General features: G+C 38.1%; 4 protein-coding genes and 1 non-coding gene across 7 annotated transcripts in view; 3 read left to right on the top strand and 2 right to left on the bottom strand.

The window, feature by feature from the left end:
* LOC126582302 (tyrosine-sulfated glycopeptide receptor 1-like) overlaps positions 1 to 3,754 on the bottom strand; it is a 4,491-nt gene extending 737 nt beyond the window's left edge. Inside the window, exon 1 of the mRNA XM_050246405.1 lies at positions 1 to 3,754. This exon is cut by the window's left edge and continues 737 nt beyond it. Within this exon, the coding sequence (XP_050102362.1) occupies positions 1 to 2,710 (2,710 nt within the window). The 5' untranslated portion in view covers positions 2,711 to 3,754.
* Positions 3,755 to 25,339: 21,585 nt separating this feature from the next.
* On the top strand, positions 25,340 to 34,782 carry LOC126582913 (homeobox-DDT domain protein RLT3-like). Of its 3 annotated transcripts, XM_050247143.1 has the most exons (18): positions 25,340 to 25,711; positions 26,055 to 26,417; positions 26,819 to 26,877; positions 26,985 to 27,126; positions 27,193 to 27,422; positions 27,542 to 27,604; positions 27,684 to 27,894; positions 28,010 to 28,110; positions 29,125 to 29,211; positions 29,296 to 29,427; positions 29,884 to 30,024; positions 30,614 to 30,736; positions 30,851 to 31,309; positions 31,744 to 32,157; positions 32,262 to 32,873; positions 33,471 to 33,575; positions 33,663 to 33,882; positions 33,987 to 34,782. In XM_050247143.1, exons 1-18 carry the CDS (start codon positions 25,636 to 25,638, stop codon positions 34,007 to 34,009), a joined length of 3,561 nt encoding a protein of 1,186 aa, XP_050103100.1. In that variant the 5' UTR covers positions 25,340 to 25,635; the 3' UTR covers positions 34,010 to 34,782. The 3 variants fall into 3 exon arrangements, with proteins under 3 accessions (XP_050103100.1, XP_050103099.1, XP_050103098.1); XM_050247142.1 differs by having other exon boundaries at positions 26,828 to 26,877; positions 26,985 to 27,422; XM_050247141.1 differs by having other exon boundaries at positions 25,341 to 25,711; positions 26,985 to 27,422.
* Positions 34,783 to 35,759: 977 nt separating this feature from the next.
* On the top strand, positions 35,760 to 35,861 carry LOC126584013 (U6 spliceosomal RNA). Its single transcript, XR_007609936.1, has one exon. It is a non-coding gene; the product is annotated as a U6 spliceosomal RNA (small nuclear RNA).
* A 618-nt stretch (positions 35,862 to 36,479) lies between these two features.
* LOC126633818 (auxin-responsive protein SAUR72-like) lies at positions 36,480 to 36,800 on the bottom strand. The gene has a single exon (XM_050304369.1). The coding sequence runs from the start codon at positions 36,798 to 36,800 to the stop codon at positions 36,480 to 36,482; it is 321 nt and encodes a 106-aa protein (XP_050160326.1).
* Positions 36,801 to 62,159: 25,359 nt separating this feature from the next.
* On the top strand, positions 62,160 to 63,370 carry LOC126583089 (agamous-like MADS-box protein AGL29). Its single transcript, XM_050247386.1, has one exon. The coding sequence runs from the start codon at positions 62,398 to 62,400 to the stop codon at positions 63,136 to 63,138; it is 741 nt and encodes a 246-aa protein (XP_050103343.1). The 5' UTR covers positions 62,160 to 62,397; the 3' UTR covers positions 63,139 to 63,370.
* Positions 63,371 to 72,089: the final 8,719 nt, after the last annotated feature.

Here is a 72,089-nt window from a genome sequence, read left to right as displayed (position 1 = left end):
TTTGGTGCATGTAAGCTAACCCACAGCCTGCTCCTCGCAAAATATTCAGTCGAATTGGCCAATCTAATTGGGAAGGACCATCTGCTTTCTCATGTAACCAGTAATCCAGACTTCCATTCTCCATATACGAATACATTAACAGGCGAACGCCATCATGCACGCAATAACCTTGCAGGGAAACCAGATTCTCATGTTGGGCAGTGGACAGCGCCTCAACTTCTGCTTTGAATTCCCTTTCCATCAGACCCAAGTCTCCTGATAGTTTCTTAACAGCTAGCCTGGTCCCATTCGCTAAAGTTGCTCTGTAAACCAGACCAAAACCTCCACAGCCGATGATGTTTGCTTGATCGAAATTGTCAGTTGCCCTCAAGATTTCAGTTATACTAAGATCCTTGATTTCATTGGTGTTGGCTGGGAACACTATGACTAAGCTGGTATCCTTGTCAAGCTCAGGAGCAACAGCAGTAGAATGGCTAGACATGGTCTCGAAATCTATCTCTCCTCCAGGGATGATTCTTCTCTTAGACAACATCCACACTACTAGCATGACAACAATAAATACAATGCCAAAACAGATCCCGGAGGTGAGTCCAATAAGAAGGTTTCTGTTAGATCTTCGACCGGCAGGTGATAATGGTTGAGGTTGAGGGCAAGTCCTGTGCACAGTTGGAGGGCCGCATAGTCCAGCGTTCCCTTCAAAGCTGGAGTGGGTAAAAGTATCAAACTGACCTCCAGATGGTACAAGTCCCTGAAGATCATTGTATGCCACACTGAAGGAAGACAAGAAATGCAGACCTTTGAGAGAAGCAGGGATTCCACCGGATAGATGGTTATAGGAGAGGTCCAATTTCTCCAAGTTGGTGAGGTTAGAAATCTGTTCCGGAATGCTTCCAGTGAAGTTGTTATAACTAAGGTCCAACACATGAATATACTTCAATCGACCAATCTCAGAAGGGATACTGCCAGTAAGGCTGTTGTTACCGAAATATATAGCCGGGGGGAGATTGGACAGCTGATTGTACTGCTGTTTAGTAGCGCTGTTGGGCATCACAAAGACTGGCAACTCTAGATAACTTCTGTCCACCATATCACCGGCCTCTTTGGTTGTCAAAACTGGCATCCCACAGAACTCAATAGGAAACCCTCCTCCAAGAAGGTTATTAGACAAATCTACGTAGAAAAGGTTTGGCAAACTACCCATCCAACCGGGGATAGAACCGGTTATAAAATTAAACGACAAGTCCAAGACTTCAAGAGTCATAACCTTGGCTAGCCAGCTGGGTACTTGACCTGTGAATTGGCAACCCCCAATAGCAAAAACCTGAAGACTTTGGAAGCCAACAGGGTCTCCAAGGCTTTTATCATCTGGCAAAGGCTCATTCAAAAAATTCTTGGACAAGACCAGAGTGGTCAGATTCTTGCAACCCTTCAGAATCCTAAAAGCCCCCGTGACATTTGTCAGGTTGTTAGTAGAGATAGACAGGAAAGACAACGATTCTAATGCGACTATTTCAGGTGATATCTCGCCTGTGAGCTGATTGCTGGCAAATCTAATAGCTGTTAAGGACTTGCATGAGTAGAGGCTTTGAGGTAACTCACCACTGAAGTTGTTGTTGCTAAGGTCCAGAGTGGTGAGGCGCTGGAGAGTCGAAAAATTGAAGGCAGAGAGCTCTCCAGTCAAGTTGTTGAGCCGCAAATTCAAGGTTGATAGATTTGTGCAGTTGGCAAGAGACGGAGGCAAGGCACCTGTGAAGTTGTTGATGTAGAGGAGCAGCTTTTCCAACCTGAAAAGGTTACCAATACTGCCCGGGATGCTTCCCAAGAACTGGTTTGAATAAAGCTCAAGGATCCTGAGATTGGTGAGGTTCATGATGCCATCAATGAGGGGTCCAGAGAGACTATTGAAAGGCAGAGAGAGCTGTTGGAGATCAGCAAGCATAAATATTTCATCAGGGAGAGAACCATTGAGGTCATTGAAGCCTGCCCGAAAACTTTGAAGCTTCGAACACAATCCGATTCCTAGGGGAATTGTGTATGTGAATTCATTGAAGGACAAGTCCAAGAAGGTAAGGGAAGTGTGATTCCCGCCATTGCTGACCGGTATCGATCCGGAAAAGCTGTTGTTGCTGACATTGAAAACGGACACTGATGGGACGAGAATCGAAGACGGGATTGTTCCATTGAAGAAGTTGCTGGACAAGTTTATAATCTGAAGGTGGCTGCTTTGATTGGAGGATTGTGGGAAGCGGCCGATGAGACGATTGAAGCTCAAGTCGACGAACTCAAGACTCGGGAGGGCAGAAAGCAAGTCGTCTGGGAGAGAACCCAAGAGGGAATTGTGGGAAAGGTCGAGGTGGGTGAGCCGGGTAAGGTTGGTGATGGCCGGAGATACGACGCCGGATAAGCCTCTCCTTGGAAGCGAAATGGCGACAACGCGGCTGTGCTCATCCGGGTCGCAGGTGATTCCATCCCAGAGGCAGCAGTCAGTGGAAGCAGACCAATTCAACGGTGCCTTGAAAACCAAGGACAAGAGAGCGTCGCGATCGAGCCCGTCGCAGGCAGCAGAGGCAGAGCAAGGAAGAAGAAGAAGGACGAAAACCAATTGACCCAAATAGCAGAGAAGACGAAAGCTTGGCAGTGTTAGCATTGTTGGGACCTTCACCTTCTCCTTCTCCTTGTCGTGTTTCATCGGAACAAGAGAAGAAGACATGAAGACTCTCTCTCTCTCACTCAATCATATCACCATCACAACCAAGTGGAATCATAGTAGGCAGCAGCAGAAGCAGTACCAATCTCGAACACCCACCAGGTGGTTGAGGAAATACGACAGAGAGAGCTACTACCTATAGGTACATTGTGCAGAGGGGGGGGGGGGGTTTGGGTTTTTGGGGATCGCAGAAAAACAAAGGAAGAAGACCCAATTGGGCAATTCACCCAGAGAGAGAGAGGGGATAGAGAGAAGAAGAAGGGGGGGGGGGGGGGGAGAGAGAGAGAGAGAGGGAGAGCATTGGGTATGTGAAGACAAGCGACGTTGACATGGAGGGAGAAAATGATTAAAAAAAATAAAAAAAAGCAGGGAAGAAGCGTTTACTTTGTGGGCGGCTGGTAGTGGCTGTTGATGGCGTTGGTGCTGTTGGACATTTTCTAATCTTGCAATCATGATGATGGTCATGATATCCATGATGATGGTCATGATAATCATGATGGTGATCCTCTTTCCTTCACCACCGCCACAACAACGAAGGAAGAGAGAAAGAGAGGATAGCGTGTACAGTAGGACTTGGATATTCACAATTTCACATGTATATCAAAGGCCACAGCGCTTTTTTTTTTTTTTTTTTTTGCAAATATTCGTCTCAGCACTAGTACATCCTTTTTTCTTTTCCCTTTTTATTTTCTCGGAAAATTCTCTTTCTTTTCCCGGAAAATGAAACGAAAAGGAGAAAATGGGGCATTGCTGCTGTGCTTTCTTCTTGTTCTTGACTTGCTCGACGAAAACGATGAATTTGGGAAGGCGGAGGCGGCGCCGAAGCAGCCCACAGATGGGATTGGAGTCAGGTCAGTCGTGGGTGCCAGATTGGAGATTGGGGTTGGCTGGTCAAATCGGTAAACCATGGGTTTTCGGAAATTTGGAATCTTTAAAAATTGTTAGGGGGAGAGAGAGAGTCAAGGTAGCAATTTCGCTGTTTTTGGGGCGAAAGAGGTCGCGACATGTCGGTCAAGTGGGTTATAAATTAGGGATTTGGGAAGGGAATTGGGGCAAAATGTGGAACAAAATTCATCAATCAACCAATATCTACTCTATCAAAAGAAAAATAATTCGACCAATTTCAACATAGAGCTTCTATTATGACCACCTCTAATCCTTAAAATCTAAGGAAACTAATGAAAAGAATTTGAAAACTTTGAGTTTTAATAATAAAGACAAAATAAAGGGTAAAGTGAATAGTATCAGGATTGACTTTTTAGTGTAAAAATATGGTTTTTTGTTAAAGTGAACAGTACCGGGAGTTTTTCATTAAAGTTCCCTAAAATCTAAGGGTGCATTCGTTGCACTGGACTATCTCAGACTGGACTAGCTTCAGGAACTAAGCTAGACTGGCTTAAACTAAAATAAACTGGATTGATTTAGTGAAGCGTTTGGTGTTGTGTCAGATTAAAAAGCATGACTCATGTATTATATTACTTCATTTATATTTACAATATTTTATTCATTTAATCTATATATACTAATATTTTATTATTAAATTATGTTTTTCCTTTCTATAATTATCTTCCATCCTTTTATTCGGGTCAAACTCTTAATCATCTTCCTTCTCATTTTTTTTCTTCGCCACTGCATCCCTCCCTTCTCCCCTTTCTTTGCCCTTTTCTGTACCACTGTCTTTTTCCCCTTTCTCTTTTCTGTCCCGTTTAACCTCCAATCACTTACTCCTATTCATTTTTCTCCCGACCGACTTCAAATTACTCTGGCCTTCTTCTTTTTCTTCAAATTATGAAACTTTGTATTTATTTTGTTTCACTTGAAATGGCTTGGCGCGAGAGGGATAGCGGATGGATCTGAAATTGTGGAGATTGTTTTCGGATTCTAAGTCTTTGAGGTCGAGATCATTATATTTGTTTTCTAGGTCTGATTCGAGTTCAATTGAAGAAAATGGAGAACCCAATTCCACATATCGAATCAAATGTTCCTTCGTGAAGCAAATAGGGGAAATCTAGGTTATGGTCGTTGGGAAGCAAGTAGGGAGTTGGGTTGTGGGTTCGTCGGTGTGAAGGCAGAATTTTGGTGACTAGAAGAACCCTAAAACCCCGTATCCAGTACTAGCCTACAACGTAGACAACTAGAAGAACAAAGCAAAACAATCTCACAAAGAGAAAGGCACAAACTGAGAAACTTCTCTGAATATTTCATTCATCAACTAAAACGTTCAACATCACCACCTTCCAACAAGAAGTGGGTTTTATCACTAATTTGTAACTGCATTCAGAATTTGAAAGGGCCTTAAACTTAATAACACTGAAAATTGAAAATTACATAAAGAAAGGCTATTATCAGCCATAAAAAACGTCTTGGCTGTATAAGCGGCCAAGAAAACACCCCAAGCTATTGTTGAGTTTATTTAGTCCTACTTAATAATGTTAAGCATTCAATTTATCCCAACGATCCATAAATGAACTAGCCATCATGGCTGCATCATTCTCTCTGGGTTGGAGAAAATTTGTCTCTGAATTTGTAGTTCTAGTATCTTCATTGTCCCCTTTGAAGGGAATGAGATGTTTCACATTGAACACGAATATGGCTAGGTAACTTTAGGCAATAAGCGTTAGGGTTAATCTTTTCAAGAATTTCATATGGCCCAATCTTCCTTGCAGACAATTTATTGTATTCTCCAGCTGAAAAATGATCATTTGTCAAAACTGCCCAAACAAAATCTCCCACATCAAACTCCACCATTTGCCTTTTAGAATCTGCATGAGCTTTATATTTGTGACTTGTTTCTTGAAAGTGCTTGTGCATCATGCTATGGACCTGCTGGACATTATCAACGAAACTTTCAGCTTTGCCACTAATTCTTTTTGCGTTGGGAACAGGAGCAAGATCAACTGGTGCTCGAGGATTTAAGCCAAACATAATATAGAAATGACACATTCCAGTGCTGTGACTGATGGAACGATTGTAGGCAAACTCTGCAATACATAACTTTTGGTCCCATGACTTCAAATGCTCACCAACTAAGCATCGCAAAAGATCTCCCAATGAGTGATTTACAACTTCCGTTTGCCCATCGATTTGAGAATGATAGACGCTGCTGAAATTCAATTGTGTATTAACTAATTTCCACAAGCTCCTCTAAAAATGACTCAAAAATTTGGTGTCCTGATCAGAATTAATTGAACTTGGTAACCCATGAATTTGGTATACATCACGAAAGAATAGCTCAGTAACTTTCGAAGCATCCGTTGTCTTCTTGCAGGCATAAAATGAGCCATTTTAGAAAATTGATACACCATAACAAAAATGGAGTCTACACCACGATGAGTACGAGGTAAACCTAAAACAAAATCCATGCTTATATCCACCCATGGTTGTGATGGAATAGGTAATGACATGTACAATCCAGCGTTGGTCACCTTGCCTTTGGAAACTTGACAGATTCAGCATCATTCTACAAAACAATATACTTCTTTGCGCATGGTAGGCTAGAAATAAGAGAACGAAACAAGCTCAAAGGTCTTGTCCTTTCCAACGTGGCCTTCATTATGTAACTCTTGTATGATCCTCAATCTCAAACTAGACTTCGGGATGCAAAGTTGATTTCCTTTAAAGAGAAAACCGTCATGCAATAAATAATCTGTTCTAGTTCCATCCTTAACATTTTCTACAATTGTAGAGAAGAAAGGATCAGTTTTCAATAAATCTTTCGAAGAGTCAAACCCCAATACTTGAATTCTCATCAAACCAAGTAAATATCTCCTCTGACTCAAGGCATCTGCAACTTGATTTTGCACATCGGCTTTGTGCTTTAAGACGAATGTAAATTCTTGTAAGTATGATGCCCACTTAGCATGCCTCGTTGACAATTTTTCTTGACTGTTTATATGCTTCAGAGAGTCATGATCAGAGAACATAACAAACTCTTTGTAGATTAGATAGTGCCTCTAATATTTCAATGCTTGAACAATGGCATAGAATTCCAAGTCGTATGTGGAATAATTCATTCTTGAACTACTCAGTTTTTCATTGAAATAAGCAATAGGCTTCCCTTCTTGACTTAGAACAGCTTCAATCCCAATCTTGGATGCATTGCAAGATAGCTAAAAAACTTTTGAGAAGTTAGGTAACATGAGCAACGGAGCAGAACTCAACTTTTTCTTGATTTGATTAAAGGCAACTGCTGCTTCTCTATCCCAAGAGAACTTTTCACCTTTCATACAATCGATGATCGGAGCCATAATGGTGCTAAAGTGTGGAATAAACCTCCTGTAAAATGAGGCAAATCCATGAAAACTTCGTACATCATGTATGGATTGTGGCGTAGGCCATGTGGTGACAGCTTCAACCTTTTTATTATCCACAGAAATCCCATCTTTAGATACAACATATCCAAGGAACAACACATGATCAGTCATAAATGTCATTTCTTTAAATTTGCATAAAATTTCTCCTTTCGGAATGCAAACAACACTTCCCACAAGTGCTAAACATGTAAGGCATAAGATGTGTTGTAGACAAGAATATCATCAAAATATACCACCACACAAGTTCCAATAAAAGGCCGAAGTAGATGATTCATAACTTGCATGAAAGTACCCGAGCATTAGTTAACCTGAATAGCATGACCAACCATTCATATAAGCATTCTCGGGTCTTAAAAACTATTTTCCATTCATTGCCCTTCTCTAATGCGTATCTGATGATACCCACTTTTCAAATCAATTTTACTGAATACGATGGCACCACACACTTGGTCAAGAAGATCATCAATGTCTTATCAGTCTTTTATTGATTGCTAACTATTAGTGCACATCCTCCATGTCTTATCAGTCTTTGGCACCAACAAGACAGGAACCGCACAAGGGCTTAAGCTTTCCCAAATAAAACCCTTTGTGAGCAACTCTTCCACTTGTCGTCTCAACTCCTTATGTTCAATAGGGCTTATTCGGTAATGTGCTTTGTTTAGAAGGCTCGATCCAGGTACCAAGTCAATTTGGTGTTGAATGGTTCGCAATAGAGGTAAACCATCTAGAATGTCTTCCAAAAACACATATGTGAATTCTTTTAATAATGGCTTAGCCAATTCTGGAATTGGATTATCAATCTGCCCATTTTATTTGCCAACCAGCACATAAACCACATCACTTTGCTTCATTTCACTTATGAACTTATGATAAGGAGATTAGAACCATCCCCATTAGATGGTTTAGGCCCAAAATCCTTAGAAGGAGCAAGCACGATATGCTTATTATCCCACGAAAAACTGTAGGTATTTTTCTGCCCATCATGGGAAACATTTCGATCATATTGCCATAGTCTCCCCAAAAGAAGATGGCAAGCATCCATGTTAATCACATCATACCAAACCTTGTCTCTATACTTATTAGCAATAGAAAATGGATCAGACAACGTTTGGAAACCTTTACCTCATTGCCACGTTTTAACCAAGAGAGCTAATAAGGATTTGAATGTGGTTTTGTTTCAAGCTTAAGCTTTTGCACCGTCTCCTCTGCCATCACGTTCTCACAGCTCCCACCATTAATAATAAGCTTGCAAACCTTCCCTCCAATTATGCAGGTTGAATGAAAAAGGTTGCTACGCAACCAATGACCATCCTCATTGTGCGGAGTGAAACAAACTTTTTTTAACTACAAGAGCCTCCCCTTGGTCCCCATGTAATATTTCTTCCAGGTTTTCATTTTCATCACCGTCATATATTGCTTCTTGTGAGAAATCATGAAAACCATCATTTGTATCTTCGCTTTCAATAAACAAGTTTTTTACCTAGGCAATCAGATTTTCGACATTCACTGGACTTATGACCAAGTTCACCACACTTATGACACCTTCCACCAAAAGTAAGAGCATTCTTGGGATTCAAGCTTCCACTAGAAGTGACTTTTGGGGCAGTAGGTGCTGGGACAATAGGCTTGGAAGCTGTTGGAGGGGCTGCTATTGTAGAACCCTATGAAGAAGCACTTTGTCGACTACTTTGTTTCTTAATCTAGAGAGCCTTTTGATATGCTTCGGATACACTATAAGGATAATATAGATTAAGTGTCTCCTGAATATTTTGGCACAATCCACCAATGTAACGATCCACCAATTGGTCATTGGTCTTATCCAAGTCATTTCGTGCAAGCAGATTGTAAAATTCCTTCGTGTAAGAACTCACTGACCTATTGCGTTGCTGAATATTTTGTAACTGCATATACAAAGATCTTGTGTAATTGTGAGGCAAAAATTTAGTATGCATGTATTTCTTCATCTTTTCCCATGTTTCAATCTTTTTCTTTCTCTTTCCCTTTAGAATCCGAAAGGCCTTAACTTGTTGCCACTAAGCTGATGCTGTTCCTCGTAAATGAGTGGCTACCAATCCACCTTTTTGTCTTCTAGAACCTCATTGAAATCAAAGATGTCATCTACTACTGTCAACCACTCTAAGAGATCCTCCGGTTGCATCCCACCATAAAACTCAGGGATTTCAGTTTTAAAACCAAAATCCCAGCGATTATCGTTATTTTGAATTACCTAAGCAGCTGCTCTGTGGGGAATATATGGTCTCATTCATGCCCTAAAACCCGCAAATGGATTAACATTTCTAGGTTCTTCTTCATAATCTTCCTCGTAACCCTCTGGTGGTGGTGAAGGGTTTTGTCTTTCTGGACGATTTGGTGGCGGATTGTCAGGAAGTCAAAGTTAGATTTCCTCCATCATATGCATCATTTCTGCAAACTGATTGTCATGTCGAGCCACAAATTGCTTGATTTCTGCCATTGAATCTCCTTGGGAATGAACATTTCGCCTTGGAAACATAGTAATAATGTTAAGCATTCAATTTATCCCAACGATCGATAAATGAACTAGCCATTATGTCTGCATCAAAAACTCAACAATTGTTTGCATAAGAGTCTTGATTGTTAAGCATGTCTAATGATCGACAGTTTTAAAGGTTCAAAGCATGCTGAAAGTTATAAGATGATCAATGTCTTTTGAGATGTAATTGGATGAATGAAACACAACAAATTTGTTTCAGTAATTCAAGAACTGCTAAAAATTCAAGGTCTGATTAATCAGCTTGTATCAGTAGCCATAATAATAAGATTATATCCCCAAATAAAGGTGTGACTAATTGATATTGGTTCGGTTACTGATAGCTCAGTGGAAACATATAAGATGCGTGAGCTGTGAAAGTTAATTGCCAAACAAAGATGGATGGCTTTCATGTTGTACCATTACTTATGCAACTTGTATATTTTGCACTAATACTTATTAAACTTGAAAAACCAAACAAAGGTTGAGTTGTTTAAGTAATACAGAATATAGAGTCCTCAATGCTTATTTTCATTTGAAAATCTTTCAGTAATTAGCTCCCTAAATTCAATTCAAACACTCAATGGAACCAACTATAAGAAGTGGAGGTAAGATATTGAAATAGCTCTAGGGCTCATGGATATCGATTTAACTCTAAAAGAGAAAGAACCAACCAAGCCTACTAATGATGCAACTGTAGACAAGAAAAATGAATATGAAAAATGGGTTAACCCTAACAGAATAGTGTTGCTGGTAATCAAAAGGTCAATGTCTGATCTGGTTTGAGGGGTAATGACTGAATCAGATAATGCTAAGGCATATCTTGACTCCATAGAAGCCAAGTTCAAAGAATCTGAGAAGGCTAAAACTAGAACACTCATGAACACCCTTATAACCATTAAGTACCTTGGTGGTGATGTGAAAGAGCACATTCTCTCAATGGTTGATTCAGCTACAAAACTTAATGCACTTAACATTAAGATCGATGATCCTTTTCTAGTTCATCTCGCCCTAAATTCCTTACCTCCTGAGTACTCTCAGTTGAAGAGTACTTACATAGCTTAGAAAGAAAAATGGGACCTGAACAAGCTGATTGCGATCTGTGTGCATGAAGAGCAAAATATTCGACAAGATAAAGGGAAGAAACAAGTCAATGTAGTGCAAAATGTCAACCCTGCAAATCCTCCTAATAAGAAAGACAATCTTCTACAGAAACAACAATAAAAGGGCTGCAAGAAGGGTCAATAGGGGCAATAACCATCTGAGAGTGCATTGGGGTGTTGGAATAAAGGTGGGACATGAGAAGAAGAAGTGCACTAGGTATAAACGTTGGAAGGAAAACAAAGAAAGTAAGAAAAACAAATGTATGGTGTATTAAAATTTCAGTTTGTTTTGAATCAAATTTGGTTGAGATCAAGGATTAAAATATCGGTCGTGCAGATAATATCGGGCCTCCAATTTACTGATATTTCGGGGGATATATCGTTATCGTTTTAGGTATCGGGAAAAAATCAACAAAAATGACAGATATAGGCATTGAAACACATAATTTTGGTCTAAAACTTTCATAGATGTTATGTACATTATCAATGAATGTATTGAACAAATAAAACTCAAAATTTACTAATAATAAGATATACATATGATGAAATATAGGTGGTATGTAATGCGTGTTAACAAAAAGTTTTCTAATAAAATGTTTATTAGAATGAATAAACCATGCATAAATCCATAGTTTGTTTAAACATTAGATTACAATTTAGATAAGTGTCCAAATACATAAATGAAGAGCTCATATGAGGTTCAAACAATGAAGAACAACCATATAGATTCATACAATAGTCATACCAAGTCATGTAACCCGAGCAGTTTGTAAACCATGTTTGAACATGGAGCACATATGTCTCTCTTGAGCTCCCTACTGTCCTCCTATACATGGGATAGTTAGGATTAACCCAATTAGTAGGTCCATAGTCTAATTCATCATCTTGAGCTCCATAACTAGTTCCACTATAATCAGACATGACATACCCATAGCCATCATAAGATTCATTTGAGTTAGTACTACGTCTAGTTCATATGCTCATAGATCCAAAACTGATCGCCATGTCATCTTCAGATGGATTGATTAGTTGGATTCTTTTCCCTGAGTATTGCTTCCCAATTGCATCAATGCTTGGTCCAGCTTCTCTGCATCCATGATCCTCATCTTGGGTGGCATGAGTAAATCAGCCTTGATAGTAAATGGGCTATATTGTCTTCATTCTTCATTACCTCATGATCCAGCATTACTTCCTCCATCATTATTTGACGAATTAGATGAACTTTCCTTTCTACTAGTACTGGCATCGTCTCTCAAGGGACGTCTTTGACCTTGCTAAGTGCCAATCATATCCCTTTCAAATGATGAAGTATCTCCACTCTTAACATCTTTAGATATAACTCTATCAACATCAACTCCTTCTTAGGCAGCATGTTATGCTATAACGGCATCAAGGTTGCCTTGTTCATCATCTAAGTGAGCTGTTATAATCCATTGTTGAATTAGATTATTATCATCATCAGATGGTTGCCCTGCAATGTCAAGAAGGTATGTAGTCATTTTCTGCAACCTTGTTCATTTCGGCCTCTTCATCACGTAGGTTAAGTTTCATATTATAATAGCAAAAGACAATCTTTTACAGCCTAGTATATGCGATACGGTTCCTTTGTTTCGTGTGAATAAGATCATATGCACTCCAATTTCGCTCACATGCCGATGATGATGTTGTTTGTGACAATATACGCATAGCAATTTTTTGCAAGGTTGGGGCAGAATCACCATGAAGATTCCACCATTCTGCTAGGGGGATTGATTTTCTTGATTTGACAGCCATCTTAGTGCGAAATGTCTTTCTACAGTCTCTAAAATTTATCACCTGGATTCACAATGTTTTGTGTTCAGTCTGCATAAAACTAAACTTAATGAGGAAGACATTGTTTTGTGTTCACTTAACTTGGCCCCAAATGCTTGCAAACCTTTATCCCCAGTTGGATTCAACCTTTCAAATACGTGTTGGAGTCCTGAAAGTAACTTTTTATTGTGGCCAACCCCTGTTTCATATTGATATCTAGGGTTCAAGTAGTGGGCTACAAATATGAAGATTAGTTAATGCCCATTGTATAAATTTAAAAATTGATGCACGTTTTTACTAAGAGATTAAAACATACCAGCTTGATGTAATGGACGAGATAACGTGACATCCCATCTGTGATTGATGATTTTGAGAATCCATTTTTTATCCTTCAACTTAGAAATCTTCTCTTTCATTATGTGAAACATATCATATAAGATATGCATTGTAGGAACTACCTCTGTGTCAACAATTCGCAGGATGCTATACAAAGGCTTATAGATGGATTGCACTCCTTCCATGGCATCCCATAATCTATGATCAAGGACTCGACTTTCAATTATCTTCCCTTCTTTTGATTCATTGAATCGACTATTATAACATTCCTCACTTGTAAAAAGTTGCCTCAGCCTAGCTTTCTTATTTAAGATGCTATTGATGGTGATGTAGTTTGTCTCAAACCGAGTTACACAAGGTCAGACCAAATCTCCTTGACAGAAGATCCTCATCTGAGCCAATAGCCAACCATGATTGTAAATGTAGTTGGTTAATTTCCTAGCTTTATTTATGACATTGGCCACTGACTCTTGCTTCCCAATATCTTCAAATATTAGATCAATGCAATGTGCAGCACAAGGAGTCCAATAAATAGGATACCGCTCTATCATTATCTCTCCAGCCTTAACAAAGGCTGAACCATTGTCGGTGATAATATGAACAACATTTGACGGCCCAACCTCTTTTATGGCATCCTTCAACAATTTGGCGATGTACTTTGCATCCTTGGTTTTATTTGAAGCATCCACTGATTTCAAAAAAATTGTTTTCCCGTTTGAGTAGACCATGAAATTTATTATGGACAACCTCGTCGGGCCAGTCCATCCATCACTCATAATGGTGCATCCATACACGCCCCAATCTTCCTTTACTTTTTCCACATAGGCTTGCATGTCTGTGTGTTCCATATCTAAGTACTTATGCTTTATTTCATACGGCGATGGTATGGCTATGCCTTGACCTAATATAATCGAACTCATATTAGCAATTGGTGTGTTTAGAATATTTAAGTTCAAGAAAGGAAAGTCATAAGGAATAAAGCAAAACCTTCTTGTTGGGCTGCAGCAATCATGTTCTTGAAATGAGGGGAACTTGCTTTTTAAGGAGCCACATTCTCAAGTATGAAGAATTTGCTACAGTATCTTCCAAGTAACTTTGCTGAGTTTCTAATCATGCCTTTCATTGTTCTCTGTTTTGCTCTAGTGTTCTTGTGTGGCATTGGTACCGGAAGAGATCAGAGTGGGTCTCGAAGGCTTTGAGTACGACGGTATTACGGTTAACTACTACCACTTGCTCCCCTTGCAAATCTTTTGCTTCCCATTCCGTAAGCTCATCCTTGTCTAAACCATTCTTCTTCCTTCGACGCTCTAATGACAGCAAGGTAATCTTCTTTCTCCGCAGGGTGCATGTCTGGAGGATATGCATATCCATCCTCATCATCATCATCATGAACAGGATTGCTACTTTTATTGCCCATGTATCCCCTTCTTGCTGTAGATCTTATGTTTTCTTCAACAGATTTCTTATGTTGTTTGCTAGACTCTTTATCCTTTATCCTTTATCCTTTATCCATGCAATTACCTCATTCTTAATATCTGGTGGTACTTCTTTGCACTTCTTTACACTCTTATGTGGATCAAATCCGGCCAAATGATACTTTAACCGTGTAATTCCACCAATTTTAAATGTGGATTCACAAAATGTGTGCCATGCTTATTGCCTTATATTGGATGAGCATATTTCCATGCCACATCAAGACCACCAGGCACACTAGCTCCACTCGATCTACTACTACTTGCCATTTTTAATCTATCACAGTTAAATATATTAAATTAACTTACAATATCAAATCTATCACAAAAATAATACAGACCATGAGGGAGAGCCACATACCTGAAACAGCTGTCAAAGAGAACTTGCAAACAAGGAAAGAAGCTCACAAACTAAATAAAAGTTGAAAAGCTCGCAGAAAAAGAAGAGAAGTGAAGATTTGGTGCCCCAAAAAAAGTAAAACACCCTCTGATTTAAAGAGGGCTTCTCTCGTGATAACAATGGGAAGTTTTGGGGTTTGGGGGACAATGGTATATGGGCTTTGCAGACTTTATTTTATGAATTTCATTTGGATGATTCTCTGGCTTTGATGGAAATTAAGGTAGTCAGATTTTTTTGGAGGTATATGGGCAGTGTATTGCATATTGCCAATTGCTTGACTTCAAAAAGTGAAAAAGAAACAACCAAAAAACAAAACAAATATTTAATGATAAAGAGTTCCACAAGAAGCTTAGACACATGTGCATCATTTCTTGTGGGTATTAAAGATATATTTGACCAGAAATTTAATATTTGGCTTTGTGTATTTCTTTCTCTTCAGATAAGACACGTATGTCCCCTCAATTCATTGTGCATAGATTCTTTATAGTAATAATTAATGGATACTCCAAAAAATCTTTTGAATTGGATATTGCCAAAAGCCTTCACACATATCTAATCACTGCCCATATACCTCCAAAAAATCTTTTGGGTTTCAATTTGCTTCAAAACTTTTGAATTTTTTTGGGTTTTGTTATAGGTATCGGGAAATATTGAGAATATTGGCAAAATAGCGGAGATATCCCACTTATCGGGGATATATCGTCGATATAGGGGAAGATATAGCCTTACCCCCCAGTATCAGTATCGACAGTTGAAAATATCGATATATCGGTGTATTGGTCGATATTTCAATCCTTGGTTAAGATATCTTATGATACCTGGTGGCTTGATACTGGTGCTACAATTCATGTAACAAACTCATTGCAGGGGTACATTAGTAAGAGAGTGCCAAACAAGGATGAGGTGTCAATGTTCGTGGGCAATTGAGCTAGAGTTGCAATAGAGTTTATTGAAGTAGTTAGACTTGAATTATTTTCTGGTTTTTTGCTAAATTTGGTTGATGTTGCTTATATACCTTCCATAAGAAGGAATTTAGTTTCAGTTAGTAGGCTTGTTAAATCAAAGTTTAAATTTGATATTAAATGATATTGGTTTTTCAATATCTTGAAGTTCTAAGCTAATTGGTGATAGAGTGCTAACTGGTGATATGTTCAAGCTTAACTGCAATATACCAATGAGTGTGGTTAACACAATAAGGCATAAACAAACACTGACAAACGACACCTCATCTAATTTATAGCACAAAACATTAGGGCATATTTCTAGAGAGAGAATGCAAAGATTGACTAGAGAACAAATCTTACCATCGCTGAACTATAGTGATTTCGAAATTTGCACTAACTGCATTAAGGGAAAATTGATAAACAAGAAAAAGAAAGGTTCAATTAGAAGTACAAAGCTGTTAGAACTAATCCACACAAACATTTGTGGTCTTTTCCCAACATAAACACATAATGGCTACAAGTATTTCATCACATTTATAGATGACTTTTCTAGGTTTGGCCATGTATACGTGTTGCTTGAGAAATCTAGTGCCTTTGCTGCTTTCAAAATTTATAAAGCAGAAGTAGAGAATCAATTAGACTACAAAAATAAGGTGGTAAGGTCTGATAGGGGTGGAGAGTACTATGGAAAAATTTAGTGAGTCTGGTAGGCAGCCTAGTCCCTTTGCATTGTTTCTGCAAGAGCATGGAATTGTTGCTCAATACACCAATCTTGGTACCCCTGAGCAAAATGGAGTTAGTGAAAGAAGAAATAGAACCTTGATTGAAATGGTAAGAAGCATGATGAGTAATTCGAAGCTACGTACCTTTCTTTGGGGGAAAAACAATCAAAACTGTAAACTACTCGCTGAATAGAGTTCCTAGCAAGTTTGTTCCCAAGACACCCTTCGAATTGTGGACTAACAAAAAACTAGTGCTAAATCACTTGAGAATTTGGGGATGCACAGTAGAAGCAAGAACATAGGATCCAATGGAGAAGAAGTTAGACCGTAGAACAATAACATGCTTCTTTGTAGGATATCCAGAAAGAACTAAGGGTTACATGTTTTATTGCCCTAATCACACCTCGAGGTTCATTGAAATTGGGAGAGCCAAGTTCATTGAAGAAGTTAATGATGATCAATAGGAAGAAAATCTTGACTGGAATGAAGAGATCACAACACTGCAAGATGAAAACCTAGGTGATTCTATGACAAATGAAGTTGTTTAACAAATTCTAATGCAAAATGAACAAGTTAAAGAACCAATACAGGCTACTCAACAAGAAGAAATGGTTGCAGAAGAACCTATGTAGTTAAACAACATAACAATCATTCAAGAAAAACATATTGAGCTTGTGCAAATGGAAACCAAAAGATCCACCTGTGCAAGAAAGTCTGCAATCTGAAATGATTTCGTTTGTGTATCTATAAGAAGCTGAGTTTAATAGTCAAGAAGAAGATCCATTAAACTTCAAGACATTAATTGAGGGTCGAAATAATGCACATTGGCAAAAAGTTATGCAATCAGAATTAGATTTCATGAATAAGAACAAAGTGTGGGAGTTGGTTGAGCTTCCACAAGGATGTAAACCAATAGGCTGCAAGTGGGTTTACAAGACCAAGAGAAACTGAAAGGGTGATATTGAAATATACAAAGCTAGACTTGTAGCAAAGGGTTATACTCAGTAAGAAAGAGTTGATTATAATGAAACATTTTATCCAGTCTCTACAAAAGACTCTTTTAGAGTGATCATGGCATTAGTGGCTCACTTCAATTTATTTCTGCATCAAATGGACGTTAAGACTACATTTTTGAATGGAAATATTGAAGAAGAGATCTAAATGAAGCAACCAGAGGGTTTCATTCAAGAAGGGAAAGAGAATTTGGTCTATAAACTTAACAAGGCCATTTATGGATTAAAATAGACATCGAGATAATAGTATTTGAAGTTTGATGAGGTTGTTTCATCACATGGTTTCGAAGAGAGCCCTAGGGATGAATGTGTTTACATGAAAAGGAATGGAAACTGTTTGATTTTTCTCATTCTTTATGTAGACGACATATTATAAGCCTGCAATAATGCATCATTGCTGAGTGACACCAAGAGATTTATGTCAAAACACTTTGAAATGAAAGATATGGGAAATGTAGCTTTTGTTCTTGGGATTCAGATCACAAGGGATTGAAGTAAAGGGCTGCTTGGTTTATCACAAAAAGCATATATTGAAAAAGTACTTAAAATGTTCAATATGGAAGACTCAAATGGTTGTGATGTTCCAATGACAAGGGAGAGAAGCTTAGTAAGGATTAGTGCCCAAGACTGAGTTTGAGAGAAAAGAAATGGCTAGCAAGCCTTATGCTTCCCTAGTTGGGAGTCTCATGTATGCACAGGTATGTACTAGACCTGAAATTGCATATGCCATCAGTATATTGGGAAGGTTTCAGTCTAATCATGGTAATGCACATTTGATAGCTGCCAAGAAAGTTTTAAGATATTTGCAAAGAATTAAAAAGTATCGGCTAGTATACAAAAGGGATTCAAGACTCGAGCCAGTAGGCTATAGTGACTCAGATTTTGCAGGCTACCTTGATTCACTTAAGTCAACTTTAAGTTATATATTCATGTTGGCAAATGGGGCAGTGTTATGGAAGAGTGTGAAACAAGATACTATTGCCACTTCTACCATGCAAGCTGAGTTTGTAGCATGTTATGAAGCTATATCACAAGCTATTTGGCTGAGAAAATTAGTAGTCTCGAGATTATGGATTCCATAGCAAAGCATGTTCAAATTTGGTGTGATAATAAAGTTGTTATCTTTTATTCTAAGAATAATAAGAGGTCTCTTGGAACTAAGCACTTGAACACCAAATATGCATTGACAAGGAAGAAGGTGAAGTCTGGAGAAATCAAGGTTGATTACATTGAAACTTATGCTATGCTTGCTAATCCACTCACTAAGGTATTACCAAATGCAGTTTTTCATAAGCATGCAGTCAATATGGGAGTGACTACAACCCTAGATTTGTCAAACTATTGGAAGTAATGATAATATGTAGTTTAATTATGCATGGTAGCTGGTATCGTGATAGTTAGTATTGAGTTTTGGTTTTATATTTTGCTAGTTACTACACTTGGTTGAATTAAAGGTTTAATAAAGGGATGTTATTTCAGTAATTCATTACATTGTTCCAATATAGTTTTAATTCATGTCTTTTGTTGGAAACTAAGGTTGCTGAAAGGCTATAAGCAACTGATGTGTTTTTTTATGGAATTATGTAGCAACGAAAGGTTATTAGCTGCAGTTGGTTATGTCATAAGATTGTGTTGGCATATGAACTGAGTTTTCACAAAAATATATACGAGCAATTCTCATAGCTTGAAAGCTCAAAAGGAAGCATTAGACAATCAGGTATAAGACTGATTAAATGGACCTGGAAGTGATGGAGTTAATGTTTTTGACTCATAGTTTTGTAACTCACTTCTATACCAAGTCTATGATTGATTACTTTATGTAAGTGAAGACCTTATTCAGTGATTATAAGAGCTCATGGACACTTGTCTAGTTCATAGTCTCCCATAGTTCTGAATGAGTAACCTTTGCTTAACAGAAGTATGCAAGAAGCTTAATAGCTTAACTGAATCCTTTAGCTAATGAAGAATCATGATTACAGATCATTTAAGTTCTTTCTTGAATTAACTAATTGACCTAGTGGGAGAATGTTGGATGTTAGACTTTAATCCAACGGCTAATATGTCAATATAGGTAATAAGGATTGATGTGGAATGTAAGTACGATTAGAGTTTTGTTATAAGTTATAACTTGGATTCCAAGTAAAGTATATAATCCAGTTATAATTGGAGAATAAGGGCTCTTGATACTATCATATTTGGACTGAGATTTGGTAGATTTTATCCTTGTACAATAAGGAATTCTGGTGCATGATTATGGGAATGTGCGCTAGGGTTGTAGTAGTATAAATACCAAGGGAAGGTCCCTGCATACACCATCGAAACATATACTTAGAGAACTCCCCATAGGTTCGAGTAATACAGTCTTGGTGAGTGTGCAGAAAACCCTTATCTAGTTCAAGGTGCTCGAGTGTGCTTGCTGGAGCTTTAGTGTTTGTTGTGCTTAGAATAGTGTCTTCATAAGGTTAGTATAATGGTGTTTTAATGTCACATGAACGTATTAAGTCTAACTTGTCATTGCTAAACTATCCTTTACCACCTTCGTCGATCATGCCCCAATTATTTCCATCAATCACCTTCATCAAAACCTTTTATTTTCTTTTTTGGTTAATACTTTAATTTCTCCCTTAATTGTATTTGTTGATTTTGCTAGTTTATCTTTCTTAGTCATATTGTCTTGTATGACCAAGACTCATGGGAAAAATCCTAGCCTCCGTAAAAAACTTGGCAAAATTCATTGTAGGGGGAGAAGGAAGGAGAAGCACTTCTACTTTTCCTCCTCTATTTGGCTTCCTCTTTTCATTTTTCTTCTCTATTGTGGTCAATAAAAGCCCCATTTGTGGTGGTTAAGCGTGTGTTTAAGCTTGCTTAGATTTGAATTCTTCGTCACTTAGTTTTTATCTTGTCTCAATCTAATCATTCTCCCAAAAGGAGAATAGTGAGGACGCAAGATACTGACATTACTATGTTGTCCAACCAAATAAAGCCTTGTGTCATTTAAAACTCTCTCTAAACCTGTAACCAAACAATCAATCTCTCATACCTTCCACTCTCATCCGTCCCTTTCTCATCCCCAACCATGACACATATCTCAAATCCAACTTAAATTTCTCCATTAATTTCTCTTCTCCATTGAACCCAAACCTTTTGTCAGCCATGGCAACACCTATGCACTTGCTCATTTACTGGTCGAGACTTGGCGTAGCTTCCTCTCCTTGTTGCCAAGGTTGCACCTAGAATAAAGATGGTGGATTAGGGGTAGGTTTGACCGACGAGAGAGGAAGGAGGAGTCGTGGGTGCAGTCAATGAAACGAGAGTGGGTCGACCGAGGCATAGGTTGGAAGAGTTGAGGATTTGTCCAAATCTCCATTGCAGAAGCTATGAGGAATATAAGGTGTTTGGTTATGAAAATTGTAGTAGCATGAGATAGTATAAAATGAACAGATGTCAATTTTTTATTAGTGGTTGTTGATCCTAAAAACTACCAAGCCTACGTGACGCACAGGCCGAGTAATCTATAAGCTAACTACGTCTTTCGATGAACAAAGAACGCCTAAGAAAATTTTTGGAATTCACTTTCTTCGCTCAAATTTTTAAGCACTCATTGAGTGTAACTCAAATTTTCTCTCAACGAAAGCACATTGTAGATGAAAATTTTGTACATGGTTGAATTGACGAAATTCCACCTATAAGAGAGCAAACACCATTGGCCTAATTGACGAACACACATAAAAGGGTGGGAAGATGTTCACCAAAGGGTCTCTAATGTTAAGTCAGATAATTAATAGAGAGAAAAATATAACTTGAAGAGTTATGAGTAGTAAGTGGCGATTACCGTTTTCCTTTGATTGACTTGGCTATTTATAGGGAAGAAACCCTAGCAAACAACTAGGAGTGGAAGCTGCGAAGCATACTAGGTAGTCCTTGATGATGCATGCTAGTCTTTGCGGTATTGCCATCTAGTATTCTTAAAGGTCCATGATGATAAGAGCACATGTAGGGAGAACACCTAATGGGAAACTCTAGAAAGTCGGTGCTCTGCCACTATTGGACCGAGTATGGCCTGATGGCATGATGTAGAATACGCGGCCCGGATAACCCATATAAATGTCCTGGCCGGCCTGGATAGCCCATAATCTATGGTGTGTTAGTGGTATAAAAACCCAAATTACCTTAGTGCAGACTATGTCTTATTGTCTTAGGATAATTTTGTGGTTTACTCATAACATCAAGTGTAAAACCATCATGTTGAACATATAATCCACGTGTCTTTCTCCTATTAGATGTGGTTAATTTATGCCTCCACACATAGAGTGTTCTCTTATTGGGTTTGTTGGTGATTTTGTGCGAAGAGTCTCCCATGAGGTGGATTATGAAGTGATTAAATTTCTACTTGCTAGGATTGAAGTTCTTTTGGCTTTGGAGTGCTGGATGTGTTCTCTCATGCTTGTCACACCCAAAGATCTGCCAATAAGGTGGCTATTAGATTTGCCAATTTGACATTATTTTTTAGTCATTTTTGTTTGAAGATCCTTGGGATTTAAATCAGGATGTCCCATTTGAAGTTTTTTTTATTTTTTATTTTTTTTAAATGCTAATAAACGGCCATCGTTTGCCAAAAAAAAAACAATCATATTGTTTTGTATAAGCATCAAGCTTTGTCCTATAAATAAACATCCGATTTACATCCGAGTTGTGTTCAAGTTCCATCGTATCATTCTGCATTTTTAGAATTAACCGTCGTCTTTTGTCATAGTAAAAGTTTTTTAACTAAACCAATTTGAACTTTTAAGCCAAAAAAAAAAAAAAAGAAGAAGAAAAAGATTTCAAATGGGGTCCTCGAATTGGAATGGAAATGTAAAACAAATCGTAGATCGGAAGAGCTCAACCAGGTGAGTTAGATTAACCTTTTTAAATGAAATTTTTTATTACTATTTAATGTTAAATAAAATAAAATTGCAAATAAGAAGCAGTAATGTGTAACGTCAGCACCAATGCCGGGAAAGGAACGATAGCATGGGTGTTAGATTTTCTCAAAGACTCAAAACTAATATCGATGGCGATAGTTGTTGAAAATTAAACAAATACTTGTATTTTCAATGTTCTAAATGAAAATGGTTTCTTTTGTTATGCCCTTGAAATTCGATTTCAGTCTCCCCCCCCCCCTTTTTTATTTCCTGCAACTCATATTGTTTTAATTAACTTTCTAAAATTCGATTTTCATTCCACATTATCTCAGTTAGGCTAATTTTGTAAAATGGGAGTTGATTTTTCTTGTACATCAACAAAGTGCCATATTTCATGGAGTTGACAAATTCAACTAACGTGGGATAAAAATCGAGTTCTGAAGGGGATTACATGGAACGAATACTAAGGAAAAAACGAGACTAAAATTGAGTTTCAAGAGGAATGTATAAAAAAAAAAAAAATTACAGTTGAATGTTGAGTGTGAAAAGAATATAAGTGTGCAGAATTCCTTGGATAAAAACCTACATATTACCACATGAAACTAATAGACTGTGGGAGTGGACTTTTTGTGCTTGTTGTGATCTTCAAACAATAATATTTTCGTTTTCAACGGTATGATATTTTAAACTACCGTAATTTATAATATTTTTTTATATTTTAAACTACTTTAATTTATAAAGAGAACGATTCAGCTTAAATGCAAACCGAACCTTTGATAACCTTGAACTTATTTGAAAGTACTTTTAAAATGACTAAAATCGCTTTTGTTGAAAATGTTTTTGAAAAAGCACTTTGGAAGAAAAACTTAATTTGTGCTTTGAGTAAAAAACATTTCAAGTGATTTTGGAACTAAGAAAATATTTTCTTTAAAAGGATTTTCGGTCATTTTAGAAAGCACTTTCAAATGAGCCTGCAACGTGGAGAGCAACACTATGCATCTTTGAACTATTTTTATGTATGGTGCTAAACCATTTTTAATTCCCTTTTTTTAAAAGATGATGTGAGCGTTAATCTTGTCCAAGTTTTGATAATCAATTCACATTATCCTATGATCAGTGCGCACTACTCACACTTTTACGTGCAAGATCCACATTTGATGACCTGCATTTGCCCTAAATATTTAATGAAATAATATTTTTTTTCTTTTTGGAAAATTAAAAAAATATGTTAGGAAACAAAACCTGTCACATCCCAGCCCGGGCCCCTACTACATTCAGGGCTCGACTCCATTGTAGCATGATATTGTCCGCTTTGAGCCCCAACCACACCTTCACGGTTTTGTTTCTGGAAACTCACATGAGAACTTCCTATTGAGTCACCCATCATGGGATTGCTCTTGCCCAAACTGGCTTAACTTCGGAGTTCCGATGGAATCCGAAGCCAGTGAGCTTCCAAAAAGCCTCGTGCTAGGAAGAGATGAGAATATACATATAAAACTTACAGGATCCTCACCCCTGGACGATGTGGGATCTTACAAAACCTTTCTATATAGATAAAGTAAATCACCAGGTTGGACTTTGGAGGCATTAAGTCAATAATATATATAAATAAAATAAATGAAAAAAAAAATCTAGTGCCTAGTGGAATATATAAAAAGAATGCATATGTCAAACTTAATTATATAAGCAAATGAATGTCATCCCACTATTAAACAAAAGCTACTTCCAATTGATTATTACATGGATGTTAATGTGAACTAACCCTTGTTCTTGAATTAATAAAAAAATTAGATATCAACCTTCCATGGATTAGGGTTTTGGTTCTTTATATTATATAATGTGTGTACACACACACACATATATACATATACAGCCACCAAAACATGACTTAGAAATGTTCAATGGCTCGCAAAAGGAGCCATTAGGAAATTGCAACTTGGCAAAGGTTTAGAGGTAGAAATTTTTATGGGTATTGGAGACGTATAATAAGGATGGATGATAAGGTTCATACGTTTTACTTTCAAGGTATATTAAATAAAATAAAACAAATCTACGTGCTATAATTTTTAAGTAAGATGTCAGTGTTGCATGACCGTGTTTCATATACAAAACCTAATAGTTCTTTTGGGACTATTGTGTTGTTCTACATAATATTTGGTCACCAATATTTAGTGCTTTCGCATGTGTAACCTAATTTGTCTCAAGTGAAAGATCATCTCAGGACTTTTTGTGGCACATTTTTTAACAAACGATATTATCTACACCAAAGGGGTGGACTTAGCCTCATAATGAGCTAGCAATAATGTAGTTCAAATTCGCATTTGGCAATAATTGAATCTAAGATATCTCACTTACAAGTGAAAAGGAATACGATTGAAACGTAGTACTAAGTGATAACTTTTTGTGGCACTTGAATAACAGAAGTTGACAACTTCTCATATGTTGGATATATGAGAATAAGAAATTTGGTTTCAAATCCATCATGAGACTTGAACTTAAGATCTCTTACTTACAAGCGAAGAAAAATATTGTTGACTTTGTATTTTAGGTAGGATTTCTAATTGATATGTAATCATGTGTACTCTCATGTAATCACGTGTAATTAGTTATCTTCATATTCACAAATACCTCTTATTGGAAAGAATATAATCATGATTCAAGTATTCTCTTCTTGGCACCAGAACCAGGTTAAGTAAAGTAAATAAAAAAATTTACTAAATTCTGCGCAGAGAACTCAGCACCAGAAAACGCCACGCCACTAATTGTGTAGCGCACTGTCGAATCAACAAGCCATGCGGCTAGATAGTAGTACTAAATGACATTTGTATTATTTGGTTCAATTTTCGTTCTTGAGGTGAAGTGAACCAAGCTAGACCCAAGGTCGAATTCTTCAATAGCCCAAAACAAGACACACTTATACAAAATGGGCTTCAAGTCCATATATATGGGTTGGGCAGATTGGGCTACAACAGCTACAAGAAACAAAGTTGAAGTTGGGCCATTGACTAAAAAACTAATTATTTGTATTTAAAAAAAAAGAAAAAGAAAAGATGATGATATAAATATTTAAGTTGATTAATTAATTCTTTGCTTAAGAAATTTGATGAAGATATTTATTTTGGTAAAACCCAAAACCCTACTTGGTGGTTAGTTGGCCCATTTCATTATCTGCTGCTTCTCCCCTTCTCTTTTCTGGCACAAATTACAGACAAAGCATGCAGATTTCAGAGCTCACTCTCCCAACTCCATTTCTCTGCAACTCCGGCACCGCCGCTCTCGGTCCCACATCGCCGGCGGCAGTCCCTCTCTGCTAGCTTGTACAACTCCCAAACATTTTTCTGCTTTTGGTTTTTGCACTTCAGCTGCTTCTGGAAATGGTGGCGAAATTTTTGTGATTTTCTGCGATTTCGAGAAGCGGGAGATGAAGGGAAAGATGATGGAGAAGACAAAGAAGAAAACGCGATTGCAGGTTGAAGCCCTCGAGAGCTTCTACTCCGGTACCCTCTCTCTCTCTCTCTCGTTTTGGCTATTATTGCTCTGTATCTCAAGTGGGTTCAAAATTGAGTTACCCAATTGACTGTTTAATTGAAATTAGCATTTTAGAATTGTGTTTATTGATGCGGAGTTTCAAATTTGGAACATACAATTGCCAATCTTTCGGTGTGTCGATTTTCGAAACCGATCAGGAAGTAGTTGGGCATTGCAATTATTGAAGCAATTTAGGATTGTTGGTGTGCCATAGATTCTGCGGAATGATAACGCACTGTTAGTGTTCACCACAAGAGAATTAAACCCGATACTTGTAGTTTTTTGTTTATTTATATTTTAATTTTTATACAGAGGAAAAGTATCCGTCACGAATGGCAATGGAATGCCATGCTGCTGCTTTCGGATTGACTTACAAGCAGGTTCGAGGTTGGTTTGTCGAGAAGAGGAGGAGAGAGAAGCGAGGAAATAGAACCAGTGAGTTGGGAGCTGGTGATACAAGGATAGTTAAACACGGCCGCTCAAAAACCAAAGCTTCTTCCTCGTCGAGATACATGAAAACAAGTTTGTTTAACAAGAAGGAAAGAATGAAATGGAAGCATGTTCAGGAATTGTTAACTCCAGACAACATTCTCAAGAAGGTGTTCCGTAAGGATGGTCCTCCGCTTGGTGTGGAATTTGATCCTCTTCCCTCTGGGGCACTTTGCCATTCTCCAGGTATGAACTGAGAAACATTCTGGTCTGAGAAATCATCGGCAAAATGAATAATTTCTGTTTCACATTTTTTTCTATCTGAGATGTGTTCTACTTTCCATTTCTTTAAAAAGTAAACCATGCATCTGTTACAAAATTTTTGTTTTTAGTGTTTTCGATAATTGATGAGAACATTCTTTGACATATGATTGTTTAGTAATTTGTAATGTCATTCAGAATAAGACTGTTTTGGTAGTTTGCTTGTGTTATTTTTCACCGAGTAATTCTTATTGGTATTGCAGTGGCCGTTTGCATTTTTTTCTCCTCTCTGTTCCTTGTGATGTTATTTTCCTAATTGTAGAGTTTTTCTCTTACTGTGATACATACTTTAAGAAGGTTTCGCTCACATTATAATTTCCATTTAGATTCCCCAGATTTTCCTTCTCCTTGCAAAGAGAACAACAGAGCAACTAAAAGGAGAAAGGTAATGGATAAATTGTTTTGCTGCCATTATCTTTCATAATTTCTTGTTTCTATTTAAGTCACCATAACCAGTCCCACTTATATTCTTACCCTTTTAACTTTTATTAGGTTACCGAGCAGGCTGTAATTAATCATCAGGATTGCAACAAGAGTGCTCCAGTGAAAAAACATGGTGTTGGGAAAGGTTTTATGATGAATAATCAGGATTGCAACAAGAGTGCTCCAGTACAAAAACATGGTGTTGGGAAAGGTTTGATAACAAATCATCAGGATTGCAACAAGAGTGCTCCGGTACAAAAACATGGTGTTGGGAAAGGTTTGATAACAAATCATCAGGATTGCAACAAGAGTGCTCCAGTACAAAAACATGGTGTTGGGAAAGGTTTGATGACGGTCTGGCAGGCAACCAATCCTAATGCTAGAGATTTTCCTATTGAAATGGGTTTGGCCAATGGTGAAGTTGCTGGTGTATCACTAATTCAAACTTCTGTATCGCGAAAACCAGTAACTCGGAACAGAAGATTGCAACCAAAAAAATGTGTTCGTGTAAGTCATGTAGTCTGTTGCTTGCAGATATTTGAGCAAGTATTTTGAAATGATCATCTTAAAGATCGAACTTAATGGTTACTTATAGAAAGTTTTCTGACAGTTTGTTGCCTTTTCAGAAACAGGGAAGTGTACAAAATAAGTTACAAGAAAAGAGGAAGCGTGTAGCCAAAAGAAGAGAGGCAAGTAAAAAGTTGTTATTGCAAATCTGTGGTTCAAGTTAGCAGCTTTGATAACAGCCATTTTTCCTTTGGATGCCAGATGGAAGCTAACAATGAGAATCAGAAGTTTCCAGGCAATGAAAAATGTGAACTTGCTTTGGAAGGAACAGGTTCCCAAGAACACTCGGATAAGATTGCAATGCTTGTGGATGATGAAGAGCTGGAGCAAAGAGAATTACAAGCAAGACCAAATTCACTGGTGTGCTCTTATCATTTTTCTAATGGAGATCATGCATGTTCACTTTGCAAAGGTTGGTTTGAAGGAAAAATTGATCAAATTTTCCTCTCTAAAATGGAATGCTGTATAATACATGTGTGCATGTATAGTATTTTTGAGCTGCAAATAAGAAGTTTCTGTAATTTCAGATTTGCTGGCCAAGTTTCCTCCAAATTCTGTGAAGATGAAGCTGCCATTTGATATGCAACCTTGGGATTCTTCTCCAGAGATTGTCAAGAAACTGTTCAAGGTACATAAATGCCAAACTGCTTGCAACTTGATCCTGTTGAGTCCTTTCACAAACACAGGTTACGTTGTATGTGAAAGATGTCATACATTTCATCTGTTGGAATTTATAGCATGTTGTCACACTTTAGTTTCTTTTTTATTCCGAATGATGTTTCAGGGGTCTGTTTTCTACAATTTCTAAACAACACTTAAAATCATTTTGTGAAAGGATTTTCCTCTTATTCTATCATGCTTGTAGAGAATTAGGTTTAGTTTATATGGTTTAGATGTAAATGAGCGAGACATATTTAACATCTCTCTTTCATGCATTTGACTTTTAGATACTGGTTATGGCGCCAGTGAACAAAACTTCTTGCGAATACGTCTTTGTGAAGGGCTGGGGTGGGGAGAAAGGAGAGAATTTTCTGACTTGTCAGTATTTACCTCCCCCTTATTCTTTGGAGTGAAGTTGTGATAGCTCATAACCATTTCTTAGTTTTTGGGATTCTTGGTCTTTTGGCTTGACATAAATACTAATAAACATGGTCTTAAAGCATTCTTTCTCTTTCGTCCCATCTTTATAGGTTGCCAAGATCTAAGAATGTTATTAGAGAGTGTTGCCCTTCATTCAGTTCACAACACAATATTACTAAGCTGCCATTGTTATGTGTTGGAGCGAGTGGTTGATTTGTCTTTCAACTTATGTTTTCAGACATCCCGCTTGGATGACTCCTATTCTTTTCTTAACCTCTATTTGCAAGTCTTGTCACTTTGAAATAAGATGTCTTAAAAGTGTATGGTTAATTAGCTTCTTTTTCTCAAGTGATCCATGACTAGTAAATTTGTGTTAAATTATGGAGATATGCTAATTTATTTTTCTTTTTGGAAACTGGTGCGTTAAAGCTCTACTCTAGTTTGTTGCTGTTGTTTTTTTGTTGGGTTTATTAGTAGATGAGTCCAGGGGCCATGAATTCAGTTTAGTAGATTTTGATGAATTATTTACTAATATATATTGTGGATTGACTTTCTTGGGCAGGTTTTCCATTTCCTTTACACTTATGCCGTTATGGTGGATATAAGCTCCTTCACTATTGATGAGCTTGCTCAAGCATTTCATGACAAGGTTATATATGATCTTTGATCTAACATCAGATTTATATTGTGTCTTCCACTTGCTCAACTTCTTTCTTTCGTCCATGCCTTTCAGGATTCCATGCTACTTGGAAAAATTCATGTGGCCCTTCTGAAGCTTTTTCTAACTAATGTTGAAGCGGAGCTTTTCTGTGGATCCATACCTCATTTGAGCAAATCATGCAATTTTCTTGCATTTATCCACTCGGTGAGTTACAAAAAACAGTATATTGGTCCAAATTCCAGATGTATCATTTGATTTATGTTAATGTTATATGCATTTTATTTGGGTACGTATATGCCAACAATGTGAAATTTGTCATGATAGTTGTTATATGATAGGGCAGGACCTCATGATACTGATTTTCTTGTACTTTTTCTGTTATGAATGTTTAAGCATAGATGGACTACCGTCCTTGATTGTAATTTACTTGCCTTTTCAGTAGACGTTTATTTGTCCTATTAAAAAATAAAATTTCTGGACAAAACCATAATCAACTATTCATATTCCAGCCACATGCACTTTTAGAAGATCCACCTGCTCTTTGTGGTGTATCAGAGATAATTTTTTGTCAAGCTCTTTAGATCTCTTAAACTAATTGTTATTTCCAATTTAATGGAATTCAAGTACTCAGCAACTCATATTTATCAAATGATTTGGCAGGTTGAAAACCAAGAATCCACTCTGGAATTCTGGAAGAGATCTCTAAACCCTTTAACATGGACAGAAATACTGCGTCAAGTACTAATTGCGGCTGGTTTTGGTTCAAAGCAAGGTGCAATGCGAAGGGACGCTCTTAGCAAGGTTTTTGAAATTATTTAACTACCCTAGTTGATTTAACTAATATGTATGTATTATCAGTACATATGTTCTACAAGATAGGTGCTATGGATGCGACAATATGTGTTTATTACTAAAATCCTTGAGGGATCAAAACCGTAGTGGCAAGTCATTTAATATCTGTCATTACCCAAGAAAATTTCCTTTATCTTGACCCAGAGTCCTAATTAGAGAGTCAATTGTCACACTGAAGGGCCAAATTTAGAAATTTCAGGTTTTACATATAACAATGGACAAGGAATTTCTTTTAGTGTGCTTCTTAATAACATTCATTGAGCATATTTTTTATTTGCCTCCACTTGTCTCCGCATTTGTTATTATGTTTACAAATGCCATGGAGGTTTTATTTTCTTCCATGTGTTGGTTTTATGTTATACTGTTAATAAATTTTATCTTTTGTCCCATAATCTATCTATACATGTGAAATTTGGATTTTGAAATTTATTCTTCTGTTATCTAGGGATTTTGAAATTTAATCTTCTGTTATCTAAGGATTTTGAAATTTAAACTTCTGTTATCTAAGGATTTTGAAATTTAATCTTCTATTATCTAGGAAATGGGCCTTATGGTGAAGTATGGTTTACGTCCTGGTACTTTGAAGGGCGAATTGTTTAGAGTTCTGCTAGAGCAAGGAATTCATGGGTTGAAAGTTTCTGAGTTGGCGAAGTCATTACAGGTAAGTTTGTTAAACATGTTGTTATCTTAACCTCTCTCATGTTTTAATCTTTAAGTTGATAACAAGCAAGCACATTATTCCACTTCAGTGATGGACTTTGTTTTTGTTTTGAAGATTTCTGAATTGAACCTCTCCAGCGGAATAGAGGAACTAGAGTCTTTGATTTGTTCAACTCTTTCAAGTGATATTACATTATTTGAGAAAATTTCATCATCCACATATCGTGTCCGTATTAATTCTTCCAAAAAGGAAATTGAGGAATCCCAATCAGATACTGAAGACTCTGGAGCAGTTGATGATGAGCTTGGTGACAGTGGTACATGCAGCAGTGATGATGATTCTGGGTGGAATTCAAGAAATTCCAGAATTAGGAAACTGACTTATACGAACAATGGTAGAAGTAAAGATAACGCGCTGACAGTACACACTGAAATTGATGAGAGTCATCCAGGCGAAGTATGGTTGTTAGGATTGATGGAAGGCGAATATTCAGATTTAAGCATTGAAGAAAAGTTGAATGCACTTGTGGCTCTAATTGATCTTCTTCATGCAGGATCCAGTTTCAGGATTGAGGTAATGTACAGAATCTTGGAATTGATATTGAAGTATTTTCTTTGTTTTCATTTCTTTCCCCCCTGCAATGAAGTTACCCTATTAAATGAAACTTGTGCTGGCCTTCGTAAGATTATATTATCTGATGGTGTAAACTACCGTAGATTTACAATTGTTGGACAATAAATATTATTTGAATATTGAATGAAACGTTGATGGGTCATTAGAGCTAGCTTCTTAGGCTTATCCCAAAAAAGAAAACAAAAAGAAAAAAAGAAATTTCTAGCTTCATGGTGTCTTTTGCTATTGTTATGTACCATGTGTTTCCCCACTCTGTTCTTAGATGTTCTTCAATTGTAACTAGCAGGGCATTTTAGTAATTTTACACAGATTAATCTTGTCCTCAATTTTCTTCTAATCGAGTATTCTAACTATAGTGTGCTTATTCTTTATAGGATCCTACAAATGCTGTTGCTGAATGCACTCTTAGCAGCCTTCATTCTGGTTCAGGAGCAAAAATTAAAAGGTTATCTGCTAAACAACATAGTGATCCAAGGTCAACCTGGGTCCATGCAGGACATATGGGTGGTGCAAAAGAAGATAGTACATTAAAGTTTCACCCGCTAGATTCTTCAGCAACAATCTCAAAGTTTTCTGATGAGAGATTCTCTACAAAAGGAAAAAATGGGAAAGAAAAAGATGTGCAGTTTGACGTACACCCAATGCAATCTGTGTTTTTGGGTTCTGATCGTAGATACAATAGATACTGGCTTTTCTTGGGCCCTTGTAATGCATATGACCCAGGCCATAGAAGGGTTTACTTTGAATCTTCAGAAGATGGTCACTGGGAAGTTATTGATACTGAAGAGGTACTCTCCTTAACTTTTGTTATACGGTCAATGTGATTATGGTACATGTTGGTTGACCTTGTATAGGTTCTAATGTTTACTTCTTTGGCTTACACCCAATGCAGGCTTTGTATGCCTTATTGTCAGTTTTGGATGACAGGGGTAAACGAGAGGCCCTTCTTATTGAATCTGTGGAGAAACGGATAGCGTTTCTCTGCCAGGCAATGTCAAGTAGAATGGTAACTAGTGATAGAATTGACAACTTAGCACAGTCTGATCAATCTAACCCGGATAATGTTAGAGAAGACACTTATTCACCAGTATCTGAAGTAGACAACTTATCTGGAACTGTGAATGGTTCTCCACCTTCATCTGGAGCTGTGGTTCTTGAAGTTACAAAAAAGGGAGAAGACCAGAAACGGAAATGGAAACGGATCCAAGCGTTTGATTCATGGTTATGGAATTTCTTTTACCTAGAACTTAATGCTGTTAAACTTGGTAAACGATCCTATTTTGATACACTTCATAGATGTGAAAGTTGTCATGATTTGTACTGGAAAGATGAGAAGCACTGCAGGATTTGCCATACAACATTTGAACTTCATTTTGATCTGGAAGAAAGGTATGCCATACATGTAGCCACTTGTAAGGAGAAAGAAGCAAGTGATACTTTTCCTAAGCATAGGGTCCTCTCATCACAGATTCAATCACTAAAAGCCGCAATGCATGCAATTGAGGTAATCTGTCATTTGGATTTTAGCTTTGCATTTTCTGATATATGGTTATTGTAGTTGAGAAATGAAAACGTCCTTGAGTTAAGAAGATTTGAAGCTAATTCCTAGACAGGAGGAAAATAAGACTTCATTTGATGGTCAAGCGAGGAATATGGCTTGGATAATTAGAATGTGACTTGTCAGATTTTTTTGTGCAATCTAATCCAATAGCTTTTCTTTGAAAAGAAAAGACAGAATCTGATTACTTCTTCGCTAAAGTGCAATAAGATTTTATGTGAAGGGATGGCGGGGAAACAAGCCCAAAATAGTAATTTAGCATGTGTTACTGAGAAGCAACTGAGGAAGATGTATACTGCTCGAAATGGAGCGGAATGATCAAATAGTATCTTCCTGCCCGCTCTGGTTTGTTTGGGCCTCTGGTAGCTAACCCACAAATAATAATGGGGTTATTCTTTGGTGGGTTTTGGCCCTGAAATATTGATTGTCTGATGCTTACAACATGTTTTGTAGATTGTATGTTGAAGACATTTATAGATGCCCCAAAATTTTTAAAGTATTTTCTATGCTTTGCTGATGTTCACCTCCCTCTGCTTCGTGCAGTCAGTCATGCCTGAAGATGCTTTGTTGGGTGCTTGGAAAAAATCTGCTCATAAGCTATGGGTGAAACGGCTTAGACGTACCTCATCTTTGGCTGAGCTTTTACAGGTTTTGTATCCTTCACTTTTCAACATTATATATCTTTGTCTATTATTTAGTCTGAACCATCAGCATCTTTATCGTTTGTACGTGCAGGTTCTTGCGGATTTTGTTGGCGCCATCAACGAGGAGCGCCTGTATGAAGGCAATATTGTGCATGGTTCTTATAATTTTACTGAAGAACTCATTGCATCATTTGCATGTATTCCCCACACAACATCTTCAGTTGCACTTTGGTTGGTGAAACTGGATGCCTTAATTTCTCCGTACTTGGAAAGAGCCCATTCTGAGAAAAGGAACGAAATGAGTATCCGAGGTAACTTATGAATTTATAGCAGATTGGTGCTTGACTCTTTAATGACTTCTTAATTGTTTATACATTGAAATTTCCGTCCTCTGAGAAGCTTCTTTGTACTCCAGGGAAGCAAGCTTCGAAGCAATAGCCCTACCTTTTTTTAGGAGATAAAGCGAATTCAATCCCGCATTTTTTTGACTGATCGAGGAGCATTTATGTATCCATTGTACTTGCCCTAAGACAGCCACTGCCAGACCAGTGAAATCGTGGTACTTTTGGACGAAACCAGGCTTTTAAATCTTCTCTTTTGTTGCCATACACGGCTATATCGAGTGATTAGATGTACAGCATTACAGAAAGTTGCACGTTGAATCCATACGAGTTTTTACATCATGGAAGTGTGCTCCAGAGCAAACCCGAAGAATGTTGCAGCCGTCTTTGTGGAAGGTTCAGATTTTGTCCATGCGTGCTTGTTCTAGTTAATGAAAAGAGGAATAAAATGTGACCAATGTACATTGCTGTAAAGGAAACAAAATACTTGTTACTTTTTGGTGGAAGTTTAGAAGAGTTGAAAGTCAGCTTAGTGATATTCTTTTGTATGCGGATCAATGGTTACTGCAGTTGAATAGTATCCTCAGCAATTGCCAAAAGCTTGCTGGTCTACTGAAATTTGTGCAGATTAGACTCCTAAATAGCTATTCCAACTGTTGAATTCGGATCGTACTCAGATCATCGGATTTAACACGTCTATCGTATTCAATACGAATCAGATTCAGAATACTTAGTTCACCTTGTTTGCTTAGTTGTGATCAACGTATTTTTACCGTATAATGTAATCATAATTGTTGATTGTTTTTTATTATAATAAAATATATTTAAGCTAAATGTCAATAAAATTGTACATCGTTTAGCTTTTCACTTCTTCGAATGAATTGTTTATTTATTTGATGCATATGATAAATGACTAAATTTTCTCAAACTTGAATGATCCTTTTTAGGTGATGATTAATTGATGTCAAAAGACTGCAGCAACACAATCGCATTTAAGTAATACCCACAAAACCACAAATTAACATAGTCATCTCCAAATAAATGAAAAGCCAAGGATAGGTGAATCGATGCAATAAAATAAGTAGTTCAGTTTGCATTGACATTCTATTAAGTTGACATCAAGAGCCAATATACAATCAGATTGGCGTGTCTGGAAGTTTATGTTAACAAAAGTTGTAATGACAAAATATAGTGTCTTTGCATTAGAAACAGAAGTACCATGTAGTTCACATATATTTTGTTTGTGCATGAAACATAAAACATACATGTCTACAAGGCCTGTTGTCATTCCAACAATTGCAAACAATATTAAAACAGGTTCTTATGGTCTGTGCATCAGGTAACTTTAGAAGTGGAATGCCTCAAAAATTACATATCTTTAACCCTTTGCAGTAGTCCATGATGAAGTCTTCCATAGCTCATTTCTTTTGTGAATGAACATCAAGGAAACCAGAAACAAAAATTCAATAACTGTCCAAGTTAGCATATATTACTGTAAATAGTATCTTATCAAGCAATTTAGGAAGAGTACATAAATGAATCACTTAACGTGGATTCATTAGGATATATTGGAAGATGTTATGCAAGGTTTATATTGCGAGGTTTATAACTTAAGAAGCTAATATGTCTGAAGGGTCGACAAAAGGTGAGCATTATGAAAAAAACATTTGTGATAAGCAGGCATCGTTTGTAAAATGTTGAATTCATGCCACTGATGATACACGGGCTAAAAAGGAAGTCAAAGAGAAAGCTAAAGCAGTGCTGTTGTAAATTCACGTGTTAGTAAGGAAGCGACATAGTGTTGAGAACCATGGCGAAACAGGTCAACAATCTATAAATATTGGCTTGTCCCTTCCGGGACATCCTATAAAACTGGAACGATACAGAGAAGATTAGCATGGTCCTTGAGCAAAGATGACATGCATAATTGAGAAATATAAACAATGACTTGTACCTTAATAGACATGGCACTTGGCGAAATGCCCAAGCCCCAGAGAAAATAATCTATGGGTAGAGTTGTAAACAAGTTGAGTCGAACTGAATATAGATATGCTTAAATTTGGCTTGTTCAGTTATTTTATTTCTTTTCAAATTGGTTTGGTTTGGTTGTTATATGAATCTTTAGTTAAGGCTATAACACAAGTGAATCGGAAATCAAAATCAATCCGGTTTGGCTACAGTTTTATACAATTAGAAGCTAGGTAATGTACATCAAAATGTAATGTCGTATGGAAGTGGACCTTGTTATTGTATGTGCAACCCACTTATATTAGAGAGTCTGTCAATAGTGAGACCAATTTTGTGTCTCTAAATAGCATTACTTTTTAAAAAATCACAAATAAAATACAAAACAATCCTCACAATGAAAAAGGATGCGCATAATTTTCATTCCACAAGCCCAGAAAAACAATGCAAATGGACATCAGCATATTAAATCCCTTAACTGAGACATTAGTTAGCAATGAAAATACATAACAAATAAAACCAAATTTTTAAATAATTACATCAAGCAATGTATTGAAAAACGCATGACTAATTCTCACCAAAAAAAAAAAAAAAAAACATGACTAATTACACGGTTCAACCTTGTAAATCTTGGGTTTGGAACTTTTGATCATCCAATACTCTTCAAAATCGCTGGCCTCATATGGAATCCTCAAAACCCCATCATTAGAAAAACCATATTCCTCCGCTGACTTATACAACAGCTCCAAGAACTTTGCATGGCGAAGCAACGTCGTATGAACCATGAAACGCTTTGTATTACCATCCACACCAACACAAACAGGTACATAACCTTTTGGTGTCATTGAAGGTGAGCTTTTCAGTCTTTTCAGTCCTTGAGCTCCGATCAACTGGCTCAACAACTTGCTGCTTCTCACCCCCATTAGCAAATAGCAAAGTACTCTTTTCATCTATCTTTTCGGATTACTTGCTACTTCAATTTTCTTTTCTTGGTTTGTGATTAGTACTTCAATTAATTTCAGATATATAATGGTACACTCCTTAGCAGTACAAATTTAAGGCCGTGCATACTCTGCACCCTTGCTACAATATCGTAACCAGCTAGTATATTTAAGTCTGATTAACGACAATAATTTGGTCATTAACTTGATGATTGCGACATGCATGTATTTAAATAACTTGGTAAATGTCGAGGCACATCTCCTCGATGGCGTTGACTGCAGCCTGTGATTAGGTTATAACAATTAATTCAACTTTGGCGACCCTCAATCTGGAAATTTCCAAAGCTAGTTAGGCTAATAATCTTCCAACGTGTCAAATCATGTATGTGACTAAAACTAACTATAAGGGTACATAAAACAAATGAGTTCACGAATGCTAAGTTGAACCTTATTTGTACCGAGTGAAAATTGCTTTGGTACAAACAACAAAGCTTAAGGTTTTTATTAGGTTTGGTATGATTCATCACCAATATAAACAATCTTTTCTTTATTTACTATTTACCAAGTGTATAAATTTAGGGAGACTTTGGATGCGGTTCCTAGTTATGAACAATCTTTGACTGAAACTTTGTTGGTTTTCAATTTTTGATCCAAGTCCCTAAAATTAATTGATAATTTATTTCTATGTATGTTACTATATTTTTTAAATTAAAAATTAAAATTATAGTTGTTTATATTAATGAGATTTTAAATAAAAAACATAATTTGTGGGATTAAAAATATTAAAATATAAATATACTATTGTGTGTGTGTGTGTAAACATGGGTACATTCATAAAAAATAACCAAAAAATTATTGTATCAAAACATGGGTACATTCTTCAAAATGGGTACATTTAGCAAAAATAAAAATGGGTACAAATAAATAAAAAAATATGGGTACAATACAAATAAAACTTTAAAAAATATGGGCACAAAAAGAAATTAATATATGGGTACAAATTAAAATTGAAAGGAAAATTGGTACAAATTAAAAAAGGGTTGCAAATTAAAAATGGGTACAAACTAAAAATAAAAATATATGATAAAAAATTTAGCCATAAATATAAATATACTAATTGTAACATTTTTAATATTAAATGAATATATTTATAAATAAAAAATATTTTATTATTGAAATAATTAATGATATTATTAATACAAAGGACCTTGATCAAAAATTGAAAAGTAATAAGGTTTTAATCAATAGAGTAGTAAAAATAAGGATGAAAACCTAATTACTCCATAAATTTATCATAAAAGTTCGGTGATATTAGTAGTAACCTTTCACATATAAATTATATAATATGTATTATTTTGTTGTATTAATGTGTGACTCTATCTCTAACTTGACCATTCACGAGTGACCTCACACAATTTCACTCAAGAAACTAATTCCCATGTGAAAAACTAGTTAAGGTAACAAATCATTTCGACAGTCTGGCCATTATTCATTCACTACAATCAATGCATCTATATGAAGGCCCAAACTTTCATTCAGTGCTCTTAAGTTGGAGCTACCGTATCTTTTCGAAAACTTAACTTACGAAACAAAATTCGAGCTCAATAAATTGACCCCATGTTGATACCATGATAAAGTTTAAGGGTCCAGTATGGTTCACTATTAATATTATCAATATTGTTCCCAACTTAACTATCTATTACAAGGTGTGTAATTTTTTCTGGTGATATTAATTAGTAGCTAACAGTGAGGCAATCGAAATAGTCAAGCATGGGTACGGTGGGGGTGGGGGATGTGGGTGGGCCGGGGGTGGGTGGACAGGGTGTGGGGACGGGGTGGTGAGACGAGGGTGAGTGGAAGGGGGTGAGACGAGGGTGAGTGGAATTGTAATTGAAATATTCATTTTCTTTTTATCATTCTAAGATATATGTCCATAATGTGTCCTTAGATAGAACCGCATCTTTTGTAAAGATCTTTAGATGATCATTGTAAAAAATAAACGATTCGATTTTGATATTTAGATAGTGAATATATATTGGTTAATTAAGGGGTGTGATATCCACACACCGCATTTTACTTCTCACACACCTTTTTAATATTTGGCCGTCAGATCGGATGAATTGAAGAATATCAACGGACATAAATTATTAAGAGGTGTATGAGAAGTAAAATGGGGTGTGTGGATAGCACACCCCTTAATTAATTATAGATAAGTGACCATGGAGATGCACTCATAAAGACTGAACGCCAGTACTGTCCCTCTTAAAAACAAGTCACACATAAATAAACAACAACATATTTATCAGTGAAAGAATTGTTCTTATTTAATACATCATGTTTGCAATATGGTAGATCAAGAACTATATGGTAAACATATAAGTTGATATTCTCTCGAATTTGTTGCAATAAGCACCATTGAACCTTGTGGCCCTTAACCTTTCCACCTCTGAAGGCTTGTTTTAATTGACGACCTGATCGCACCTTTCCTCCTTCTCGCAACCTCTTCTACATGGGTTGGATGGTGGAGGCATGCAACGTGAAAACCTACAGCGAAACGGCTGGTCGTACCTCAGCGGTGGTTATTTCAGAAATTTGACTTTTGCGATTCAATGCAAAGTGAACACACCAAGAGAGCAACAATGCAGATTGTCAATGTCTTGGACATAGCCATCAAATTGATTGCAAATGGATCTAAATTGTCTTTACCGACTAATTAGGTATATAATGAGGACTACGGGAAATCAGATAGCTCCAAATATTGGAAGAGGTGATGATCATACGATTGAGAAATCCCTATTTAATGTGATGGTCATTGCCACATTTTGGCGATGTCACAGATTGAACTAGAAATATTGTTATTGCTGTTTTGACCTAAATGTGACACTACGGTTTTGTAACCTTCAACACTTGCGGTAAGCTTAGGTGTCTTCATCATGCCACTGATTCTTTGGTAACTGAAACAAAAATAGTTCTCCCTATCTTCAAACATAAACATGGTATATATGAAGGAAGTTGGGGTTCCACCATAATAAAAATCAATTGACAATATGAGGAATAACCCGACTTCTTACAACCCCTTACAAGGTTTCTCATTCATTGATATAGGACTCTTTTATATTCACATCTCACAATATAATTAGCATCGATCATTCCTCGAACTGCAAAAGGCATTTGCATATAAGGGCACGCTAATCCATAGAAAACATGACTTACCAATTGTCTATCAAACTTCTTAATAACATGATGATACATCAAACAATGCACATGATTTTCATTTGAAAAACCAGAAGATTACGCTGCAAATTGACACCAGCATATTAAATCCCCTAGCTAAGGCGTTTGTTAGCAATGAAAATACATAACTAATAAATAAAAGCATTTTTTCTCAATGATTACATCAAACTATGTACTGAAAAATCCATGATTATGCAACAGCTCCAAGAAATCGGCATGGTGAAGCAACGTGGTATGAACCATGAAACGCTTTGTATCACCATCTACACCAACACAAATAGGCACATAACCTTTTGGTGTCAATGAAGAAGGGCTTCTCAGTCTTTTCACTCCTTGAGCTTCAATCAACTGGCTTAACAACTTGCTGTTTCATATCCCCATTAACAAATAACTAAGTACTCTCTTCATATCTTGAGTTCCGGACAAGTACTTCAATTTACTTTTTTGGTTATGATTAGTACATCAATTAATTTCAGATATATAATGCATTACACTCTCTAACAGTACAAATTTAAGGTCGTGCTCTGCGTCCTTGCGCATTATCTCGTACTAATTACGACCTGATCATTAGTCGTTGAATATTTACCATATTTCTTTGTTGGTCATAAGTTGATGATTGTGACGTGCATCTTGATTATATTTAATATATTGGTCAAAGTTGAGTTCATTGTCTTATATGAGGAGGCAAAACATGCCGTGATCGTACAAAGTTGAAAAATATAGTTTTAACAGTTATATTTCTCCGGCGACTATTATTTTACTCTGTAATTGCCACATATATTTATAATCTACCAGATCAAAATATCTTATGTCTATCATTTGGGTTTACCTGCAATCCTATATAAGTCATTAAAGCCTTGTTTGGCAGTTCGGATTGTACTGGTTATTTTAGTAGGATAGGATAAATAGTTATCGTATAGTACTGACTAAATTAGTTGAACGTTTGGTGATGTATCGGATTAAAAAACTGACTATTTAAAAAAAAACATAAAATAAAAAAAATTAAAAGAGGAGGGCCAGTGGCTGCATCAGTGCCGGGAGATTATCGTCATGGATTTCTATGAGATTTACCTTTGGTTTCCTAATTTACTGTTCATTTTCGTTGAAATTGTTCAGAATCCTCAACTTTCGTATGAAATTTGTTTAGTGTAATGTTATTTTTTGTCGGTGGTGATCTGGGGTGTGGGTGTTAGCTGGGGTTTAGGCTTCCCAATATACAAAGATGCAAAACCCATGAAATTGTTTATATTAATGAAGCTTTTGATAAATTTGAGTTGTGACATTGGCCCTTAATTTGTTGCAGCAACATCGTGAAGAATAGATCCGAGTTTTTCTATTTTATTTTTTCCTACAAGTCATTGGTGCACCAAGATAGAAATTGTAAAAGTGTCGATGAGATATATCGCTGAATATATATTGACGACTGGGGAGGGAAACGTGGAGAGAAGGAGGGAGGGAGCAAGAGAGAGAAGCGAAAAGATCTTTGGGACGGAGAAAGAAGAAGATGAATTGATTCGCCAGAAGAGTAGATTCGCGAAGATCAAAAGACCCTCAGTGCGTTTCTAACCCCGACTAATTAGTACCAAGCTTTTGGAGTGTATTAACCAGTGGGTGTCAACTGTATTAAAAAAGGTTGACCGCACTATTAAGTGGGTGACTATTTATCCGGTAAGGGCACCAAACAACCAGCTCCGTATTATTAATCATATTCGATGCTTTAGAAGGCGTGCCAAACGAAGCCTTAGTAATGACATTGTGAATCTCACGTTGACGAATTAAAAGAACTTGCATGTGCTTATAATTAGGTGTCATAAGCTCCATTCATGCTTATAATGAGTTGTTATAATAATTAAATAAAAGTGAGGTTCATGAGTTGTATTTTTGGAAATGGTAGGGAGATGAGAAGATGCAAAATTTTTATGTCTTCGTTCTGGGTCTGATCTATTTGCTAAATGCAACAAGTTGCAACTTAAAGCATTTACCCTCTGTGTTTATACAAATAAAAGGAAGAACAAAGGATAAGGAATAAATTTAGAACTTGGAGAAAAATAGAGAAAAGATCCTTTCCCATTGTATCTTTCTTTATTTTTTGAGTCGGTGGCAATCAGTGGTGAAGCTAGGAATTGTCGGGAGGAGGGGCGAATTTTCAAAGGTTAATTAAAGGGTCCCAATAAAACTTAACGAAAAAGAAAGTGTTCTTTACAACAACAGGCACAAGAAATACACAACAGAACCAAAAGAAATCATTTTTCCATTTGATTGCCACAAAAAACCAGAAATGCTATTCTCAACAGGCTTCATTGATTAGAGAGTATTGACCAAATGGAGAAGGGCATACAAGCTGAAATATTGGTTTGCTACTAGACCAAGACTTTAATAACAAACATGTGAATACACTTGAAATAAACACATGAAACACGATGAACCATATGAAGCTTTCGACGCTAACTTAAGTTAGTGACTTACGCCAAGACGTCAACTTCAAGACCCTTAAATGTTCGAGTTTTTCTGATATGTGAGCAGAAATTAGAAAATCATCTCCATATGACCTATTCTAAAAATTGAAAGGATTTCATAAATTCTACGTTTCAGATAATCAATCATCAAGGATAACTCTGCAAAATGCATTGCCCATCAACCAAGAGCTGAATAAGTTTCACAGATGGGGAGGTTTTGAGATAAATAAAGCCAAATATTCAATGCCAATCTCAACCACTAGTTATAAGATTAAATACAACAACAACAACAACAACAACAAAGCCTTTTCCCACTAAGTGGGGTCGGCTATATGAATCCTAGAACGCTATTGCGCTCGGTTTTGTGTCATGTCCTCCGTTAGATCCAAGTACTCAAGTCTTTTCTTAGGGTCTCTTCCAAAGTTTTCCTAGGTCTTCCTCTACCCCTTCGGCCCTGAACCTCTGTCCCGTAGTCACATTTTCGAACCGGAGGGTCAGTAGGCCTTCTTTGCACATGTCCAAACCACCGGAACCGATTTTCTCTCATATTTCCTTCAATTTTGGCTACTCCTACTTTACCTCGGATATCCTCATTCCCAATCTTATCCTTTCTCGTGTGCCCATACATCCCACGAAGCATCCTTATCTCCGCTACACCCATTTTGTGTACGTGTTGATGCTTCACCGCCCAACATTCTGTGCCATACAACATCGCTGGCCTTATTGCCGTCCTATAAAATAAAATTTTCCCTTGAGCTTCAGTGGCCTACGACGGTCACACAACACACCGGATGCACTCTTATACTTCATCCATCCAGCTTGTATTCTATGGTTGAGATCTCCATCTAATTCTCCGTTCTCTTGCAGGATAGATCCTAGGTAGCGAAAACGGTCACTTTTTGTGATCTTCGCTAGATTGCTCCGGTCATTAGTGAGGATAAGTATATAAATGGATAGAGATAGGAAATCAAACACAAGATGTACGTGGTTCACCCAGATTGGCTACGTCCACGGAATAGAGGAGTTCTCATTAATTGTGAAGGGTTTACACAAGTACATAGGTTCAAGCTCTCCTTTAGTGAGTACAAGTGAATGATTTAGTACAAATGACATTAGGAAATATTGTGGGAGAATGATCTCGTAACCACGAAACTTCTAAGTACCGGAGTGTGGTATCGTCTTGACTTTCCTTATCTGTCTCATAGGTAGATGTGGCATCTTCTCTGGAAGTACTCTTCCTCCATCCAGGGGTGGTATCTGTAACTGGTGGAGATGCACAAGGTAATGTATCAATGTCACTTGAAGCTTACTTGTAGTTTCAGGCTTGGTCAATCGCGATACAAACCATGTAGTAGGAGTCCCCTAAGTCGCCGAGCTAGGGGATCTGCTGAAAGAGATGACAGACAAGGTAAGCAATCAGAGCTCCGGCTGATTATTCACATTCTCCCTATCTTGCAGGCAGCATGAAGGATAAAGAGAAGAAAAATGAGAAGAGATGATATGGGATACTTTTGCTTTTGAAGAAGTAACTTTCCACAGGCTTATTCTTGAACTGGGCTTGAGGGTTTTCTGGTTTCCTCCAGAGTATAAGGCCGACTGAAGAATTTGAGGGTCAAAACAAGTCCATCAAATCTAGAGTACGTTCGACCCTACTGATATATGATACTTTTGCTTTTGACAGAGTAGTGGATGTATCGGCACGTGTGCTGTTACGCTTGTCTCCACATGCTTCCTTGTATCCTTCTCACTTGCCCTATCTGTTCTTCAGGCAGATGCAGTATCTTCACTGGAAGCATAAGATGTTGAAGATGAGTACTCGAGAGCAATGCCAGGTAAGTAATCAAGTAAGGGGTTCCAGGCAGTCAGTTCCTGGCTGGAAGCTTGATTCCAAGTGCTGACTGATTGCTCTCTTTCTCCTTGTCTTGCAGGTAAGAACAAGGCCAAAGGAAAAGACGGGGAAAAAACATGATATGGGATACTCTTGCTTTTAACCCTGATGATATGAGATATTCTTGCTCTAGTTAGCTTGTTTACAGAGGTATTATCGGGGGGAAAGAAAGCTGAATATTTCGAAAGGCTTCGTTGGGAGTGCCCTCTCAGATAAGAGGAAGGGTTGAGCATTTTTGCAGGTCTGCCTGTCCGTTGGGGATGGAGGTCGACATATATAGGAGTTTCCCTAACATCAAGTAATAATGCTATTCCTTTACCCTGCTTGGTCATAGCACGGTAGTGGGAGCTGCCAGCTTCACAAGTTTTAACTCTGTCAGAGCACTTTGAAAAAGTGGTATGTGGTATCTGGAAAGCTGATGTTGCGTGTGAAGATTACAGACAAGCTTTATCCAAGGAGATCCAGCTCTTGAAGTTGGGAAAGTGGTGCCTCTTCGGTTTTCGAACAAGCAATCCTGTCGGGGATCCAGCTCTCAAGATTCGGAGAACGATGCCTCTTCGATTTTTGAGAAAGCAATCCTGCTGGGGGTCTGGCTCTCGAGATTCGGAGAGCGATGTCTTCGATTTTTGAGAAAGTAATCATGTTGGGAGTCTGGCTCTCGAGATTCGGAGGGCGGTGCCTCTTCGATTTTGAAGCAAGCAATCTTGTTGGGAGTGTTTTCTCGAATGTGAGTAAAGGTTGGGCATGTTTGCTAGTCTACCTTGCCACGAAGCACAGAGGTTGACACACCGGGACTTTCCAATTATCCAGCAGTGGTACTGTTCCTTTACCCTTGTGGGTAATAATATGGTAGCTAGACCTTCAAAATTTATGTGTCTAAACTTTGTTAGTGTTGTTTCTTTGCTATTCTTTTACCCTTCTTGGTCAGAGCGATGTAGTGGGAGCTGCAAGCTTCACGTGTCTCAACTTTGTTAGAGAACTTTGGCAAAGTTATATGTGGTACCCATGAGCTACTGTTGCGTGTGGGAAGTGGGTGATTGAACAATACGATTCATGTGCTTTCTACTTCACCAGAAATCTTCGACAGAATGCCCATAATTTCCGCAAAGCTGAGTGTGCGTGTGACAGGTGCTGACAAGGCTGGAAAAGTAGGTGCCTCTTCGATTTCTAAGATCGGCCCTCGTGGTCTCTGAGCAGCCCAGCTTTTGAGAAAGCAAGCCTCTTCGATTTCTGAGATCGGCCTTCGTGGTCTTTGAGCAGCCCAGCTTTTGAGAAAGCAAACGCCTCTTCGATTTCTGAGATCGACCCTCGTGGTCTCTGAGCAGCCCAGCTTTTGAGAAAGCAAACGCCTCTTCGATTTCTGAGCAGGCGCCTCTTCGATTTCTGAAGCTTCGTCGAGTGCAGATTTTTATAGGGGCTGACATTAAGTTCCAAAGCACACTTGAATATCCACCAGTAGAAGCTCCATTCTTGCACTTCTAAGATCTTGATTTGTCCGACCTCTTCTCTCTTCAACACCTTTGAAAATGTCTGGCCCCTCCGACCGTCGTTTTGACTTGAACCTTGTTGAAGAGGCAGCCCCGCCTTCTCCAGACAACATATGGCGCCCATCCTTCATCTCCCCTACTGGTCCTCTTACCGTTGGGGATTCCGTGATGAAGAATGATATGACCGCTGCGGTAGTGGCTAGGAACCTTCTCACTCCCAAAGATAACAGACTACTTTCCAAACGGTCTGATGAGTTGGCTGTTAAGGATTCTCTGGCCCTTAGTGTTCAGTGTGCAGGTTCTGTGTCTAATATGGCCCAACACCTATTTGCTCGAACCCGCCAAGTTGAATCATTGGCGGCTGAAGTGATGAGTCTCAAACAGGAGATTAGAGGGCTCAAGCATGAAAATAAACAGTTGCACCGGCTCGCACATGACTATGCTACAAACATGAAGAGGAAGCTTGACCAGATGAAGGAATCTGATGGTCAGGTTTTACTTGATCATCAGAGATTTGTGGGTTTGTTCCAAAGGCATTTATTGCCTTCGTCTTCTGGGGCTGTACCGTGTAATGAAGCTCCAAATGATCAACCTCTGATGCCTCCTCCTTCTAGGGTTCTATCCAGTACTGAGGCTCCAAATGATCCCCCTCTGGTGCCTTCTCTTTCTGGGGCTCTACCGACTGCTGAGACTTCTCCTAAGCAACCTTTATGAAGGCTCCCTCTTGTTTGTTTATTTTGACTCAAGTATATGTACATATTTGTAACTTATTGGGGATATCAATAAATAAGCTTTCCTTCATTTCAAAGTATTGTGTTAAATACACCAAAGCCTTCTTCGCTAAGTTCTTTGAATTTTCTTTTGTTGAAGCTTGTATGTTGAAGCTTTGTGAGTGGAGCATGTAGGTTGAGGTAGTGTTCCCTTAATTTCCCGAGTGAGGAAAACTTCTCGGTTGGAGACTTGGAAAATCCAAGTCACTGAGTGGGATCGGCTATATGAATTTTAGAACGCCATTGTGTTATGTCCTGTGTCATGTCCTCCGTTAGATCCAAGTACTCTAAGTCTTTTCTTAGGGTCTCTTCCAAAGTTTTCCTAGGTCTTCCTCTACCCCTTCGGCCCTGAACCTCTGTCCCATAGTCGCATCTTCTAATCGAAGCATCAGTAGGCCTTCTTTGCACATGTCCAAACCACCGTAACTGATTTTCTCTCATCTTTCCTTCAATTTCGGCTACTCCTACTTTACCCCGGATATCCTCATTCCTAATCTTATCCTTTCTCGTGTGCCCACACATCCAACGAAGCATCCTCATCTCCGCTACACCCATTTTGTGTACGTGTTGATGCTTCACCGCCCAACATTCTGTGCCATACAACATCGCTGGCCTTATTGCCATCTTATAAAATTTTCCCTTGAGCTTCAGTGGCATACGGCGGTCACACAACACGCCGAATGCACTCTTCCACTTCATCCATCCAGCTTGTATTCTATGGTTGAGATCTCCATCTAATTCTCCGTTCTTTTGCAAGATAGATCCTAGGTAACGAAAACGGTCGCTCTTTGGTATTTCTTGATCTCCGATCCTCACCCCTAACTCGTTTTGGCCTCCATTTGCACTGAACTTGCACTCCATATATTCTGTCTTTGATCGGCTTAGGCGAAGACCTTTAGATTCCAACACTTCTCTCCAAAGGTTAAGCTTTGCATTTACCCCTTCCTGAGTTTCATCTATCAACACTATATCGTCTGCGAAAAGCATACACCAAGGAATATCATCTTGAATATGTCATGTTAACTCATCCATTACCAACGCAAAAAGGTAAGGACTATAAGATTAAATGAAAGAAGAAAAAAAATCTCTTTCATATGTGGGGTGCTTATTCGAGCCTTTGAGTTTAAGTAAGAGACTGGGTGAAATAGAGATAGAGACTAGAGAGAGGGTTAATGGTGGAGATCTAATATCAGGTCTCGAAACAAAACGTGCGTTTCATTTATTTCTTTTCCATTGGTCTAAAACCACGTTGTTTTAGGCTTAGGTGTTTTAATAAAAATAAAAAACATAATAGCTTCATCGTTGTAGCGCAGCACCCTAACCAGACGAACCCAAATTCCATTAGGGTAGAGGGGCGAAATTCTTACTCTCAGTGGCGATTTCCAATGAGTGGAGGGGCGGACGCCCCTCCTTGCACCTCCGTAGCTTCGCCACTGGTGGCAATCCCTCTCGATCTCTTTCTTCTTTTTTCCTTCATGCTTCTTCTATCTTTTAACCATCTCCATCCCCCAATTATCTCGCTCTTTAGCTTCGAAGATAATAGTCTTTGTGGTTGTGGTTGTGGTCACTCGCTCTGTTATGTGGAGGCTTTGTAGCAGTTATGGCTTAGCACTCAAATCGGATCTTTAAGAAAAGGATTGTTACTCAGAGTTGAGGTGCTAATTTGCTCTTCTTATGGTTGTGCACATGACAAAAGACTATGATGAAGAAACTCCAAATTTATCGGAGTTAACTTAGGCTGTTATGAACTGTCCCAAAATTTTCGTGTACATTACCCTTGTTAATGTAAAATGACCCAAATGCCCATAAAAGGATACAAGTTGACTTTTGTTGACCTTGCGTCTGTGACACAGATGACATATTAATTACTGTAGTTTTGTACTGTTCATCAATACCAATATGTGGGCACAAGCATAATGAAATTTAGATTTAAAAGGAATATTCTACGGAGCATTAATGGTGAGGGCATTTTAGTAATTTTACACTACTGATGTTTTGTTTGCCATGTTGGTCTTGTGCCACCAGGGACCCACGTCCATTTTTCTTAATTCCTGCAGCTCTCTCTCACGCACCGGGTGAGGATCCCTGCCCATCTCCAAAACTCTCTGCCTCTCATTTTCTCTTCTTCCTCGAGGGACACACAGATGAGAAACGACCATTGTCACTACCCTTAGAGCATCTCGAGCAGCTCTTCAATCCATAGGTTAATTGGATGCAATTGCCATTTGCCCCAACAAATGTGCTCTACCGGTGGAAAAAGTGGGAGGCAATTGGCCAAAAGGTAGCTGTCATTGCAGCTGCCCCTTCAACAACTGCAAGAGCTTGCACCCCAATGAAAGCAGACAAGGGGTGGACCCCTCACGTGAAGCCCAGCAAAACTGTTGATGTTGCAACCCGTAAGAGCAACTCCACCATGGTGGATTGCTCGGGGGACAGGCGAAAGAAAAGAGCCCGAGGCCTTGTGGATTCGCTCCAGCGTGAAGGAGCCCGAGTGGAGGTGGAGGCCCGAGCTCCGGGCTTGTGAAGAGTTGCCAGCCTGCGAGCCCGAGTGGATTGGCTGTTAGGGCTGACGTCGGCCCTACATCAGGCCATTTTTTTATTTTTTTCTATCAGGCACGTGCACCCCACTCGAGCGTGGGGGCGCGTCGCCCTACATCTTTTCAGAAAAATCAACCCACTTTTCAGACTAAAATACTACCGTTGGGAAGCCACGTGGCTTCCTACGGTCCGTTCGATTTTAACGGCTATTTAACTTGGACCGTTCGATCTCAACGGTAAAAAAAATAAAAAAAATCTTATTTAATATTAACCGTTTGATCTGAGATAAACGGTTGATATTAATATGCTTTATAAATAAATAAATAAAAGAAAAAATAGTTTAAAAAATAAGAAAAGTTACCGTTGTGACACGTGGCACAATCTGGAGTGTTGGAATTCAATTTTTTTTTAAATCCAACGGCATAGATTAATTATTTGAATAAAAAAATTAAAAAAATTGTAAAAAATCAGAAAAAATATCTGAATTTAAAAAAAAATGTTTATACTTTTCTATAAATACCTTCTCATTATCATCTACCTTACACCACAATTTCATATTTTCTCAACTACTTTCAATCACATTCCTATCTTTCTCTCAAAGTTTCAATCCAATTTTTTTTCAACAAAATGACTACTGATGCAGGTACGAATTGGACGCTTCTTGAAGATGTTGCATTGTGTACTAGCTGGGTTGAAATTACTTATAGTTCGCGTACGGGTAATGAGATGCAGTTGTGAGAAATGTTGAGTCTTATTCATACCAATTATCTTGAAAAAATGGGTGGGAGTAGAACCAAAGACTTGATGTCTAGTCGTTGGAAATTACTTAGCCAATCGTTTAGTATTTGGAGAGACGCCTTGGCACAAACTAGTAGTAATCTTCGAAGTGGGGAAAATTACACGGATCATGTAACAATATATTATTTATTTGTTTGTACTATACCCAAATTTACATTGTAATTATTTGTTTGTATTATTTATTTGTTACCTACTTTAATTATAATTATTTGTTTGTATTTTTTATTTGTTACATACTTTGATTATAATTTTTTGTTTGTATTATTTATTTGTTACATACATTGATTATAATTTTTTGTTTGTATTATTTATTTGTTACCTACTTTAATTATAATTATTTGTTTGTATTATTTATTTGTTACCTACTTTGATTATAATTATTTCTTCTCCCCCATTGTGTAGCTAATTCAAGCACAAACTTGGTATGGTGCCAAAACCAAAAGCAAAAATAAATCATTCAACCGGTGGGAGTGTTGGAATATTGTCAAAGATTGTCCTAAATTCAGAGTTGTGCCTGTCGGTCCAGAAGTTGTCATGAACAACACCCCTTTACACTCTAGAGCCAAAAATTACTCCTCCACTAAACAAGCCACTAGCATGCTAAACATGAGGAGTGGGGCTAAAATAAAGGAGCATAATCAGATACTTCATGGAATGTGGAATGTGGAACATGGAGAGATAGAAGGAAAGTGGGACTTGGAGCCCAAGACTTAAATGCCTATAAAAGGCTAATAATCTCACCAGAAAAGGGGAGAGAAAAGGGAGGTAGGAGATCGTTCTATATTTTATAAGCATTCTAAACAAATACTGACTTGGGGGCGTCGGAGTGTTTTCTTGCAGGTCCCCCCGCTCTTATTGTTGACAAGCGAAGATGATGTCCAAGGCTTCTCAACGGGTTCAAAATTACTTATTGGTGGAGAATTGGAGTACCCGAAATTTTCCACTCCAACAGTTGGCACCGTCTGTGGGATTTCGTACAAAACAGCCGTATCGAGAAGTCATGGTTTCCACCCAAGCCACAATGGGGGCACGGGCCAAAAACCCCAAACAGGGAAGCTTTTTATTCACTCTCTATTATTTCACTGATAGCAGCACAACGTATATGATATAATTATACATCTTCTTGCCATAACACAAGGTGGGAAATGATTGTTGCAATCCTTTGGGCTTTGGAGGTTCATGAAAGCACTTTTATGTAGAAATCTTGGACTCTAGTTATCTCCCTTTTATTTTGTCAAATATATTTACCACTTGAATTTTGGAGGTACTGATGTAGTTTCACTTCTAGCTCGGGGAAACGATCCCGAACTGCGACGCACAAGGTCCTATTGTATTAGGGGGTAGGGTCCTACGAAGCCAAGCTACCGTGTCGTCATGTTACACTAGAAAGAGCCCAAAGTCGGATGCTCGACATGCTCATTGTGGCTGCCAAGACCAAACCACGGTGACAGGTGCACTTATAATTACAAAAGGATTATACTGAAGCTTTCAGTCACTGGTTGAAAATCATTTATACAAAGCGAGGAGCAAATATTTTCGGTTATGCAGTGGGGGCACGAATTCATACCAAATATAGAGAAGAGTTTATTTCCTTTATCTCTTTTACGATTTATTTCCTCTGTCTCTTTTACGATTTTGCATGAAATACAAATTCTATTAGTACATATTTTCGTCATAACAAGTTAAAGAGATTGAGCTTACCAATCTTCTATCGCTTTATAATTTGACAAAGAAAAATATTTCAGCGCGTTTAAATTCTGCATGAAGAATATTCTTATCTGAGTTCATAATAGAATGTGTGTAGTCCATATTACGTTTTGGATGGAACTTCTAAACTGTTTCTGTTTCATGAATTGGCCAGGAAAGAAATTACTTGTCAGTCATTATTGAATTAGATTCTTTGGAGCTTGTCAAAGGATTGAATATCTAGCTTATGCTGACTCGACTATCTTTCCATACTTGGATACAATATGATCTAAACCTTTTCAAGTGCTTTTATTCAGAAGTGAGTTTCATGATTAGTGAATCATGCAGAGTATGCACATCGAAAGTTGGGTTTGGAGACCCCTATTCTCGATCTATATTATTGGTGATGAGACCTTGCATTCAAATGGGATAGATTTACACTGGTCAAACTACACTGGGAGGAGGGTTTGAAGTTGCAGACCTTAGACCATTTCGAATTGTCCCGTTATTCTACTATAGAGAACCAAACATAGGAAGAAACACCATTGAAGAAAGAGAACATTGAATAACATGTGAAGACACAAGACAAGGTTGGACCAGAGGAAATTTTAACCCACACGAAATTATCGTCATTGCGTGGTGGCTAGTTTTAGTGTGCATCCCTTGGCTGCATACCAAATGTTTGAATGGTGGGACAAGCCACGATTTAAAATGTTAGATTTATCAAGGTAACGTTCGCTCATGATCCATATTTGGCAAAATTGACTAGGAGATGATTCACAATGTAGAGGTACGTATGAAAATTGATGTTAGACTGCGAGTATTGTTAGTATAGAGGCTATAGACTCAGTAATGCTAAATATGAAGGTGCAGTGTATGTCAATTAATTCGAGATTGATGCTTAATTAGAATTGGAGTGGCCCAGCTGTTCTTTTCCTTGTGGGATTTGTTGATGCACAAAATCGAAGGTCTTGGAACAACGTAAATCCGACCGTGAATTTGCAAGTAATGTAAATAACACAAGATGTATCGTGGTTCACCCCAAGGTTTGGGCTACGTCCACACTAATATTGTATTTCTGAGGGGGAGAAAGAGAGCATCTGTAATGAATCTGAGAAGCTCTGAGAGTGAGAGCTTGAGGGGGTGAGGATCCTTAGGAATTGGCCTCCCCTTATTGTGAGGGTGATGGGTCCTTTTATAGAATAAGGACTCATCACTTATTACATATTTGTCCCTTCCTTTATCACATAATTACATTTAAGTCCCCCGAGTATTTGTATGAGATCTAAATACGGAGGCCCTAAATATGGTATAAACAGTAGTCCCCCAAGTCTTCATTCAAGAGAGTCTTTTGGCTGGAGACTTGAAATTCAGTCCATGTGTGGGCCAAAGTAACTAGATGGCGTCTGGCACTGATACTTGACATGAGGTGGTGCCTAATCTAAAATGAAGCTCAACTAGAAGTAGCACATGTTGCGAGGCTGCTCGGCTTGTGGCTTATGTTGCCTTGGTTAGCTCGGCTTGTGGCGTTTGAAGGTGAGGGAGTCCCTTTTATAGAATAAGGGCTCGTTCCTCAATACATAAATGATGGGCTAGAGTTGATGCTTGCGGCGATGCGGTTGCTCAGTAGGCGATGATGCTCTCTATTGATGGTGAGGGACTCCCTTTTATAGAATAAGGGCTCGCTCCTCAATACATAAAGATAGGCTAGAGTTTGATGCTCTCTAATAGTGGTGAGGGAGTCCCTTTTATAGAATAAGGGCTCGCTCCTCAATACATGAATGATGGGCTAAAGTCCCCCAAGTATTTTTCATGAGGCCCAGTTGAGGCCCAATATATGGTACATAATGTAGTCCCCCAAGTTTTCGGTCAATAGAGTTTGTTGGCTGGAGACTTCAAATTAAATCCATGTATGAGCTGAAGTGGTGGTTGTTCGAAGGCGGTATTTGTATACCCTGCACTGAAGCTTTGTAGATGAAGCTTTGCAAGTGAAGCTTTAAAGCTAGAGCTCTGTAAATGAAGCTTCGAAGCTGGAGCTTTTGTAAATGAAGCTTTTGAAGCTAGAACTCTGTAAATGAAGCTTTTGAAGCTGATTGACATGAGTGATGCTCATGAATGTTTATGTTGATTGACATGAGTGATGCTCATGGATGTTGTCATGAGTGATGCTCATGAATGTTAACATGGGTGATGCTCATGAATGTTGACATGAATGATGGTCATGAATGTTTATGTATGATTGTCATGAGTGATGCTCATGAATGTTTATGTATGAATGACATGAGTAATGCTCATGTATAATTTGGAGTACTGGGCGTACTTTTGATCACTTGGTTGGTGGCATGAAGGAGAGTATGGGTTGTACATTTCATCACATGGTTGGTGGCATAAATGGCTAGTTGCCAAATGATATTAAAGTACGGTTTGTACATTTCATCACCTAGTTGGTGGTAATAGCGGCAGGTTGCCGAATAATTTTAGAGTACTGGGTGTACTTTTGATCACCTGGTTGGTGGTAATAGCGGCAGGTTGTCGAATAATTTTGGAGTACTGGGCGTACTTTTAATCACCCGGTTGGTGCTATTTCGGGCTTATGGGCCTTCGCCCTCCACAACATGCCAGCCCATTTGTTTTGGGCTTTGCCATTTATTTATTTTTTATTATTACCCTCTGATGGGGTTTATACAGATGTCTCCGGAAAAATAAGAAATTACATCATACAAAAACAATAAAAGCAAATCACATCATTCTTTGCTTTTGCTTTCTCTTTTCTTTTTTTGCTTTGCTTTTGTTTTGTTTCCTCTTTTGCTTTTGTTTCTCATGTGCTCTCCTCGCTCCTCCTCTGATTTTTCTGTCGTCAGGAATTTCCCTCTTTTCAAGGCTCACTGTCAACCAGACTAGATTTTGCCTCCACATGGTGGGTAAGAAAGTGCATGACCCATGTGCTCTCCTCGCTCATTCTCTGATTTTTCTGTTTTGCTTTCTCCATTTACTGCACCTTTTTCTGTCTTTATACAGTTTTCAAAAGCAGCTGGATGATTAAAGAAAGCCATATCTAACCTGTTTGTTGAAACCGAGGACGATGACGGAGAGGAAGCAGGTGGTGGTTGCCATGGCAGCTTTGCTGCTACTCTTCAACCAGACTGGACTACACACACTCATCTTCACTGAACCTTCCTGCATTGCAGATTCGCTCAAAGAGCTCTCCACCAACCGCATACTCCATCACAATACCAAGATGGTATAAACAAACTTTATACTGGGTTTGCTGCTCTGGTTGGAGTAAACGTGATGTTCAAGCTTTGCTCTTGATCGTCAATGTTCAAACAGAACTCTCTGTACAACGTCTCCTCCCTATACACATCTGCGATGGCTGAAGCATTGAAATTGTGGAGGAGGGTAAAGCCACTGGCTTTGATAGAAAAAAGTGCTTAGGAGTGGTTGAAGTCGGGATACGAAGCCTGGTGTAAAGAACTTGATTGGCGGAGGAGAAGGACGACAAAGGGGCGTCTTTGGTAGTGAACATGGATCGGGTCGACCCGTCTTTCAATCCCCGGGTGAAGAGGAGGGCTGCGAGAATTCCTTCGGCACCCGACCCTGAAACGACGTCGAAGAAGTCGGAGATGGCAGCTTTAGGATCACCGAACTTGTGGCGGAGAGAGGACTCGAGGTGCGCGAGAGCGTTGGCGGCGAGGATACCATCTGTGGCTCCGACGGCGTCAATGGAGAGCATTCGAACCTTTCCGGTGAATTGTTTGCTAGAATGCGTGTGGTGGAGAGGAGTCGATAGACTGGCGGAGTTGGGGTCGGAGAAAAAGAGCTAAACAAAAATGGGATTCCCCACTTCAGGCAACTTCTTGGGCCCAAAAATCAGAGCCGCCACACCGGCTATAACCACAAGCTCCGGCATCCCCAGACCAAACAGAGCGTTACACGTCATACTCTTCTGGGCTCTCTCGGTTCTCGTTTTACTTCTGCTCAGAACCAAAGCACTGCCATTGACAGTGGTTTTGCTGAAGGACAAAACGGTGGTGCCATTGCTGGACAAGAAGGTGGATTGGGATGATTGGAAAGGGAGAAAACGTGGGGATCTTGGAGTGGACAGAGTAAAAGATGATATCTCCATGAATTAGATTTTTGTTTATCTGATTTTTGGCTTCTGGGTTTTTGAAGGTTTTGCAGATTCACGACGGAGGTGAAAAATTGAGAGAGAACTGACATAACTTTTTGTGTCGATTCCCATAGACGGCGCCAAATGTTGATGCACAAAACCGGAGGTCTTGGAATAACGTAAATCCGACCGTGAATATGCAAGTAATGTAAATAACACAAGATGTATTGTGGTTCGCCCTAAGGTTTGGGCTACGTCCACACTGATATGGTATTTCTGAGGGGGAGAAAGAGAGCCTCTGTAATGAATCTGAGAGGTTCTGAGAGTGAGAGCTTGAGTGGGTAAGGAGCCTTAGGAATTGGCCTCCCCTTATTGTGAGGGTGAGGGGTCCTTTTATAGAATAAGGACTCCTCACTTATTACATATTTTCCCCTTCCTTTATCACATAATTACATTTAAGTCCCCCGAGTATTTGTATGAGATCTAAATACGGAGGCCCTAAATATGGTATAAACAGGATTCAAAGCTCCTATGTGAATACACATGGAAGATAAGCCTTCATGCCTCATTTGAACACCATCACATTTGATAGTTGAATTGCTCTTATATGGACGAGTATGCATGATTCTCATGAAAGGACAAAACTTTTGCTTGACCAAGTTGAGTCTAAAAAAAAAAAAAAAATTGTTGAGAACATTCGCATGGTCAAGACATGGGCTACGGAGAAGATCGAAAAGCCACTTATATGGCTAAGTGAAGATGGTGTCATGTGTGCATCTCAACAAAGCTTCAATATTATTGCTGGAGGAGACAAAAATTGATATCTTCAATTTAGCTAACATATTATTCACCAGCTTGTGGTCTCCACAACATGAATTTCTGTAGTGAATTTATTATTCTCTATATGGCTATGACAGTGAGAAAAGTACGGAATTGGTAACTCGTGCAAGGCTAGATATGAATTGTGGAGCAATATGAATAATCAAGCGCTAAGGGAACCAACTGCTTGCACAAAAAGCTTCTAAGCAAATAGATTGCAGGGTAAATTCACTCTGACAGTAAGGAAGTTGCCTGCTGGATAAGATTTTCTATCCTATATATGCTCATTGGTAAGACTTCCACTAATTTGAAATACAATTACTTTGGGGGCATGTTAGTCATACACAAATGTATGGTCGAATTCCAAACCTTATGATCGGTGATCATTTGACTGAGTGTCGAAGACCCAAGACCAAATTATGGTTGAAACCCAAAAATGAGGTTTGAAAATCCAAAACCCATGGTCAAATACCTTATGATCGTAGCCAAAGGCTAAACATTCACCTATGATCGTAGCCGAAGGCTAAACATTGACCGTATGATCGTAGCCGAAGGCTAAACTATGACCGTATGAACGTAGCCGAAGGCTAAATATTGACCGTATGATCGTAGCCGAAGGCTAAACATTCACCTATGATCATGGCCGAATGCTGAATTATGATCGTAGCCAAATGTTAAATTATGATTGTGAGATTGTAACAGAAGGCTAAGTTATGACCAATTGATCGTGGCCGAACGATAATATGACCATGTGATCGTAACCAAAGGCTAAACTATGATCGTAAACACAAGCTAAACTATGATTGTAGCCGAAGGCTAAACTCATGATGATATCTCAAGTCAAGTGAATTTTTGCAAGAAAACGTTTTTCCTCTACAAACCCTAAATGATATATGTTTGCAGAGAAAAAAGGGGGCAATGTGGGAGCCAAAAATTACTCCTCCACTAAACAAGCCACTAGCATGCTAAACATGAGGAGTGGGGCTAAAATAAAGGAGCATAATCAGATACTTCATGGAATGTGGAATGTGGAACATGGAGAAATAGAAGGAAAGTGGGACTTGGAGCCCAAGACTTAAATGCCTATAAAAGGCTAATAATCCCACCAGAAAAGGGGAGAGAAAAGGGAGGTAGGAGATCGTTCTATAGTTTATAAGCATTCTAAACAAATACTGACTTGGGCGTCGAAGTGTTTTCTTGCAGGTCCCCTCGCTCTCATTGTTGACAAGCGAAGATGATGTCCAAGGCTTCTCAACGTGTTCAAAATTACTTATTGGTGGAAAATTGGAGTACCCGAAATTTTCTGCTCCAACAAGTACTTTATTTAAAGTGAGAGTAAATTTATTTAATATGGTAATATATTTATACTAAAAGAGAATCTTTATTCAAATGACGTAAACATACTTTTTCTATAAAAAAAACTCACGAAATGAACTAAAATAAAATGCACCAAATAAAATTACATAAACACACCAAATAATAAAAAACTCACTAAAATAAAACACACCAAATAAAATTACATAAACACACCAAATAATAAAAACCTCACTAAAATAAAACACACCAAATAATAAAAACCTCACTAAAATATAACACACCAAATAAAATTACATAAACACACCAAATAATAAAAGCCTCACTAAATGAACTAAAATAAACACACCAAATAAAATTACATAAACATACCAAATAATAAAAAACACACTAAATGAACTTAATTATCTTCAGCTTGTTTCAATGCCCACTGGTACTCTATCAAGTCATTTTGTCGGGCATTGTGCATGTCTGGCCTTTGAAATGCTGTATATCGTTGAATGACCCTTTCATTGTAACGTCCATCCCTTTCTAATGGCTCATGTTGCACGGGCTCATCGGTGGTGTCATGAGCACAATATATACATGTTCTTGAATTGTTCATCGTGTCTGACTCATATTCATCAACAACTTCATAATCGTACTCATCTTCCACAATCATGTTGTGAAGAATGATGCACATCATCATGATGGATCGAAGCGACTCTACATTAAACAATCTAGCAGCACCCCTAATGATCGCCCAACGAGCTTGGAGGATACTGAAACAACGCTCCACATCCTTTCTGCACCCCTCTTGATAGCTTGCAAAGTGTTTTTCCTTTGCATTTCGCAGACGTGGCATTGTTTTGACAAATGTTGACCACCTTGGGTAAATGCCGTCAGCTAGGTAGTATGGCCCGTTGTACATACATCCGTTGACCTCATACATGACTTTTGGTGTCTTTCCTTGTAGGACATCGTTGAACACTGGGGATTGGGCAAGGATGTTGAGGTCATTTTGAGCTTCCGGAACCTCGAAAAAGGCGTGCTAAATCCATGTATCAAAAGATGCCACCGCCTCCAAAATGATACTTTTTGCTCATTTTCTGTTTCCATAAGTGTCTTGCCATGCACTTGGACAGTTTTTCCACGTCCAATGCATACAATCAACCCATGAAAACCTCGCATCTCGGCTTTCTTCAGAAGTCTTTCCAAGTCCATGTGAGTAGGTTGCCGGAGGTACTCTGCGGTGTAGATAGATTCGATTGCTCCACAAAACCTCATCAGGGACTGAAGAATGGTTGATTTCCCCATCCTCGCTATCTCATCCACTTGGTTTGCAGATGCTTTATACGTAAGCATCCGCAGCTCAACAGTAATTTTTTGCTCGGGAAGGAGACCCATAGCACCAAAAGCATCATTCTTTTGCACAAAGTAAGAATCATGGTTGCAAACAACAATCATGATTTTGTTGAACAAATGTCGTTCCATTCTAAAACGACGTCTGAAGTACGTATCAGGAAATGCATTGTTATGGACAAAATAATCGTCCAACAGCTCCACACTTCGTCGTTGCCTGTTTCTATCAAGGTTTCCGGAATGGGTGGGTCTACATATCTGAGCCACAGCTTAGATGACTCGACAGGAATGTGAGTCTCTGGCCATTCTTGCTTCGTCATCTCTCATTCTCCGCTCCTCATCATCTTCCTTCTCATTTTGGGCTATATGGAGATTCAACATTCCTTCAGATTGGTTAAACAATTCTTCCTCTTCTTGATCGATTTCCCACATCATGCTTGAAGAAGAAGACATTGTAAGTAGAAACTATGAATAATGATACGGATTTTGATTTGGTGAAGAAGGAAGCATAAACTATGAATAATGATAGAGATATTGAGAAAATTGGTGTGAGATTTAAAAGGATGGATGATGGATTATATGGAGGATTATGAAATGATTAGGTTGTAGATAGTGCCATGTGGCATGCCGTCGTTAAAAATCTAATCGAAATCTATCCTAAAAGATTCTGAAAAGATAACGACACGTGGCACGCTGACATTGGATAAAAATCTTATCGAAATCCATCACCAATAGTTATCTTTTCGGATAATGACACGTGGCGCAACGAGAACGATTTAAAATCTGATCGAAATCTGTCTTGAAAGATTTTGAAAAGATAACGACACGTGGCACAATGACATTGGATAAAAATCTTATTGAAATCTATGATCAATAATAGTCGTTTTGGGTAAATGACATGTGGCGCAACGAGAACGATTTATAATATCTTATCCGAAATTACAAATAAATTTATTTACTATTATTTTGTAAAAAAAAAAAAAAATTAATACTATTTTATTGCCTATTGCCAGGGCTATTCAAGTGCAACAGTGGAGATGCAAAAGGCAGTTACTGTTCATTAAGGGCAGTTATTGTTCACAGGGTGGATTGAATAGTGGATTGCTTGGGGGGAGGGCTCCTATGGTGGAGTTGCTCTAATGTGGTTCGTTGTAAGCCTCTGATTCAGAAAATTGCTAATTGAACAGTTAGGATTAATTTAATTCTAAAAAAATATAAAAAATCATAAAAATTTAAAAAAATTATTGGAAAATTCTAAAAACTTACAAAGTTTGCACTTTAAAAATCTTACAAAGTTCAACACACTTACAAATTAAATAATTAAAATTACTCAAAAATCTATGACGATAATAATATGTGATGATAAGTTGAAGAAAACATTAAAAAGGTAAAAAAAATACATATTTGTGAATAGTACTTGGCCATGCCCTTACTCGTTCCAAACGGATAGAGTTGCACAAAGGTAATGACTGTTTAGAGTAAATGTGAGGGCAATTTCATTGTTCTTGCCCTCCAATTGCCATTGTCCTCCATCAATGGGTGGAGATGCTAGCTTTTACCACCATCGTCACCGCTATTGTTGCTACTAGCCTTACTACCATGTCTATTTTTATCAATATATATACATGATTATATTTTTAAGTACAACAATGGGCAACCTAATTTGATATCAAATTCCCCATCCATGAGATTCGAACGTAAGATCTCTTATTTACAAGTGAAGAAGAATATTACCAGACCGTATTATTGAATGGCTATACATGACTATATTACTTTATACTGCTTTTTATAATCACAACATTTTAAATATATATATTTTATCAAATGCTCAGTTACTTTATTTTATAGTTAATTTTTCTTAAAGCATAGCATAAGCTTTTTCTTTTTAAATCACATCAATCTTAAATTAGCTCTTAAAGCAATGTTTCTTTGCAACATCATCATAGGGTAGTGCGGTCTTTTTCTTGTGGTACTTATATAATAGTTCTATGTTTAACAAGGTTTAAGTCCCCACGACTATCATATTTCATGTTGGTTGGGTGTGCCTCCTTTGTGGATGAAGAACTGTATTATATCCGTGATAAGTTTATAAAACTGAAATTGTGTTGTTTCTTTCAATGTGTGTGGCTATTTGATTTGTGCACTAATAATAAAATTTATAATGAGAACTATCCCCACAGTAATTTTTTATTTTATTTTATTTTATTTTATTTCAAATATAGAAAGTTTGGGTGTACATTTGAGTTTTGAAGTGCTAATAACAATTCCTTTTATTGTATTTAATAGAGTTATTGGGCTTAAGTGATGATTTGGATTTTGAAGTGCCAATAACAATTTCTTCAGTCACCAACGTTAGTGATGGCGTTACCAGTGATGAAGTTATTGGTTTTAAGTGAAGATGTAAACAAACCGGAATATGGTTTTCATCAATCGTCATCTTTGAGCTCTGAATTCCTAAATTGGCATCTTTTAGCCTAACTTGCATGGCTAAAAATATTCTATTTAAGGATATTCAAAGCTCCATAAATAACTCGGGAGTTAAAACTCCCTTCAAAAAGCCAAGTAATAATTTGGAATATTTTAATTAATTAATAAAAGTATAAGTTTGTAATTATAAGAAACGGATTAGGATTAAGTTAATCGGCTAGAAAGTTTAGAAATATTTATAGGAAAATGACTAAGATTTAATGGGGTAGAGTCAGATAAAAATAGATAATTATCTGTAGTATCTCCGTGTCCATATTTTTAGCCTGCATTTTAGAGATTACCACCCATTCACATCTCTTAATAGGAATCCTCTTAATAATCTTATGCTTCGCAAACAAGTCACTGGTTCTTACCATTATAAATACTAGTTACCTTATTCACAACAAGGCATACCAAAATTCAGATAGCTTGCCACATTCTCTTGAAGATTGCTTAACAATATTCTAGGGTTTGCCATCACTTTCCTTCCCTCTAGGGTTTTCCATATTCTCTCCAAGATTGCTTAACAATATTCTAGGGTTTTACATTAGTTTTCCATCAGTTTTCCATCTAGCAGGGTTTACCATCACTTTCCTTCTCTCTAGGGTTTGCCATTAATTTCCCTTCCCCCTCTGGGTTTGCCATTGATATCACAAGTACTATAACAATTAATGGCTAAGAGTCCTGATAATAGGATCACAAACAAAGATGCTGAGAATGGGAAAAAGGAGGGCAAAAGTCGAAGAAGGGTTGAAATAAAGAAAGTTGAAGACAAGAACAAGCGTCACGTGACCTTCTCCAAGCGCAAAAGGGGTCTCTTCAACAAAACAGCAGAGCTCAGCGTTTTGACCGGTGCTGAGACGGCAGCAATCGTTGTGTCAAACAGTGGCAAGGTGTTCTGCTTCGGAAGTCCCTCCCCTGACGCTGTTATCGAACGCTACGTTGGTCACAATGCCTCATTATCTGCAGGTCAACCAGATAATTATCATCCTCAAATAAACAACACTCATCGTTCTACTAATTCTTTCAATGTTAATATGAGTAGTAGTAAGAAGCAAATACAAGATTATGAGAAAGCTTCGAGACTCTTGAAGGAAGAGAAAATATTGAAGGGTGGGAAGAAAAGTAATAGTAACAACAATGGAGGAGATGAAGGAGATTGTTCTTATGGGTGGTGGGAGAGACCGATTGGAATGATGAGTAGTTTGGAGGAGTTAGAAGAGTACAGGGAAGCCTTGTACAAGTTGAAGCACAATGTGGAGGTTCGAACCAATCAGCTGATTCGGGAAACTACTCCTTCCGATCACTTCTCTTCTCTTTTGTCTATGGATGATACATGGAGTCCTCCAAAATTAAGCCAGGGTCAAGGGTGCATAGGGTGCATGGGACGTGAATTTTATTATTTCTTGTGATACCAATGTTAAGAAGTGCTTGTGTCAGAATGTACTTCTCTATTAGTCATGGCTTTTGGTGGAGGGTTTTAGTTGATTAGGGATCATGACCGAACAGGTTACACACACATACATTAATCAAAAGTTTCATCAAATGTACTCATAGTTGTTTTGTTCATTTATCTTGAATTTTTATGTTAAATAAATGTAGGTGTTTAGTTTCTCAATCTTTTATGAATACTTAATGATCTCACTTTTAGGGCTAGCCTTGAGGGTGCACAGGTATGTGTGAGTTTCATCTATTAGTTTTTATGACAAGTTTCATCATGTTCTATTAGGTTTTAGTTGATTAGGGTTTATGATGAGTTTCATCATTCTTTATAAATATCATATCATGCGTTGTTAAAATCATATCATTTATCATGCGTAAAAAATCATGTGGTAATGCATACTTTGACACATCAAATTGTACAACAATGTGATTTAAAAAATGTGGTCTACCTAATATTTTTCTTAAATTAAGTGACCAATTTTTTCTTCATGGACAATTCTACAAGAGGAAGCTTATTCTTACCTACAACCCATGTACACGTACAACTGATCTATTGCATACTACATTTAGTACTGGGGCCCTTTTCTTGCATATTAACTAACATTACATTCTTTACCAAGTTATTTGCATATGGTTAATTATTGATTATATAAATTTAAGTTTAATATTTGTCTTAAGGAAAATTTAAGAAAAAAAAACTTGATTGACTCAAATTGACCAAAAACTCAATTGTCATATGCTTTTGCAAGTAGCACATTAAAATTTCAACAAATCTCTAATAAAAGTAGTTCTATAAAAAATATTATGTGCAAAAGTGCTTTTTAGAGAAGCAATCTCAAATCCCATCAAAATAAAAAAGAGAAGCAATTTCCAATGGGATAATACTTGGGTACTCACTGGGAGTACCCAAATTACTGACTAAATTACATAGACCAATACAAATTTAACATGTTTAATTACAAAAAAAAAAAAAAAAAAAAGGAACCTGACCTAGTTCATGCTTTGAAGCTTAAACGTTAAAGCCATGTTCTGTAGAACTCTAAGCGTCTCTCTTCCTCTCGTTTAGACTACTTCTCGCTCAGACTTCCTCTCCTTCTCGCTCAGACCACCATCACCTAGAGCATTGACAGCGAACTCCGAGCAATACCGGTGAACTCCACGCTTAGACCACCATCCATTATCTGCTGTATTCTTTGATGGTATGTTTTCAGTCTTTGTATATAATAAGAATTTGCATTTAAAATTTTGGGTTGATTTTATGTTTGAAAAGGTTTGCGGATTTTGGTCTGAAAGGGGAATGAAATGACAACAGGGAAGGGGTTGTTATTTTTGAAAAAGTTTGAGTGGGCTCTGTTTGTCTCATATGGAGATGCAACAGAATAAAAGCAAAGAACTATAAGATTAGAAAACGAGTCATTATCTAATGATGAAGATGATTTACACGGTGCAAATCCTTCACCTATTTGTCAATCTCAAAGTCATCATGGCTTGAGAAGGTTCCAAAGAATAGGTGAAGGATTTGCACCTTGTAAGTCATCTTCGTCATTAGATAATGACTTGCTATCTAATCTTGTAGTTTCTTTGTTCAACATAACCTGCAACATAATATCAATATAGAGACATGAAATATGCTATCCATTATTTCTTTGCTTTTATTTATGATGCATCGCAATATGAGACAAACAGAGCCTACTCAAACTTTTTCAAAAGTAACAACCCCTTTCCTGTTGTCATTTCGTTCCCCTTTCTTTCAGACCACAATCCACAAACATTTTCAAAGATAACAACCACCCAAAATTTTGAACGCAAACTGATATTATATACAAAGACTGAAAACATACCATCAAAGAATACAACAGAGAATGGATGGTGGTACGAGTGGAGTTCACCAGTGTCGCTCAGAGTTCGCTGGTGTTGCTCTAGGTGATGGTGGTCTGAGCGAGAAGGAGAGGAAGAGGGAGAGGTAGTCTGAGCAAGAGGTAGTATGCGTGTGAGGAAGGGAGACATTTGGAGTTCTACAGAACACGCCGTTAACCTCTAAGACCATCTCCAACTGAATGGTCCAGAGGGCCAGAGGGCTAGTTCACAGACTTGAAGTCTTGGAAGCGCAGATGCTGCCAGTCATGTCTTGTTTCAGGCAGGAATATGTCATTTTGGTGATTAAGATGATCAGCCAAAGCGACCCATAGTGCACGTGGATCCTCCTCAGCAAGATACTCAGTTTGCAAAGCGTCATGGATATATCTTCGGATGAAGATCATAGCAGTGACTTTTTTAGCTTCGCCAATAGGGTTGTCTATCTCTTCTTCAATGGTGGGACGCAAGTTCTTTGCAGTGAGATGGAGCTTCACATCTTGAACCCACTTGAGGTTGTTCCTTCCAGAGGCCTCCTAAGCGGTGAAGTTGAGTTTGCTTAAATTCGACATGTTCCTATCACAAAATAGATGAACAAGATGTGGTTAGTGTAATGGAGAAAAAATCATTCTATTCACATAGGAGTAGAACATACAAGTTCTAATAGACATGTATTGGTTTAATTTTGCATGAAAAAACTTCGAGTAGCGGACGAGTTGGCTTGTAAGGCAAGGGAAATAGCCTTTGATGCGAAACTCATTGGGCGTGGAGGGGTTATCACGCCGGGGATGGTAAATGTTTAGTTATTTGATTTTATTGAACCTGAGGGGAGAAAGGTCAGGGACGAAGAGAGGAGTAGGCATGGGTTATAGGTGGATTTAAACACTCCAGTTAGTATGGAGGACGAAACCCGCCCAAGTGCTGAGCAGCAGAGGGAGTTGAATATAGGGGGCAACAGGTGGGGGACGAGGTTGAGGAGGTTATGATGGCAAATGTACAAGTTGGCACTCAGGACTTGGACCCTTTTGATTTGGGTCCCATTATGGCTGCAGTGAGTAGGGAGAGTAGGAGACGGAAAAGAGGGATCGCAGAAGTGGAGGAAGATGTGGAAGTGTAGGGCAGGGAGGAGTGTAGTGTCCATAATAAGCAAGCTCTTATTTTTTCTAAGGTGGAGGAGACCAACTGTGAGGGGTCTCCACGGGCTCCATGAAAACATTATGTTGGAACTGTCAAGGAATTGGGGGTTCCTTGACAGTCGATGCCTTGGTGGAGCAAGTGTGGCTTCACAACCCCAAGGTAGTAATCTTACTTGAGACTAAAAACAAAAGTGATCGCTATAAGTATTTAATTAAGTTGTTACGGATGGATTTTATGCAACCGATTGAACCAAAGGGTATTGGTGGAGGTTTATGTGTGTTTTGGAAAGATGAGGTGTTTATTTCTAGCATTGTTTGGAATTGTTTTTTCATAGAATTGGGTTGTGGAGGGAATCCAATCTATTCGGATTGGAGGATATTGGCTATCTATGCAAGTACGGATGAGAAACGGAGAAGAGCTCAATGGAATGAGCTTAGCAAGAGGATTAGTCCCTTGATTGGGAAATGTACTGTGATTGGAGATTTTAATGATATTGTGGATGATGAAGAGAAAGAAGGAGGTAATTACCGTTCTATGACAAGTACGAGGGACTATAGGGATTTTTTGGCAGAAAATGGGCTTCTTGACTTGGGTTTTGAAGGTTACCCTTTTACATGGAGGAATAAACGTGATCATGGTTTGATTCAACAAAGGCTTGATAGTGTTGCGACTTCGAAATGGATGGATTTGTTTCCTAGGGCAAAGATTAATCATGTGACATTGGAGGGCTCAAATCATTCTATGTTAGTTCTTTCTTCCGACGGAACTATTACTAAGGGGCCGCAACGATTTTTCTACGACTCTAGATGGGGGAATATGCCGGAGTGTTGTGATATCATTGCAGAAGCTTGGAGGGAACAGGTGGATGGCTCATTGGCTTTTAAAGTGAGTGAGAAATTGAAGGGTACCAGAAAAAGGCTTTGTTTATGGAAAAAGGCTATGAAACCGAATTCCAAATGGTGCATTGCTGAACTTAGGGAAGAGATCAGGAAGGGGATTATGGACCCTACTGTTCGGCAAGAGCAGATAAAGGCTAAGGAAAATGAGCTTTTGACGGCTATTAAAGAGGAAGAACCTTACTGGAAGGTGAAATCAAGAAATACATGGCTCCAAGAAGGTGACAAAAGTACTAAATTCTTTCATGCTCAAACAATACAACAAAGGAGGAATAATCGATTACATGGGTTGGAAGATAATACCGGTGTATGGTAGAAGACTCCGTCGAGTATGCAGGAAATAGCAGTTCATTATTTTACTGATTTATTTCAGTCAGGAGGCTTACGGCAGGGAGGGGCAGTGATAGGTGCATTATTTATCATATTTTCATATAAATTATGCCTAAGTTTTGTTAAGGAATTGATTATAACAGAGCCTTATTACTTTCCTTTTCTCAGTTTCAGCCATTCTGCACACTTAGGACGTTTTTGGTGATAATTCGACTTTCCAGAGGAGTTTTGATGCAAGGCCAATTGGAGAAGGAAGCTAAGAGGCTGAAGATCATTGTATCCAAATTTCATAATTTTCCATGAAGCCATTCATTCCAGATTCACAAATCAATCCTGCAGAAGTTGTTTTCCCGTCAGAACTGTGCAGCTGTGGGAGAATGAATATTTGAAGGCTTTCCCGATTTTTCCTAGTGGCGTGCGATATATGCCTGGAAAGATAAGAGATAAAGCTATGTTTCCCATATTTTTACAGATTTTCCCAGATTTTCCCAGAAGATAAATCGACCCCAAAACTTGCGTGCAAGACAGATTCCGTGTTTCCCAAGTCAAGAAGGATTCTTTCCTAGTTTGTGTCATTAATTGTTTAGGAGTTTATTTTATTTTAGGAGACTTTCTCCCAGACTTTTTAGGGTTTTTCTAGTATAAATAAGGTCCCTAATCTCTCTCTAAGGATCCATCCATCCATCCACCCCACATTCCCATATCACCCACACCATCCTACCGTTCACCATCTCCGCAATTTGTGAAGAAGAGCATAGGGATGTGCTTTGCCATGGATTCCGGGTTCTATCTTTCTTTTATTTTTATTTTTATGTGTAACTAAGTTATTTTCTAAGGTTTATGATGAAGCCATGACATGAATATTTGTAATGTACTTTGTTAATTATTATCCAATTATATGCCATGTTATATTCTTAATCTTTGTGGGTATTTTATTCTAGGTTCGAGTTTCTAATGACTGATCACCTTTAGGAACTTTTCATCTAGATAGTTAGATAAATCTATGAGGATGGCCAATATCAATTAGGTTTATTGGAACTAAGATTAAGAAGAGTAGACAAACTAGTGAGGATGACCAATATCAAGTTAGTCCTACTTGGTTGACATGATTCTTCTACTCTAAATGGGTTTTTATGTGTTTAATTGTATGCCTAACCAATAGGATATAATTATCATGTAGAGATACAAGAGTTGATGCCTGACCACAGATTAACTCATACCTTAGAAAGAACAACCTTTAACCTTGGCATGGTAATTGGATAGTAGTTGGCTCTAGGAAAAGTAAATAGGATTGTTATTGGTGGTTTCATAACCTTAGGTTGTCTTGTGTCGTTTGTGATTTTAATTAATTGTCGTTCCTTTTTCTTGTTAATTATAGTCTTAATCAGTTATTCAATTCAATCTATTCTTTGTTTGTTTAACTTAATCTAGCATGATTAATCGGTTAAATTGGTGATAAAGCAATCCCTGTGGGATCGTATTTGCATACATTACTACAATTGATTCGTGCGCTTGCGAGTTTAATTTGGTTTAGATTAATCTATTATTTAGGTTAGTTTAAATACACATCAGGCAGTGGCGGCTTGTGTGGGGCCAAAGGTGAATGCTCGGATAATGAGGAGCTCATCCGTTCGTTCTCGAATGATGAAATTCGGGAAGTAGTGTTTCAAATTCCGGCAACAAAATCACCAGGACTAGATAGGTTTACAGCTGGGTTTTTTCAGGACCATTGGGATGTGGTGGATGGGGATATTATTCGAATGGCAAAAGCTTTCCATCATTCGGAGGGGCTGCTTCAGAAGGTTAATGATACACATATTGTATTAATTCCGAAGGTGAAGAATCCTCAGCAGATGACTAAGTTGAGACCTATTTCTCTATGTATTGTTGTATACAAGATCATTGCTAAGGTCTTGACGATGAGATTAAAAAAAGTGATGGACTAGGTTATCAATTTAAATCAGTCGGCAATGCATATGTGTATCTGGGCAAATTATTAACTTGGAGAAAAGTTAATATTCAGTATGGCAATTAAACTAGATATGGCGAAAGCTTATGATCAAGTGAAGTGAGGTTTTTTTACGGAGGTTATGGGTAATTTAGGATTTCATCCTAAATTTAGTGATTGGATTTGGGAATGCATATCTACGGTGACCTACAGTGTTAAGGTGAATGGTGTACCATCAGGTTATTCCGACTTGAGAGGGGCTTACGACAGGGAGATCCAATGTCAAGATTCTTATTTATTATCTGTATGGAAGCTCTCACGTCATATATTTGCAAGCATGAGGTGTAGGGATTAATTAATGGGGTACGGGTGGCGACGGTTGCAACACCTATAACTCACCTATTTTTTACGGATGATTTGGTGATTTTCTGTAATGCTGATGAGACAGAGGCCGGTCATGTGTTTAAAATATTGGAGGATTATGGTAAGGTCTATGCGCAAATTATTAACTTGGAGAAAAGTTCAATATTCTTTGGGAAGGGTTGTCCGAAGAAGCAAAAAAAAAAAGGAATCGTTACGAAAATGAATATTCAAGCTAACAATTGTTTTGGCAAATACTTGGGATTTTGGGCACTCAAAGAAGGCAGTGTTTGAATTGGTACGTCATGGTATTGAAAGCTAAATTGATGGTCGGGCCGAGCAATTTCTTTCCCCTGCAGGGAAGGAAGTGTTGATTAAATCAGTTGCTATGGCGATGCTGAACCATGCTATGACGTGTTTTAAATTGCTGGTGGGCACTTGTAAGGAAATGGAGCGAGTTATTTCACAATTTTGGTGGAGGGGGCAATCTAAGACCAAAAGGTGTCATTGGGTGGCATGAGACAAATTGACGATGAGTAACAAGGTTGGAGGGTTGGGTTTCCAAGATCTAATTGGTTTTAATTTAATTATGCGTGCCAAGATTAGTTGGAGGGTTCTCCATAATCTTAACTTAGTTCTTGGGATTTTACTTCGGCACAAATATTTTGCCAACTCTACTTTTCTAGAGGCCAACAAACAGAACAAATCGTCGTGGGGATGGAAAGGTATATTATTGGGGAGGCAAGTTTTGGTCTGTGGGCTTTGATGGCGGGTTGGTAATGGTGAATCTATCAGGGTGGCTAGTGATCCATAGATACCGAAGCCTCATTCTTTTAAACCAGTGTTGTAGGATGGGGCTCTTAATTTAAGGGTAAGTGAACTAATTGCTACAGATAGGCAGGGGTGCAAAAAGAGGAGCTAGCTGCTATGTTTGCACCCGAGGATGTGGAGCTGATTCAAACAATTCCCATTAGTCGGTGTGGATGTGATGATAAATGAATCTGGCATTATATGAAGAATGGGATTTATTTTGTGCGCTCGGGATACTATGTAGCGATGGAGATGATGAAGAATGGTGAGTTTGGCCGTAAGGGGGGGGATGTTAACTTCGTCTAGTTCGACGATGGGGATGTGGAAGATAACGTGGTCTCTTTTGGTGCTGAATAAAATTAGATTCTTTATTTGGAAGGCCTGTCGAAAGGAGTTGGCAGCGAGACATAATTTGGAGCAACGGCATATATGGTGAAAGAATTTAAGCTAGGGTTGGAAACATTAAATTGCATAAACTCAACTCAATAATTATGAGTGAGGTATGGACTTCATTATATAGAGATTACAAGATGAGGTTGGTTACAATATAAACTTATCATCTGTTTACATTTGAAAATCAAACTAAGTTATACAGGAGTTGGAGATAATGACAAATTGTGATCCCTTTCTATCTGTTGAAGAGTTTGAAGAGGATTCAACTTGTGTAGCTGACTTGGACGTGGAGAGTCATTTTCCATGCATTGCTGACGTGGAGAGAGATACTGAGAATATGGTTTATCACGCCCCCGCAAGCTGAGTGGGCGGGGACGAACAGGAAGCTTGGAAAGGAGATAACTGAACCGAGCGGCGGACAAGCCCTTTGTTAAGAGATCGGCAATTTGGTCAGCGGATGAAACATAGCCCACAACAAGTTCATTCCGAGTGACTTTTTCTCGAACATAATGATAATCAACTTCCACATGACGCATACGAGCCTGATAAACTGGATTGGAAGCAACTGCCAGTGCACTGATATTATCACACCACAATTTGGGGGGATGGAGAGGAAGACGAAGATCACGGAACATGTGTCTGAACCAAGATAAAGTGGCAGAGGTATAGGCCATTTGTCGATACTCAGCCTCTGTACTGGAACGAGACACACCTCGTTGCTTTTTTGAACTCCAAGAGATTAAGTTATCCCCGAGAAATATGCAATGACCACCAGTGGAGCGACGATCATCTGGGTCACCAGAATAGTCAGCATCGGCAAAGGCTGTTAAGGACAAAGAACTGGGTTTATAAACTATACCGCGATCATGAGTAGCTTTCAAATAGCGAAGAATGCGCTTAACGGCAGCCCAATGTGTAGTGGTGGGTGAATGCATATACTGACAGACTTGATTCACAGCGAAAGCAATGTCAGGCCGTGTGAATAAGAGATATTAGAGAGCCCCAACAACGCTTCGAAAAGTTGTTCCATCAGCCAAGGGCTCACCCTCATACAAACTAAGCTTGCGGCCAGGGAGGGCTGGAGTAGACAAAGGTTTGGCGTCAGCCATCTTAGTGCGTTTGAGGAGGTCCAGGATATATTTGGACTGTGTTAAATACATGGCCGTCGGTGTTCTCGTGATTTCCATTCCCA

The sequence above is a fragment of the Malus sylvestris genome, chromosome 9 (genome assembly GCF_916048215.2).
Source record: "Malus sylvestris chromosome 9, drMalSylv7.2, whole genome shotgun sequence".
In the NCBI taxonomy this organism is placed as follows: Eukaryota; Viridiplantae; Streptophyta; class Magnoliopsida; order Rosales; family Rosaceae; genus Malus; species Malus sylvestris.
The sequence above is the reverse complement of the archived record's forward strand: the minus strand, read 5'-3'. Positions and strand labels throughout refer to the sequence as shown.

What these genes read in the sequence shown, in the direction of transcription:
- LOC126582913 (XM_050247141.1), top strand. Translation starts at nt 25,636, where the DNA reads ATGAAGGGAAAGATGATGGAGAAGACAAAGAAGAAAACGCGATTGCAG. An exon ending in TTCTTGCATTTATCCACTCG is followed by an intron (nt 29,428 to 29,883) that starts GTGAGTTACAAA and finishes ATGATTTGGCAG; the next exon opens with GTTGAAAACCAAGAATCCAC. An exon ending in GATCCAGTTTCAGGATTGAG is followed by an intron (nt 31,310 to 31,743) that starts GTAATGTACAGA and finishes TATTCTTTATAG; the next exon opens with GATCCTACAAATGCTGTTGC.
- LOC126633818 (XM_050304369.1), bottom strand. Translation starts at nt 36,800, where the DNA reads ATGGGGGTGAGAAGCAGCAAGTTGTTGAGCCAGTTGATCGGAGCTCAA.
- LOC126583089 (XM_050247386.1), top strand. Translation starts at nt 62,398, where the DNA reads ATGGCTAAGAGTCCTGATAATAGGATCACAAACAAAGATGCTGAGAAT.